At 26.8% G+C, this 64,469-nt stretch overlaps 6 protein-coding genes across 8 annotated transcripts; 2 read left to right on the top strand and 4 right to left on the bottom strand.

The window, feature by feature from the left end:
- Positions 1-13,475: 13,475 nt before the first annotated feature.
- On the top strand, positions 13,476-17,237 carry LOC112728860 (monodehydroascorbate reductase). Its single transcript, XM_025779176.3, has 10 exons — positions 13,476-14,074; positions 14,662-14,733; positions 15,146-15,197; positions 15,273-15,353; positions 15,497-15,615; positions 15,714-15,933; positions 16,026-16,144; positions 16,237-16,362; positions 16,441-16,581; positions 16,749-17,237. Exons 1-10 carry the CDS (start codon positions 14,027-14,029, stop codon positions 17,070-17,072), a joined length of 1,302 nt encoding a protein of 433 aa, XP_025634961.1. The 5' UTR covers positions 13,476-14,026; the 3' UTR covers positions 17,073-17,237.
- A 606-nt stretch (positions 17,238-17,843) lies between these two features.
- Positions 17,844-19,363, bottom strand: LOC112728859 (large ribosomal subunit protein P2-like). Its single transcript, XM_025779175.2, has 4 exons — positions 19,246-19,363; positions 18,973-19,064; positions 18,143-18,381; positions 17,844-18,048 (listed from the first exon to the last, which is right to left on the bottom strand). The coding sequence occupies exons 2-4, from the start codon at positions 19,058-19,060 to the stop codon at positions 18,022-18,024; spliced, it is 354 nt and encodes a 117-aa protein (XP_025634960.1). The 5' UTR covers positions 19,061-19,064; positions 19,246-19,363; the 3' UTR covers positions 17,844-18,021.
- Positions 19,364-28,675: 9,312 nt separating this feature from the next.
- LOC112728858 (IQ domain-containing protein IQM3-like) lies at positions 28,676-32,772 on the top strand. 2 transcript variants are annotated; one of them, XM_025779170.3, is made up of 9 exons: positions 28,676-29,026; positions 29,162-29,270; positions 29,640-29,705; positions 29,913-30,001; positions 30,500-30,587; positions 30,856-31,002; positions 31,096-31,188; positions 31,563-31,664; positions 32,034-32,772. In XM_025779170.3, exons 1-9 carry the CDS (start codon positions 28,824-28,826, stop codon positions 32,541-32,543), a joined length of 1,407 nt encoding a protein of 468 aa, XP_025634955.1. In that variant the 5' UTR covers positions 28,676-28,823; the 3' UTR covers positions 32,544-32,772. The 2 variants fall into 2 exon arrangements, with proteins under 2 accessions (XP_025634955.1, XP_025634957.1); XM_025779172.2 differs by lacking the exon at positions 31,563-31,664 and having other exon boundaries at positions 28,731-29,026.
- Positions 32,773-34,032: 1,260 nt separating this feature from the next.
- On the bottom strand, positions 34,033-37,840 carry LOC112730727 (subtilisin-like protease SBT4.15). Its single transcript, XM_072208476.1, has 6 exons — positions 37,213-37,840; positions 36,375-36,475; positions 36,034-36,261; positions 35,458-35,566; positions 35,131-35,350; positions 34,033-34,622 (listed from the first exon to the last, which is right to left on the bottom strand). The coding sequence occupies exons 1-6, from the start codon at positions 37,768-37,770 to the stop codon at positions 34,081-34,083; spliced, it is 1,758 nt and encodes a 585-aa protein (XP_072064577.1). The 5' UTR covers positions 37,771-37,840; the 3' UTR covers positions 34,033-34,080.
- Positions 37,841-41,922: 4,082 nt separating this feature from the next.
- LOC112728856 (cytochrome P450 94C1-like) lies at positions 41,923-45,389 on the bottom strand. Its single transcript, XM_025779169.3, has 2 exons — positions 44,156-45,389; positions 41,923-43,474 (listed from the first exon to the last, which is right to left on the bottom strand). The coding sequence occupies exons 1-2, from the start codon at positions 45,224-45,226 to the stop codon at positions 42,962-42,964; spliced, it is 1,584 nt and encodes a 527-aa protein (XP_025634954.1). The 5' UTR covers positions 45,227-45,389; the 3' UTR covers positions 41,923-42,961.
- A 9,317-nt stretch (positions 45,390-54,706) lies between these two features.
- LOC112728855 (GDSL esterase/lipase At5g03610-like) lies at positions 54,707-59,531 on the bottom strand. 2 transcript variants are annotated; one of them, XM_025779167.3, is made up of 4 exons: positions 59,321-59,531; positions 58,506-58,703; positions 56,525-56,796; positions 54,707-55,438 (listed from the first exon to the last, which is right to left on the bottom strand). In XM_025779167.3, the coding sequence occupies exons 1-4, from the start codon at positions 59,373-59,375 to the stop codon at positions 54,926-54,928; spliced, it is 1,038 nt and encodes a 345-aa protein (XP_025634952.1). In that variant the 5' UTR covers positions 59,376-59,531; the 3' UTR covers positions 54,707-54,925. The 2 variants fall into 2 exon arrangements, with proteins under 2 accessions (XP_025634952.1, XP_025634953.1); XM_025779168.3 differs by having other exon boundaries at positions 58,506-58,694.
- Between the last annotated feature and the right edge of the window lie 4,938 nt (positions 59,532-64,469).

The following is a 64,469-nucleotide window of genomic DNA, read 5'->3' as shown; positions in this document are numbered from 1 at the left end:
ATTTGAATTATAAAAATAGAAAGTGTTAAATATGCAAAATTTTGTTTTAATACTTTGTAGTATATTTAATTATTTATTGAATAAATTATTACTTTAGGTAACTTCAACAAATGTATTTAATTCATGTATTCTTGTTGGACTTTCTTTGACAAATTATTAATAGTATTCAATTTTTTTTTAGAAAAAATAAATAATAATGAAGAGTTCCAATAATGTTACTATTAGTGATTAGTATTACAAATTTATTCCAAAAAACCTCAATAACTTATTGTGTAAATTTCAGTGGAGGAAATTAAAATCTATCCCCGTTATAGTAAATACATATTTTCAAACTCATCAAATATTTAAGAGTTAAGAAGATTAATAATTAATTACTATTGAAGATTTTTTTTAAAAATAGTGAATAATCTACTAATAATAATATCAAAACTTTAGTGTATGATCATTTAAGAGTTAATGAGTGAAATCATGATTCAAAGAATGCAAATTAAATTGAATATAATTCATTCACTATATTTAATAAAATAATAATCTTAAGTTGTATTTTTACATCATTTTTAAATTCAAACCATAAATTAAAAATATATATTTTCACCATTAAACTAACTAATGATTTAGCAATTATAAACCAAACATACTCATAAATAAAACCCAATTATAACCACAATATATGAAGGAAAAAGTGTAGAAGAAATTTTTTGGTACACCCTCCATGTGAATGTGATATTTTTGGTGGAACATGAAAAATAAACAAAAACAAAAACTATATATATTAATAAACACTATCTGCACTCTCATGTGAATGTGTTGTGATTAAAGACAAAATATAATATAATAATATATAAAAAAAAGGTTTTGATTTTTATTTGAAAATTTCATTTTCATGTATGAAAATAAATAAAAAAAAAAATTCATGACATGATATGTTTTGGCTGGTTAAATAGTACTTACAATAATTTTAGTGTTCTTGGTCGACTTTTGTCGCTTTGCAATAAATAATTTAACCATAGCTTGAAAAAATTGGGGATCTAAGATTTGCATTCCTATTTTAAATAACAACTATATATATATATATATAGTTGAAAATATTAAAATATATTTCGTATCATCATATCATATAGCATCCAATGCTCTATTATTTATTTATTTATTTAAGTATGTTAGATGTGATATAATATCATTTTGTGCATTCTGATAAATGAAAAGAGCCAAGAAGGTTTATTTATTTATAGTTGTTGGTATGATCTAAAATTTCACCATCCATTATGTCTTGTAATATTAAATGTTATTTTTTAAAAGATAGGACTTTGTTGATGTTAGATGAAAATCATGTTATTAGGCTTATATTATTGAATAATATTTTATATAAAATTTGAAATTTTTTTCCATCGAATAGATGAATTAATTAAGATATTTTGATATATATGTATATATTAATTATATCATTTTTATAAAATTTGAAATGGATTTTTATATTAATTTTCTATACATCGTCAAACAAATTTTCTTTAAAGTGTATGAATAAAAACATTTTTCTTAAAATCTTTTCAAAGTTTCTTAACGTATTTATTAGCAAGACTTTAAATTAGGAGGAATTATAGGGAGTCAATATATGTGTCGTACAATGCATACAATGGGGTTAATTTCTGTGATCAGTTTCAAGTATTTTAAATTAGATGTTCGATTCAGTAGGATATCAGATGTTTATTATCCCTCATGGTTATTCTGGATAGTACGAGTGTATTGTGTTTAATAAATTAGTAGTATTTTATTTTAAATGTTTATTTTTTAATTCATATTGAACCAAATAAATAACATATTATACACATTATACAGATACTCCATACTCCATTTAATCCCTAACTAGATTCATAAATTAATTACCAAACAGGATTAGCTCACTTAAGAGGTTAGATAGTATGCATATTTGATTTTCTATACGCGAATTTTGATTTCTTAATAGTTGAATTTGCAAATATATAATATATTCAAAAAAATTTCAAATAATATTATTTGGCATATTTTTCTTTCATTAATAATATATTAATATATTATCATTATATTTTAAAAATAACACATACTATACCTAATTTATAATTACTTAATTATTTAATTTTTTTATCAAAATGATATATAGTAGAAGTTAATAAGTAGTATATATACATTTAAAAAAATAAGAAAAAGGAAAAAGAAATTAAGAATATATATTATTTCAGAAGATGTGAGTATAATTATTTTTTTAAAATTAAGTGAAAGTACTATGGTCATCATGTGATGTATACCTAATAAATTTCTGAAACTTGCGTTGGTATAATAATGGCCATGATCATTGATTGAAACAATGAATCCCAAATAAGAGACAACTTCAATGTCCACCAACCAATCACTTCCTCCATTAATAAATAATTTACATATATATTTTGTACTCAATCATGCACACCCCTAAAATAAATTAAAAAAAAAAGAAAGAAATTTATTGAATAGAAATTTGTAACCTTAATTTGTGCTGGCTTGATTTAACTAAATGTTAAATTTCAGCTGAGAGAGATACCTAGATTATGGAAATTATTTTTTTAAATTTTTAATATATTTTTTATAAGTGAAATAAAAAAATTACAAATAAAAATATTATATAATAAAAAATTATATTTAATAATATTACTTAAAAAAATTAAAAAGATCTATTTTGCTCTAGTTATACAATAGATGAATTACACATACATATGTGTAGGAAAAGTAAAAGAAATGACATTTTGTTTATTTATTTTTATCTAACAAAAAACTTAACTTTCAATTCTATTATATATATGAAGAAAAATATTAGCTAAGGTTTATTTCTATCTTATATAGGCTAGTGTATATAACTATATATATAACTTTAATTGAATTAATTGGGGACAAACTGTAAATAACTTGAATTTGTATATGATTGTGTACGTGTAGAGTATAAGTATATTTCCATTTTCTATATCAATAAAATAATATTAATAAGATAAATATTTGAATGATAAATAAATTATAAACACCCCTTTTTTCCCCCTATTCATTGGACAACATTTAAGAATATCTAACTTACAAATTCACTCATTCAATTATTGTCCTGAAGAAAATTAATATGATGTACGTACCTTTTTTATTTTCCATTTCATATATATATATATATGATGATAAATTAATTATTTTATTCTGAATTAAACTCGTGAGCAAATAAAACAGGTTCAACCTATGATGATAATTGCAACATTATAATCTTCAAATAAATACTCCTAATTAAATTAATATTTATAAGAAAAAGAGATTGTCTAGTGGAGCCGAGAGAATTAGTTTTATTATTTGAGTAACGCTATTATTAATTAGAATAAAATGATAAATAAATTTTTAAAAATTTATATTTCGAATAAATTAGTTTCTAAAAAAATATTAATAAAATTTTTAAGAATAGTAAATATAAACACATTACTTTTAGATTAATCCGTATAATTAGATAAAAAAATCTTAATTTAAACATAATTTATCTATGTTTAATTTTGTAGAAGATTTTATTAATATTTTGTTTAAAGACTAATTTAAAATGTAAATTTTCATTATTTTATTCTATTAATTATTAATATTTATAATTTGACGACAAGAAAGAAACACAAATGCTCATATTTATTGATGATTTACGAGGTAGTTTGTCAATTAATAAATAAATTAATTAATCTTATCTTATAGCACCTGTAAGTTCAAAAATTATTATTATAAAATTATACTTATTGCTTTGAGATTTTACATGAATATAAAAAGGTGTGAAATATATAGACGGACCAAATTAAAACAGTCTGAACTAAGAAAAAAGAACTCTTATATACTAAACATATATAGAAGTAAAATTGATGTGCTAATATGGAATTATATAATATTAGAAAATTTTAAATATACTATAGCAATATTAATATTTTAATAATTTTAACTGTTAATTTTAATTTACATAAATAATATATATTATAATTAAAATTAATAATTAAAACTATTAAAATATTAGTGTTTTAGGTACACGTAAAATTCTTTTAATAATATTATATTAGTGGCAATCTTAATTAATTCTCACCTGATGATGTGCCAAGTTGACCTAACAAGTAAATTATAATATATAAAAAATATTTTGAACAATTATTAGACATGTGTTTGTACAAAATAATAGGGAGATTTGAGCTATACTTTTAGTAAATTTGTATTCATTAATAAAACAATTAAAATTCTCTGTTATGATGAAATAAAGCATATACTTCAATAATATTTTCATTATTATTTAAGTTATATAATATTAATATATATTTTCTATCTTTTGTAAAAAGAGTAAATACTCAACTCGACCCCTAACAATTATCTCAAAAGGATTACGAGGTTATTGACAAAAAAATATTCAATCCGATTCCTAATCTTTTGTTTTTGGGATTGATTAGTCCTTATGCAAAAAGAATAACATTAACTTTTTTTATATAAGAACTAATTAGTTCCATAAAAATAAAACTCAAAGTTAGGTTAGGTATTTTTTTTTTGTCAAAGATTTTATTGTTTTTTGAAATAATTATCAACAGCCCTTTAAAGTTTTTTCTCTTGTAAGAATTTACCATTAAATTAGTTTATAAATATTATAATATTATAATATTATAATTTACCGAAATAGTTATTGATCTTGAAATTCATTTGAAAGTTGAAATTGCAGTGACCAGAATTTATCACTGGATTTATGGTTTTTGTATTTTTGTTGAATTGGCACATTATTGCAGGGTGATAGTTAGTGACCCCACAAAAAGGAGTACTCGTATGGCTCCTATAATATGAGTTTTCATCAACGAAATGAAAGCGAAATAATTTGGATTATTGATATGGTAAGTTTCACACTTTTTAAGTTTGATATTAGACAAGTATTTTTCTATTTTTTTTAATTTTAATTTCATTTTTTTTTTCAATTTGAAAAAAATATATATAATAAAAAGTCGATGTGTATGAGTTACTGTTTATTATTATTGTTTATGCGAAGATGTCAGATATCATCAAAATTTGAACAGCGACACTTTATTGATGTTGGTCCCATGCTTTTTCAACTTGTTCACAGTTCATATTTTTTTTTTTGGTGACTGTTCACAGTTCATATGAGTATGATAAATCTCTTTCACCACATTATTCTAATTAACAGCTAGGTTTATATATATATATATTTGAAACAATTGCTTAAATCAATCTCTGACATTTTTAATATGAAATATTTTAATTTTTTTTACTTTTAAAATATACAAAATAATTTTTAATATTTATTTTTAATAGACTATCAATCTTTTATCAATTTAATTTGTTTAGTTAAAATTACTATTTTAAATTTTTTAAGAAATTATTTTGATATTTTTTAATTTTTTAGAAAATATTATGTATTTCACTCTTCTAATTAAATTAGCAGAAGATTGTATTGTTGAACAAAAATAAACATTGAAAGTTATTTTGAGTATTTTAAAATCTAAAAAATTAAAATATTTAATTTTAAGAACTTTAAGACTGATTTAAATAATTGTTTTAACTTTTTATATATAGAAATAAAAATTAATTTTTACGTAAAATTTAGAAGAGTAAACTAAATATATAAAATGTAAAATTATAATAAGATTTAAAATATAAAATCATTTTATTTAGTAAAATATTTTAGAATTAGTTAAATTATTTAAAATTGTAATATCAAATAATTTTAATAATTTTTAATTACACCGAGATTCTATGTATAGCTGTGAAAATAGCTAGTGTTTGGTGCATTTGGTAGCTAGCTTAATTTAGTTTAGTTTAGTTTGCATCTTATTAATATCATATACCACAACAACAAAAAGCCTTGATGCGTTCATTTCTTATTAGGTGAGTTCTACGGTGGTTTTTTTTTTTTGGTGACTTATAGTGCTTTTGTTATAGTTTTTAAATTGTCTAACTTTTTTTAAAGTAAAAAATAAATATTTAAAATAAAAAGTAAATTATGTAAAATTTATTAAATATTATTTATTTACTTTTTTTAGTAACTTAGGTATAATATGATAGGCACTATAACATTCACCTTCTTATTATTACCGTCACAATAAAAACTGTTATTAGTAAATTTTAAGCAGTCTACATTTATTTTAAATTAGTATCACAAAAATATTAAAAGAAACCATGATATCTTTTTTTTATACACTAATTAGATCTAAAAGATGGAGGGAAGAAACTCCCCGGAAGAAGACAATTTAATATAAATAATTGTGATTGTAATCATATTGTGTCGGTAATGAATCTATTTTATTTTTCATTTTTTATTTTTTTTTATATTTTGCTATTTATTTTGTACCACAAACCATAAATCTCCACAAATTTATGCATACACATGTGTGGTGAGAGTAGGTAATAACAATTTTTTGGTACCGGATGGTAGATATTGATAGATAAATGGACCCAAAACAAGACAATGAGGGCATGTAATAAATTAATTTCATTTATTTAGAGGGAAAATAATTCAAAGGTAGGAGGGAGGATTCTCACTTTACCATTTTAGAAGAATAGTCCCTGTATGTAGAGATTTCAAATCCTTTGTGTGTGAATCATTTATTAATCTCTTAATCACTCTTAAAGTTCAATGCTGACATAATTATAAAGTGTGAAATTAATTAAGTGTGAAGTTAAGTAGTTTTACACTAAAAAATGAAAAAAAAAATCACTTTAAGAAAAAATAAAAAATAGCCACTTTCTTATATTTTTATATAAGGTAAAATATATTTTTTGTCCTGAAGTTTGATAAAAGTTTTAAAAATACCCTTAAGTTTTATTTTATTTCAATTTTATCCCAGAAATTTTTTATTTGCATCAAATATATCCCTGACGGCTAATTTTTCAAAAAATTTAAGACTAATTTAACAACAATTTCATAAGAACAACCCTCAATACAAGCAAATCAAGAATAATTTTCATGCATTATTGTTAGATTGGTCTTAACTTTTTTTGAAAATTTAGCTATCGAGGGTATATTTAATGCAAATCAAAAACTTTTAGGATAAAATTGAAACAAAATAAAATTTAGGGATATTTTTAAAATTTATGCTAAACTTTAGAAACAAAAAATATACTTTATCCTTTAGTATATAAATAGAATTATTTTTAGAGAATAAAATTCTGATCTCTTAATTCTTTTTAACAAATTCTAAAACTTAATTAATAGTACAACTTTTAATTTTGTGTATAATTTCTACTAAACCATAGCGAATTATACAATATTTAAGAAATAAAGATTAAAGAAGTTGGCACATGTAGGTGGTCAAAATTCAAAATAGTAAATGAATATTGGTGAACCTTTAATATATAGTGGCAGTTTTTCCGTCGCCAATTTATTGAATGAAAATTTTTTCTTGTTTGTCTTTGTAAGAGTTTGACTAAGCCTTTTCCTTTCTAAAGTAAACTTAATATTTTATTAAATAAGTTAGATACTCTATATCAACTTCTCAACCGAGCTAGCTAGCTACCCATTATTTGTTATTAATTAGTAAATAAAGTAAAAATATCAAGATTTTTAATTAATATTGTATAGCTTTAAAGTACATTAAATATTATTTATGTATTACACAATAAGAAATGAAGTTTTTTTTTAGGTTTGAATTTATATTAAATAATTAAGAAATTAAACATAAAAAGTAGATGTGACTACGCATATCATCTATCCTAAAGCATACGATGATATATGAATAAACATAAATATTATGTATACGCTAAAAAATCAATCGCTAAATTAATTATTATATATTTTTATATAATATTATGTATAATTTTATTTTATTGAGTAAAGTATTGTTTTTATCTCTAATATTTGGAGTAAGTTTTAAAATTATTTCTAACATTTCAATCGTCTTATTTAAGTCCCTAACGTTTCAAAATTGGCTCAATGTTATCCTGTCGTTAGAAATCCGTTAACAGAATTGACGGTGGGACAAAATTGAGACAATTTTAAAATGTTAAAGATTTAAATAGAACGAAAACGTTAGGGACAAAAACAATACATAAAAATAAGTTTTAATTTTTTTCTTCAATAATATCAATTTTTTACTCTATATAATATTTAATTATTTTTTAATCACATACAAATAAATTACACTTAATCACACTACTTTCGTTCTAAATAAATTTTTTTATATTTTTATATTAACTTATAACTTTAAATGTAAAATTATAAAAAAATAAATTTATTTAGAATGAAAGTAACGTGATTAAGTGTAATTTACTTATATATGATTAAAAAATAATTGAATACTATATACAGTAAAAAATTGATATTATTGAAGAATAAAACTAAAATTTATTTTTATGTATCGTTTTTGTCCCCAACATTTTCGTCTTATTTATGTTTTTGACTTTTTAAAATCGTCTAAATTTTGTCCCGCTGTCAATTCTGTTAACGGATCTCTAATAACTGAACAACATTAAGTCAATTTTAAAATATTAAAGATTTAAATAGAACGATTAAAATATTAAGAACAACTTTAAAAATTATCCTAAACATTAAGAATAAAAATAATATTTTATATTATTTTATTTTAATATATATTTTAATATACATTTAATATAGTTGCCGAATAAAATATCTCATTCCACCATCCCAATCATGTTGGAAGTTAGGTCATTTACGCCTAGATTTTTCCTTGTCGAATCATTTAGAATCTTCTTAAGTTTTCTCTTATATCTAATTATTGGACTATATATATCTCCTATGTGATTTACCCTCTTCACCAAATAATGTTCTTCTGATTTTCTCTTGATTTGTCAATCACTAGTACTTAGCACAATCTCATCAAAATCTTTTTAGCAATATATAAACGTCATTTATCCTTTTTCTTTCATCTTATTATTTCTTATTCGATCAATTAACATATAATTACTTATCAATCGAAACATTTTCATGTCGGCCATACTAAACTTATGCTTATATCTTTTGTTATATATAATACTTATTCCATTTAACATAACTAACTACTCTGATTAACCTTTTTTATGAATTTTTTTTTAAGTTGGTGAGACTGTGTTTATTTATAGATACAACATTTTGAGATAGAAAATAAAAAATACAAAATTATATTTAGTAGATAAGACATAAACAAAAATATTATGTTTAAAAATATTAAATTAGTATTATTTTGTATTCATAAAAAAAATAATACATAAAAATATAATTTATTTTTTATTTTATTATTTTTGTTAATTTTTTATAATTATATTTTGTATTATTATATATTTTTTTCAAATTTTTTGAATAAAAAAAAAGAAAATAAATTATACTTTTATAATTTGTTCTAATTTATCACTAAACAAAAGACAAAAACACTAATTTTTATATCTCTATTATTTATATTTTATTTATAGTGTCTTATCTTATCTGTTCTCAAAATCAAATACAACCTCAAAATTCAATGAGAATCTAGTATGTTATACTAAAAACCAAATTATAATACATTAAAATAACTCAATGACACAATTTACCAATTTAATTAGTTTACACTTATTTACATATTGATTGACATGAACAATTTTAGACCATCATAAATTGAATAAAATCTTAATGATTATTAGAGAGATAATAATAATCAAATGAGACAAATTTATTTGAACAAAAAGGGATCAACTAACCAATGTAAAAAAAGTGAGAATGAAGAATGGTGAAATCAAATCAACTCAAATTAAAGAACCTAATATATATAAAAAAACATCATGGATTTCTAGTAAAGGATGTCCACAATGCAAGTTCACATGGGTGTGAACCTAACTTTTTTGGAAAAGGATGTGTATGGGGGGCTTCTCTTTAAAGCCAAGGAAAGAAGAAGGTACAAAGACTTAGAAATTAGAAAGCAACCATATATATATATATGCTTCTTCAACCCCCTCCAAAAAAAAAACAAGGACTATAACTTGTTCAACTTTGGAAAGCAACTATGCCTAACTTTGTGACCATTTGCCACTCTTTTTAGCTATGAAGCTTTTAGTTCTCCTGGTCACAGTGTGACCACATATCTGACCCAATTGAAAATGTAACTAGGGTTTGTGGTCCTCCATTCTACATCTATGAGTGCATGTCTCATTCATTGTCACACAAACATAAATTATGCTGCCAAACATAATTATTATGATTTTATTTAGGCCATTCTATATATCTATCTATATATAAGAATAGGGTGATATTTTTAATTTTATTTATAATTTTATATGAAATATTGTTATGTCATTGATGATCATAGGACAATTATTTTGTTTTACATTATTATATCCTCTAATAATTAGAATTAGTATAGCGAAATACCTTTTAATAGGTAATATATATTAGCCATTTTTATTATAAAATTATTTTTAATCTTTTTTTTGAAAAGTTTAGAATTAGGATTTAAAATGTAAAATTAAAAAATTTTAAAAATTAATTGATATTAGCAAAAAAAAATTTACTCTCAAATTATTCTGTTGATTCTTATAATATAAGTTTATCAAATTTATACTTAGGTCTCTATACTTTTTTTCTTTCAATTGGTTCCTATTCTGCTTTTAATTTTATAATTAAATATTTCTTAGTGTAAAAAATATTAGAGTTAACTGAATATTTATTTATAAATTAAAGATATTCATAATTAAAAATCTAAATAGATATTTAACTGCGTATATTTTTTTAAAAAAATATTATATTAATTTTAACATTTTTAATATAAAAAAATAATTATAAAATTAAATATAATATAAAAATAAAATTAAAATAAAAAACATAAAAACTAACAAAATAATTAACCCTAATATTTTTTTACTATTCACATTTTCAGAAAGGATGAAAATAATGGCAAGTCAACCTTTATCACAAATAATGTTACTCTTTCTAAAATTATATATAATTTACTTTGAGCACCAGAAATTTGATATGATTCCAACATAATTAATAAAGTTATGATGATGAAGCGTGTGTATGTATGTGTAGTATAAATTAAAGAAGCCAAACACATATTCTAATGAAAGAAAAGAAAATCTCCTCCAAATATTGGATGTACATATACATAGATATCATATGAAACATTGTTTAATGATGCAAGAATAATGAGTGGATTTCTTTTCTTAAAAAAAATGGCGTGTGTCACACTAAGAGAATAATAATGTTAGATATGAGTATATCAATTACAATAACCTTGATTTATAAACAATTAATGATGAATCTCTTAAAAAAAGAAGATAGTAACATAAAAGAAAAATAAGGTGAAGACAAGTGTGCACAACAATTTTTGGTGTTTAGTTTAAGAAAGCTACCATTCTTTCGAGTGATGCCTAAGCATGGAATGCATGCCATGGAGGATGGAGCCACCGACAAAGTCAATAATTAATCTTACATATACTTTCAATATTTACGGCGGTTATTATGTAGTTTGCACTTGTAAACTTCCATTCACTCTTTTTTTTTAAAACTAACTTAAAAAAAATTATCAATGTGGTAATAAGTATTTTGTTTTCTTACAAAATTATCACCAGGAAACTCTAATTTTTTATAGAACTTCTATTAAGTCGGATAAACTTAGTCAGATTCTTAATAATAGGTTTTGTATATAGGTATTTTACTGAAATTAAAAATAAAAATATTTGAAATCTTAAAAAGATATAAACTTAAAGATACTTTTTTTTCCTATGATCTTAAATTTAAATTTTTTAAATAGAAAAATAATTAAAGTAAAGTATATTTTTTACTTTTAACATTTGTAATTTTCTTTAAAAATATTTTTAATATTTAATTATATTTAATTTTATCCCTAACGTTTTTAATTTGCATCAAAATTATCTCTGAATGTTAATTCAATCTAAAATTTTAAGAACAAAATTAAAAATATTTTGGGATAATTTTAAAATAAATCGAAACGTTAACGATAAAATTGAATCAATCGAAAATGCTAGCGACAAAATTGATGAAATTAAACGTTAGAAGTATTTAATTAAAAAAAATACAAACATTAAGGACAAAAAATATAATTTACCCGAAAAATTATTATTGATTGTTTATAAACTTTTAAGCCAAATTAGTCGAATTCTGCATAATACAATCTAATTTGTCAAGAAACTTATGGAAGTTAAATGAAATTGCTTAAAAAATGTTGGTTTTTTATTTTGGTTTTTCACGATATATCTGTTTAAGGGTTTAAATAAAGTTGCCAATAAATTACTACATGTATAAGACAAAATTCAATACTTACTTAAGCGAACGAGTGAGTTAACCACTGCAATAATCCAAATTGGTTAATGTCTCTATTTTATTGATTAGATTGTACTAATTTATTTTAGTTTAGTATTACTTTCATTGTCTGAAAAAAAATCTAATTAAAAAAAGATATATTGAGAAGAGGCAAGAGACTGCTACCAAGCATATATGAAATGATAAGGTTTTTAATTAGTATGTTTTTACTTTTTAGTATCATTGGAGTACTTTAGTTTATTCTTAAACTTTTCCTGCTTTATTTCTCCTGTTCAGAAAAATCAAAAGAGAAACAGTTAAAAAACTGTTATGGAGTAAGATGGATTAGTTCTTCAATCTAATCATATTCTTTTTCCATGGTTCGTTTAGATTAGACATTAGTGTACATTGTGTGTTGAATTGACATATTGTATCCGATGAAGAGACATGAAAATGAATCATGAGTTTTTTTATTATTAATTTTTTGGCCGGTAATCAATTAATCCATTGATTTTTGTTCTTTCTGGCAACTAGCCACATCTTTGATTGATAATATTTTTTAAGTTAATAGTTTTTGGAAATAATTTTATGGGCTTGAGTTTTTGGACAAATTGAAACAGATTACTTGTTTGTGGACTCGATGCCTGATTCTAGCCCAATAAGATTCTTGGTCCAAAAAAGCGAAAGACTATCTTAACTATTGAAAGGGGCCCAATTTCCAAAAAGGGCCCAAAAAACTGAAATTAAAAAAAGGTTGACCTGAATAGTATATTAATCCAAATATTTGTATTACCAAAAAAAAAAAAATCCAAATATTTGTAAATTATTATCATCACTTCAAAAATAATTACACATATTAATTTATCTATTTTTACTAAAACAATCAAACTTATCATATATAATAAAATAATATAACCAATAACATACTAATAATCAAATTTATTATAATAATATAATAAAATTTTCATGAAATATCAAATATATGCTTTTTATATGATGATTAATTAGTTACTGATTTTTTATATGTATAAAGTATAATGATTGAATATTATTAAAAGGAGGAGAAGAAAGCATTGTGATCACGGATGACGTCAAGAAAGTCAACTTTTCTGACCTTGTAGAAGTTTCAGTCTAATACACATTCCCTTGACCACTCTCCATTTAACATGGCTCAATAGAATACAATGAGGATACAAAATTACCTATATAACCAACTCACCATGTTAAATCAAAATATTAATGCAGCTTACAGAACAAAATGACAATAATAAATGGACCCATTCATAAACCAGCTTTCTTTCTCTCTCTCTCTCTCTCTCTTTTTTTTATTGTTAATAATATTTGTTTTAGTTGTGAGTGAATGAACCTGGACGTTATGACATGCGGAAAGCTGTTCCCTGCACTAGCTTATTCATTGTTATTAATAATAACTTTTGATATTCATTATTTAAAATAATTATAAAATTATATCTAATTTCCCCAAAATTCTAGACCAATATGGAAAGGAAAGGATTCTATATGAATCAGAGAATTAAATTAATTAATTAATTTATTTATTTATTGAATTGGATAGTGCCACGGTGAAGGCCTCCCCTGCGGTTCCCCGTGGTGGTTAATACCAACGGCCAACGAATGGTGCCACGTCAGCTCGATTCCTTTCACACTCTGTGAATTCCCAAACTACCCTCCTCCGAACCCAATATATAATACGAATGACCAATCACATTTCCGCTTATCATCGCTGAGAAGGCGAAAAAGAGAGAAAGAAAAAAACGAACAGAAAATCTGAAACTGTAGCGATCCACAATGGCGAAGACCTTCAAGTACGTTATCCTCGGTGGAGGTGTTGCTGCTGTAAGTTCCATTTCTTCAATCTACTATTATTGCTTCTTAATTGTAGTTGTCGACTCGTGTTGGAATTTTAGCTGATCTGTGTAATTTGAGCTTGAATCTGAGTTTTACACTTTTACTGATTTGAATCGGAAGAAGAAGATTCTAGACTTAATATCTATATGCAGTGCTTAGTGATTACGGATATAGCGAAGTAGTGAATTCACGTTATGCTTTATTAGATATTTTTGCTCATTAGAACTGTTGAGATTGGATGAGATGTGATGTGATGTGATGTGATGTGATGAAACTTTTGAAATTAGTGTGGATCTTTTTTCTGAAAAAGATTCTTCTTATGTCTGTCTGTTTTAATCTACTAAGTGAGAGAATTTTGTTATGGAATTGTTAGCTGCATCAGCTCGAAATTTAGGCATGGCTATCAAAACTTAGTGCGAGTAGTTCAGCACTATTATTTCACTACTTTCCCCTGAAAAATTTGGTAAAACGGAAAAAGAGAAAAAGAAAAAAGTGCTAGATAATTTATTTTCACTTGAATTCCGTTTTATTTCCGGTTTTCGGATTGTGGAGTTGATATCATTTCGTAATTGCAGGGTTATGCAGCAAGGGAATTTGCTAAACAGGGACTTAAGCCTGGGGAGCTGGCAATCATATCCAAAGAAGCGGTATCTTATGTTTTCAACTGCACATTGCATCTCATACATCGATGTTTAGAATAGTGTGGTTTTCTCATTTGCGATTCCTTCTCGTTTTTAGATGTATGAAATGTTTGTGGAATATATACATATATATTTCTTTTCTCGTTATACATTTTGTAAATTGATACATCATGGACCTCTAAGTCAGGAGTTAAATATTACTTATTCCTTGTGGTTTTATATGTTCTAATAGAAATGATTTTCCTTTTAACTCACAAAACAAATTTACTAGAAGTTGCAATTTTTCTTTTGAATTATGACAAATGGGGAAGGAAGCAATATACATATTATTTTCTAGTATATCCTTCCTTAAGTGCTTTCTATACATTTTGTCTTAATAATACATGTTCCCTTGTTTTTCTTTTTGTATTTTCTGTAGGTAGCACCTTATGAACGTCCTGCACTAAGCAAAGCTTACCTTTTTCCTGAGTGTAAGTTGTGATATTCTCTCTCCCTCTTTGCCTGATATGCTATAATTATCTTGATGTGACAATTGGATTTTGCAGCCCCTGCTAGACTTCCTGGTTTCCATGTTTGTGTTGGAAGTGGAGGAGAAAGATTGCTTCCTGAGTGGTACAATGAGAAAGGTGATTATTGCGTTTGGTTCAGCACAATTATTGGATAGTTTTAAGGATAGCTAGGCTCTCATGCTAAGTGAAAATAAGAGTAAACTAGAAAAATGGTCCCTAACAATGATTTTCCAAATGCAAATTTAAATGTTTGATTGCAGGTATAGAGTTGATTCTTAGCACAGAAATAGTGAAAGCAGACCTTGCTGCAAAATCTCTGACAAGTGCAGGAGGAGAAACATTCAGTTACCAGATTTTGTTGATTGCAACCGGCTCAACTGTAAGGATCTTTGAGGATATTAGAGGATATGTCATGCATTGTACTTCATTTCTTCTTTTTTTCTTTTTGTCTTGCTAATACTTTGTATTTGTTTGCAGGTTATAAGGTTGAGTGATTTTGGTGTTCAAGGAGCTGATGCCAAAAACATCTTTTACTTGAGGGAAGTTGATGATGCTGATAAACTATACGAAGCAATTAAAGCAAAGAAAAATGGCAAAGCTGTGGTTGTTGGAGGTGGATACATTGGTCTGGAGCTTAGTGCAGTGTTGAGACTCAACAATCTTGATGTTACCATGGTCTATCCAGAGCCTTGGTGTAGTAAGTAGATAGTTATAACGTTTTCTTTTCAAACCATCTCGTTTTATTCTTTATATGTTTTTAAAGAAGTGCGTTATAATCTGATGTTGCAGTGCCAAGACTTTTTACATCTGGCATAGCTGCTTTCTATGAGGGATACTATGCAAAAAAGGGGGTCAATATTATTAAAGGAACGGTTGCTGTTGGATTCACTGCAAATTCTGATGGAGAGGTATGATTGAACTCTTAATCTCAATATGCTACTGATGGGATTTCCTTTTAAATTTCAAATCAAGCTTGACATGATTTCAATCCACCATTCAGGTGAAAGAAGTCAAACTAAAGGATGGCAGGGTCCTAGAAGCTGATATCGTTGTTGTTGGTGTTGGAGGAAGGCCACAAACAGCCTTATTCAAGGGACAGGTTGAAGAAGAGAAGGGTGGAATCAAGGTTAGTATACCATATCCATTTCTTAATTGATATTGAATCTTTCATTGTTGATGATAATGTCTTTTGTTGCCGCTGCAGACGGATGCCTTCTTCAAGACCAGTGTTCCTAATGTATACGCCGTTGGTGATGTTGCTACTTTTCCCTTAAAATTATATAATGAGTTGAGAAGAGTTGAACATGTCGATCATTCTCGCAAATCAGCTGAACAAGCTGCGAAGGTGAGAAAAAACTTCTAAAAAATGTTTGATCACTATGGCATTCAGTTTTGAAAACATGTGTTGGTTTCCAAAGCTACTCAGTAGATCAGTACCCAAATGGACATTTATTTTTTTCATGAACTATTCTTGCCTACACTGTCTCATTTTGAGTAACATGTTTGATGTAGGCCATCAAAGCTGCTGAAGAAGGGAAAACAGTTGAGGAGTATGATTACCTTCCATACTTCTATTCGCGCTCATTTGAACTGTCTTGGCAGTTCTACGGTGACAACGTAGGTGACACCGTGCTATTTGGAGACAGCAGCCCGGAGTCATCTAAGCCGAAGTTTGGGTCATACTGGATTAAAGATGGGAAAGTCGTCGGCGCCTTTTTGGAGAGTGGAACCCCTGAGGAGAACCAGGCTATTGCCAAAGTAGCAAGGGTGCAACCTCCAGTTCAGGATGTGGACCAACTTGCGAGTGAAGGTCTTTCCTTTGCTAGTAAAATATAGAGCTTTTGTTTAGAATGATACAACTCAAGGGTGATTGCATAGAATAAATTTCTGTACCGACTTCATTTTACTTTGGGTTTATGCGATTGTGTCATAGAAGAACCTTTTTATGTTTTTATTTGATTTCTTATGAGATTGCAATGGATATCCCTTATTTCTGTGTTATTATTTATGTTTACAGTACTTGATATGTACATCTATGTTAGAATTATCCCCCTCTAAAACAAAACTGAAAACGAATTTAGTTTTAAGAACGTGCTGTTTGCTGATTGTGGGGCCATTCTTGAGAATGTTTGCATGGGGATTTTGGTTCCTCTGTTTAAAACTAGGTATCAAAGAGCATCTGCATGTGAAACATTCCCCTGAATTATTAGTTGGTTTACTTATTTTGTTCGGTTCTATAATTTCACTCGATTTTCAGTTAAGTCCTTATATTATATTAAATTTTGTAACTAAATCTCTATCATAACAAAAATGTTAAAATTAATAGAATATTTTATTAAACTATATAAAATATTCAATCAAGTGTTAGACATATTTATTTTGTTTAACGAAATATTTTATTAATTCTGATATGATATAAAGACTCAATTAAAAAAAATATGGAATAAAATTATAGAAATCGATAGAATAATTAAACCTTATTAGTTAGTGCCAGTTTCTTATTGCTTTTTAACATTGTCAAGGAGCATCGTTTTCTTTTTACTTTTTTTTTTTTTGGGTCTCTTCTACCCAAAAACACACAAGACATATCTATAGCAAGAAAGATAATAACCAATAAACTCCTTTCTCAATTATCAAAACGTAATTCCATAGCATGAAGAAACTAAATTAAGACAAGATTGGAATTAATAGGCACAACAATCTACATTACTTATTTAGAATAGAACTATGATAAACTAAGCAGCAGCTCTAGAGTAAATTGAGAGTATGTTCTGGAAAAATGCCATTAATCGAAGAGACTGAAGCCCATATCCTGCATTATTAAAAAAGAAATTAAGATGAAGAATCAGAGACTATAATATAGAATGAAACAACAGAGATGTAGTTGTTGCAAACTAGAAACTTACATCATCGGATTCCTCTTTTTCCTCCACCTTTTCTTCTTTCTTAGCTGGAGCAGCTGCCGGAGCAGCAGCAGCAGCACCTCCTCCTCCGGCGGGAGCAGCGGCAACAGCGACACCACCACCACCACCGGAAGGCACAGAGGCTAACTGTTCCCTGCCGGCAGCAATAACCTCAGTTATATCCTTCCCCTTCAGCTGAGACATCAACAGTTCAATCATATTATCCTCTGCTTCTGCTCCAACTGCATATTACCAAAATTATGAAAATGAAAGTTAAATTTTGATGACATGATAATATATGATCAGATATCTATGTAAAAGTAGTTAAATCCTGCATGTAAATTAAATTCAAGTTACAATTTTTTTTTTAAATGACAATTGACTACAATTTCACCCCATATTGCATGCAATAACTATTAACATTAATTAAAAAACAACAATGCATATTCCATTAAACATTTAACATGAATTAACCATATCAGATTTTGTAACTAAGTACCTGCAAAACGAATATCCCTAATATCCTTTGACCGAATATTTTGTATAGTTTAACAGAATATTTCGTAGGGATTTCGTTACAAAATCTGATATGGTATAGAGACCTAATTGAAAATTTAAAGAAATTATAGGGATCAACAGAGTAATTAAACCATTAAACAACAAAATGCATATCACAGAGTAAGCTACATGAATCAAATGAAATGAAATCACACAACAGCTTATATTGTAATCAATCCATTGAAATCAAAAAAATTTAACAATAGGGATATATATATTTTTTTTAATGGAAGTAATATTATGAATTTATATTGATAGAGATAGGAGAATGGAACCAGAGCCAAGGATGCCCTTGATGTCTTTAGCAGAAGGGTTTTTGTTGCCTCCAAGAACAGCAAGCAAATATGCAGCAATCACCTTCATTTTCCTATCAGTCAAAAATCCCACATCAAATTAAATTAAACAAAAAATCGTTAACAACAATGATGTAACATTAGCCAGCTCAAACACTATAACTACTATACAACTTCTATTTAATTTATTTATTGTAACAACATTTCAGCAATGGCCAAAATTAACTACGGAGAAGGGAAAAGAAGAATAAGAACCTGCGATGGCGAAGATTCTAATGACGAGTTCAAACTTGAAACTCAATGGAACACAGATTCTGTTCCTGTTTCTCTTACGTCACTCTACGTAGCAATAGTTTTTGGTAGTTGCACTAGGGTTCGTTTTATTAGGAACAGAAAAGAAAATTAAAATGATGGGCTTCTTATTGGGCCAATTTGACCAAGTCTGGGCCCATATATGACATCTCTTGTATTCTTAATGGGCCTTCTTCAAATCCACTAGATATTGTTGACCAAAAAACAAAAAGAAAAAGAAAATAGAGATGTAATTACTAATTAGTAACCAATTGAAATTAGTAAAGATAATAAATAATAAATATTACGTTGGTTCCTAAACCAGAAATTTTGAGTTGGTATTTTAATTAGGAATAAAATATTAAAATCTAAAATAAGTATATTAGTTAATAAATATAGTTAGAATGAAACTAATTACTCGCTAATTAATACTGCCTTTTATACCATTTTATTAAGGTTTTCATTTTCTTATTTTTTTTTCTTTATTTTCTAATAATTATCATGAATTTTTACATGGTAGAAAAGTAAACAAGTGATCACATGCACCCTTTTATATTGGTATTAAAATGTTACTAACAAGTGATTAATCTCCAAGTATACTGATGTTTTTGATAATTTACACATTCACACGACTAGTGTGTTGGCCATGTCAAATACTGAAAATTCAAAACACGAGTGTTGATATTTTAATAAATATATATCTATTGTACGGAATAATAATAATAATAATAATAATAAGCTTGTCTTGTTTAAGTATGTATCTAAATATATTACCCAATAAAGTTTAAGTCCTTTGGTATGTTGACTTATTATTACTGGTTTAGGTTTACTACTCTTGCAAGTTGCACTATTTAATTAATTGATTGCAACAACTCTGATTTTGACCTATCTCCCTTCTTATATTTAGAACAAAACTAGGAATGGCACTACAATAATTAATTAATGTAACAAATTTATTAATTAGCAATAAATTTCTAATGAAACTCACATTTGTGAATAATTAGTTATTAGCATGTTGTTAGATCGAAGAATACTGTAAAAAATAATTAAAAAATGAGTAAATATTTTTTTTGGTCTCTGTCATTTTTTAAATTTGACTATATGTTTCTTAACCTTTATAAAATATCAGATCGACTCCTATTCATATATTCCGTGATACCAATAAGTTTTCTGTTGGTTTTTTCGTTTATAGTCGTCGAAAAATATTGAGGTGTAACATACAGCCTATGACATGGTCTTGGCGCATCATACGTAGAATGGTATGTGTTTATTGGGACTATTAAACCCATGTATAATAAGCAAAGCAACGTCGTTTTAATTTTATTGCTTCGGGTCAAAACGACTATAAACGAAAAAATCAACGAAAAAATTTATTGGTATCGTGGAATATATAGATAGAGGGCCGATCTGATATTTTATAAAGATTAGAGGGCGTGTAGTCAAATTTAAAAAAAAAGACGATGACCAAAAAAGATATTTGCTCTAAAAAAAATAGTGGTGTTAATAAAATAATTTGAAATAATAAAATACATAATAATATGAAATGAATCTGGAGTTACTTTTAAAATTTACTACCTAACTTACTTAGTACATGATTGCAAATGAGAAAATACTGATTCTTTTTACAACCACATTAGAGATATATTAAAATTTATACTGAAAAATAAATTATACATTAAAATGAATTAAATTACATATATATTTATATATAAATATATAATAATTGATTTTTGTGTATATTTAATATTTTTAATGAAAAAATTTAGGAAATCAGCAAATTTTATTGTTTTTAGCCATCAATTAACCATCAATGATATTTTTAATAGTGTGAAATTGTATCTAATGGTATAAAATTATTTAATTTTTTTTTTATGGTTAAGTGCTAACCAGAATTTAACAAAAGTGCTGACCCCTAGCACTTCTCATTTTTAATATATAAATTAGGATAAAAATTTTACGATTACGAAGCTAAGATATTTTTAGAAAAGAATGTAATAAGCATAGAATTATACACATGTTAAAAAATATTATATTTATGAATCAATCATCAAATTAATTATTATGTATTTATATATATATATTATTTTATATAATTATATTTAAATATATTATATATAAATAATTGATTTAAGAATTATTTTTTTTATACATTGATTTATTAATATATATTATTGTGGCACTTTAAACTATTAGGTTGCATGAAAAAACGGTAATCCAACGATGTTGTGATGGATTATTAGATACGTTCAGATCACAAAACTAATTTAATTGAATTGAAAGCTGATACTTGATAGTAGACATTAGTGGTTTATGATTTTGCTTAAGGTCACTATCTAACATGTAATGCACATCATTATTATAATATATATTTAAAAAAAAAATTGAAGTCTTCAAATTTCTAGGGCTCTTTCTTTTCTCTTATTTGTCTGTTATAGCCACGTCCTTGTCTTACTTAAGCCCATTTTTCTATGCATTTTTATTAATTATACATTAATACACTATCTTTGTTAAATTCATGAATTTGGAGTATATTCTGATTTCTCAACTTGCATAATTTATGTATTTTATTTATGTATCTACATTGATCATCGAACATTTTTTAATACATTATTATTTCTGAATTAATGTTTTCAGAAAAAAATTGTATTATTCATATACATTTAGTAAAAAATTATCTTAAATTAGCAACGATATTATTCAAATTTCTAATATTATTGATCATAGATATAATTCAGTTAAGTTACAATTGATCACATCACTAACCGAATAGTCCCCATTATTTTTGTGAAATTGCTTTTGTTTTGAATATGATATGACTTGGTGAATTATTTATCTTGTTGGAAAAGCATTTTTTTTTTTGTTTTATTGCAACCGCACCTTGTTACTCTGAGCGACTAAAAGATAGAAATTAATAAAAGATAGAAATTAAAATAAAAATTTTTATATTATATTTGATGTAAAAAATATTAGACTAAGTTATATTTTAGTATTATGTTTGATTTAAAATAAATATAAAAATTAAAAAATAAATTTAAAATTTAAAAAATTAAATAAAAATATTTAAAAAAATATTATTAAAATTTTAATTTTTTATCTTTAAAAATTTTAGTTTCATATATCTATACTTTTTAGAAGTATTTAAAAGACTAAAATTTTAAATTTCGAGACTGAAAATTTAATTTTCGTCTTTGATCACTAAATATAATATTCCTCGATATCAATTTCAAAAAGCAATTACAACCTTAAATTTTATCAGATTATTTAGAAATTTGATTATAAAAAAGAGAGAAAAATAATTAGTGATTCTAAATTATTCTTTTAATTAATTATGTTCTTATTAATTTTTAAATAAATTAAATTTTAAATGTTTTATTTTTTTGACATTTTAAAAATAATATATATTTAAATTTTTATCCATTAAAAAATTAAAAAAAAGTTGAATTATGATTCCAAATCATTACTTTAAAAAATCTCAGAATTCACAGGACTTATCCAGTAGTAGGTATGATAAATAATTTTTCCTGGAAATTAAAATTAACAACGTGGGGCCTTAATTAAATATTGTGTTTGATGTGCTGTAATGACACGGACATCTAAAATTAAAGGACACATATACTTTATTTTTTTGTTTTATTCACAACATGACTTAGGTTGCTCTCAATTGGAAAAATTTAAAAGAAATTTACTATATTACTCCCTCTAATAATCCGGTCATTATTATTGTTTTTCTTGGTCAACGAAAGCTATGAATAAACAAACCTACTCTATCTCCTTTCTTAATGACCAAATGTGTGGCCAGAAAATATAATGGATGAGGATGATTGAAAATAAAAAAAAAATAATATTCCAAAAATAAAATAAAAAAGGATTTAATTATTATATATATTAAAATTATTATTAACAAAAATTTTAAATTTTTTTATATAATAAGTACATTAAATCTTAAGTTTTATATAATTTTTATAAAAAATAAAAAATAAATTAACAATTTTAGTGTACCAAAAATTGTTACACGTTAGTTTGACCATGAAATCGAAGACTTGAAAAGCAAACTACACTCCCAAAGTCCAAACAAATAACCATTGAAATAAATAAATTTCACGTGGCCACTTGTTCAATTCTTTCTAGCGAAATGATATATACGAATTTCTAATATTTATAAAATATTTAAAATGCTTTTATATAAAAAATAAATTGAGAAAAAAATATTTATATGTTACTTATATTTGCAAAGATGCTTTTTATTTCTTTTTCCTTTTTGTAATAGTTTTTTAAATGATGTTTAAGAAAGGAGTTCTGCTATAGAGTCAATAGAATATTTGACTATGTCATGATACCACTCATCCTAAAAATTTAAACTGATGAAAAAAAGTAACACGAATAATTATATTTCTAATACTAAATCGAATATCTCTAAATCTTTATTGTACATGTTGTACAAATATTTTATTAACTCCCTATACTTTCTCTTAAAAAAAATATTAGAATGCTAGAGGATTACTACAATATTATTTATTTATTTATTCTTTTAATTGAGGAAGAACTAACGAAGAAGGTGCAACGTAATTAATGGGAAATTAATGGTAAGAAAAACGCAGCACAAATAATTTGACTATAACCACGGAATTCACGTGTTACATTGTATAGTGTACCTTATAGTACGTATATTAATTAACATTGAGTGTAACTTAATGTATGTATGTAACTTGTGATATACCACTAAATTAACATAGAAATTGTGGCATATACCATAGTCTATGATCAAATAGGGTTTTGGTTAACAAAGAAATATTTCACTAAAAATTTAAATTTATGATATTTTAATACATTTTTAAAATATTAAATATGTATGTTAAAGATTCTTGATATTTATTATTATTATTATGGAAAAAGGTTAAGGAATGTGAAATATTTATCGTCAAATACATAGTGATTTTTATTTTTTTATCACTTAAGGACAAACAACTGATCACATGGTATTCTTTATATTCAAAATATAATTTAAATTCCTAATTTCTTGATTAAAAGGCCAGATGATGGTATAAAAACAAATATTTAGCAAACCGACATACTCGTTAAAATTAAATTTTAAAGGTGAGTTGTCTCAATAAAATGGACAGAAAACAAATAATAGGAACACTGTGGGGGATAAGGTTGGGACGCATTCAATATACATTATTTCTAGTCAATTAGTGTATGACAAAAGAAAGAAAGTATATAGTTTTTATGGTAGGTATTCATGAATCGAATTTGATCTGTATATTTGCGGTGTTTATTTAAATTTGGTTAAAAAATTGTGGATATAAATTCGATTGGTAAAGTTATCGGATTGGATCCGATTCATACATTAATAGATTGGACTGCAGATTTTGTGTAGGTATCTACATATAATTTGCGTATCTTTAAAAATAAAAAATTAATAAATAAATATTTTTTTATGTTTTATTTTAACTAATAATTATTATATATGTTATATTATTTTAATTTATTATTTTAAAAATATGTTTAATATTATTTTAAGAATAAATATATTTAAAAAATAAAAAAATAAAATTTATATATATTTTTAATAAAAATAAATTTTTAAAATATTTTTATATTTTGTAAATATATCCGATATCCGATCCGATCCATACATTTGAAAATAGGATCAGATCTAAACTTAAAAATTATAGATATTAAAGCTAATCATATCTAATAATTTTAGTGTGAATTGAATTAAAATTTTGGTCATATCCCATCTTATTTAATCTAATCCAACGGTAAGTTATGTTTAGTAAAGTCGGACCAAAGTATTAATAGGGCAGCCAAATATTGGTTTCAAAGGCAGTGAGTTGTCCTCTATCATTGAACCATAATCTTTGGAAATAAATATTGTTGCTGTTGTACATGATATTATTTGTTTATATATATATTGTTATAATTAAAGTTATATTTTTTTATATTTTGATAATACTTACTTTAATAATATTTTTTAAAATAGATATATAATATAAATATACTAAAATGCATTATATATATATATATAGAGAGAGAGAGAGAGAGAGTATCTTATGGCTCATAAGAATTTAGTATGGCGGTTTTAATAATTAATTGAGATGGTTTTTGTTTAATTATTAGGTCGACATCCTTTCATAATAAAATAGTGTTATCATCACAATTTATATATGGTGCATGAAAGTAAGATACTTATAATTATGCCCAAAAAAAGTAGTAACTTATAAATAAACATAAAATTCAAAGATGGTTGCTGAAAATGGGACAAAGTGATAGTTGTGTACTTTTGTCTTTGTCTAACGTTGTTATTATTATTATTTTTGTTTATATTATTAATTAGTAATAATTATATTAGATGTACATTAAAATTCAACTATCATATTTGGGGGAGTAGCATATAATAATACCGTCAAGTTCCTAGTGTGATAATATGCTACTAGCTAGTGTCATGTATTTGTCTTAGTGCTACTATTTGTGAAATAACACTAATAATTTTCAACAAAAATTATTCCACTTTTAATAATTCAATCTACTATATACAAGTATAAAGGTAATGATGTATTTGTATATTTAAATGCTAAGTACATCACATAAAAATTTAGAAAAACCAAGGATGCAGTCATATTATTAAAATTGAAACTAGTGCATATTATATACCCCCAAGTGATCGATAACTAAGGATACAATTAAAATTGAACAATTGTTTATAATTGATGGTAATAAATTAAATAGGGCTGCCCAACAATAAAAAAAAAAACATTTGTTATGTATTTAGTATTTACTCATCATGTATGGACGCATGTGGAGAATATTTTCCTAATTAATCATGATACAAAATAAACTAGATGTTTGAATTTCTCTTATCTTCTACTCTTCTAATCTTCTTTGAACATTTAAAAAACGATACATAACGATTTTAATTATAATTTTTTGAGCTGTAATTCATCCAATCTGTTAAAAAACCATTAGAATCAATTTAGATTAATTAATATCATTTATATTTATATAACATATTTATATATTAATTATAAAATTTTATATTTTTATTATTTTAATTTATTTAATACCTATAAATACCTCTTGTATATTATACTTTTGTTTACACTGAATAATACATAAAAACACTTTCTTTAGTTTGGTCTTTTGTTTCTAACATAGTATCAGAGCGAGGTTTTGATCTTGTATACCCATCTACTATTTACAACTTCCTGATCAAAAAGAGGATCAACCAAAATTCAAATGTGTACTTTTTCAAGTGCCTGTATTTCTTCCTGCATTACTTGTTGTCAATTTGGGTTTGTGGAAACTTCTCTAAATGACTTAGGTTCATGTTGATGAAGGATAGTAGAAAAATAATGATAATCAAGAAGATGAGGAGGTGGATTCCTTACCCTAGAAAAACGAGCGGGAGCAGGAGACATGACGGTAGGAGCAGGATCATCGTCCGATTTGAAATCATCGGGAGATGGAGAAGGCGGAAGAACAGGAAGCTGTGGAGGGTCACTTGAGATAGAATCTGTAGAATCATCACTAGGAAAAAGATCAACATTTGGGTTAGTAAACAAAGGTGACTTAGTAGTAGGAATTGACTCAAAGGATGAGAACCAAAAAAACATGTGATGCTCCCAGAAGACAACATGACGAGATATACAAATACGTTTAGAGAGATGATCCCAACAACGATAACCCTTGTGTTCAGTGTCATAAACAAGGAAACAACACATACGAGCCCGACGTTCAAGTTTACTATGTTAATGAGGCTGAAGAAGAACAAAACATACACAACCGAAAACTTGAAGAGAACTATAATCTGGGGAGGTATGGTAAAGACGCTCAAAGGGAGTAACATTACCAAGAACAGAAGAAGGGAGTATATTGATGACATGAACAGCAGTAAGAACAGCTTCACCTCAAGTACGCTCAGGACACGAAGAAGAAAGAAGTATTGCACGGACGGAGTCAAGAATGTGACGGTGTTTGCGTTCATCTCTACCATTTTGTTGAGATGTACCAGGACAAGAAAATTCAGACAAAGTACCTTGTTCTGCAATAAAGGTTAAGAGTTTGGAATCACGGTATTCTATAGCATTATCACGTCGGAAAACCTTAATGACCTTGGAAAACTGAGTTTTAATCATAGTAGCAAAGTTGATATAGATCTGAGGTAACTCATGGCGATTAGTCATCAAATAAATCCAAGTAAAATGAAAAAATCATCAATAAAAACGACAAAGTATCGAGCTCCTCCCATAGAGGCAGTGGGAGCGGGACCCCAAACATCAGAGTGAATGAGATCAAAAGGAGAGCAAGCAAGAGATGAATTATTGTGAAAAGATAAAACAGGTTGTTTGGCAACTTGGCAAGAAATGCAATCAAAAGATTCATTAGTTATCCTCAGTCGTCTCCTACTGATATTTTTTGTGATAACCACAGTGCTATTCAGATTGCACATAATTATGTGTTTCATGAATGCACCAAACACATTGAAATTGATTGTCACTTTGTTCGGCAACGTATCTTTATTGATGCTGTTCGTCTCATTACTGTTAGAACACTGGATCAGACTGCTGATATCTCCACGAAAGCTTATCACCTGACTCGTTTTCGGACTTTGTTATCCAAACTCAAGCTGGTATCCTTAACTCTCACTTGAGTTTGAGGGAGGATATTAGAGAATCATTAGAATCAATTTAGATCAATTAGTATCGTTTATATTTATATAGTATATCTGTATATTAATTGTAGGATTCTATGCTTTTATTACTGATTCATTTAGTACCTATAAATACTTCTTGTATATTATATTTTTGTTCACACTGAATAATATACAAAAACACTTTTTTTAGTTTGGTCTCTTGTTTCTAATACAATCTAACGGTAATATGTTATAATTAATTTAGGTTGATTGAGTGATAAGCTTATTTATTCTTTAAGTAAAAATTAGAGGTTCGAATTCCATTTTGTGAATAAAGTAACTCATTGGTCAGCAACATGGGAACTCTTAAATAGAGTTCAGATCTACGATAAATTAGTTCTTGACATATTGAGTTAAGAGATACTGTCAAAAAAATCGATAACATCTTGTGATGCTATTTAAAAACAATAGCTTTTTGTTTTTTTTAATGCTTGTTGAGATTTTGTTTAATTGTTTTTTTTTGAATTTATAGTTTAACGTAAAGAAATAGTTATCTTTGTTTTTTAGTAAAACTAATATATTTACTGTTATCTGTTATCCTTTGACAAATTTATTTTTTCTTAAAAAAAAAAAGTTAAAGAAAGATAGAAGCGCCTGGTGGAAGAAGAGATAATAGTAAGAAGGTAAAAAGCGCGTTGTAAGAAAAAAAAAAAAGAAAATAGGAAAATGGATAAAATTAAGTAATAACGAAAAAAAAAAAACAAAACAATGTGTAACCCCAAACAACAAATAATATATAAATGCCACGTGAATGTTTTTCTTCTTAACATTCATTCATTTATTTTCATTTCTACATCACACACACACTCTCTCTCTCTCTGAAACAGAGTCATAATAATTTCAGAGAATAATGGAGGTTGATACGCTCTCTGCTTTTGAACCATTCTCCTTCGGAGATTTTCGATTAACGTCCTCCTCCGATTACTCCCAACTCTCTCCCAATGTCGATCCTCACGCGCATTCACGCGCTGCTCTCAGAGTTCAGAAGGTTTACCGCAGCTACCGTACTCGCCGCCGCTTGGCCGATTCCGCCGTCGTCGCCGAAGAGCTCTGGTGCGGTGGTGCCTCCTCAACCTCAATCTATCAATTCTAAATTTTCATTCCTTCATGCAACTCATTCTCAGACCTCTTAAAAAAAATCAAATTTTTTATTTTAATTATTATTATTTTTGTTTGAATTTTTTGAAGGTGGCAAGCGATAGATTTTGTGCGGCTAAATCATAGCACGATTTCGTTCTTCAATTTGCCGGAAAGCGCTGCTTCTCGCTGGAGCCGTGTTCGTCTCAACGCTGCCAAGGTTTTCATTCAACACTCTTCTCTCTCTGAAACTGAGTCTGAAAAATGAAGCCTTTGATTAAGTGTTTGTTTTGTTTCATTTTTCGCCGTATTTAACATACTGTGTTTTGTTTCTGTTACGTGATTATGTTTTATGTATATGTATATATGTGTATAATACTATAATGTAATGCTAACATGATCAATAGTACTCAATAGTGATGAGATGTGTGTATAAGAATACTTGGAGTTGTACGGTATATATACCATGCTATACGGATATTTATGATTGATTATTGATTATGGTTTTGGAAAAATGAATTGAAGGACCAAGTTTTGAGCTTGATTCTGAAGAAAAATGGACCCTTTTTTCTATGTTTTCTTTTGACAGGTGGGTAAAGGTTTGTCCTTAGACGCCCAAGCTCAAAAGTTGGCTTTTCAGCATTGGATTGAAGCTGTGAGTTATTCAATACTCTCCCTATTTATTTTTTTTTATTTTATTTTATTGTTGTTATAGTAGGGTGTAGTGGTTGTAGAAGCTATTTATTTATTTATTTAATTGATAATTCTGTGTTACTTAAGTTTGTTTGACCAACATGCTCTTATTAGTATATTTCTTAATTCTAATTAATTAATTAACTAGTGTTAATTATTTGAACTGTAGATTGATCCACGCCATCGTTATGGACACAACTTGCATTACTATTATGAAGAATGGTGTAAAACGGATTCTGGTCACCCATTCTTCTATTGGTGAGACTTATTTATTTATTTACCATTTTTTTTGCCAATTTATTTTTATCTCTTCAAGGAAACCCCTTTACTTTTCCTCAGAGATTTGGCTGAAACCATAGTGGGTTGATTTGTGTGTGACTTTGACTTGGAATGTGTGAAGATGACATTTAAAAAAAAAATTAATTGCTAATGCTGTTGATAATGGGTGATTAGTTGATTACTTTCTCAATATTGATGGTGCTTTTGCATTTGACTATTGCTGGGGTTGGTTCTGTATTACTCTTTCATGACTTTAGCCTATAAATGTTTACCTGAAACTACACAAAATTATTTTGAAAAATCTAAGCTGGATCAGCTAAATATAAAGGTACATATAATTGGAACATTTGATTCTGTTTTCTATCTCTTGTTACAAAAGGTGAAGCTTGTTATAAATGGCATTAAGGCATTACTATGCTAACATGAGAATGATGTATAATTAGTTTTATTGCTGAAATCTTTATCCTCATTCTGCAGGTTGGATTTAGGAAATGGGAAAAACATTGATCTTGAGCAATGCCCTCGATCAAAGCTCCGAAAACAATGCATTAAGTATCTTGGACCTGTATGTTCATCATCTAATTAAACTCAATACTTTCTTTTTATATATCCCCTTTGATTCCTTTTATCCATCATCGTGAATTTCATCCACCTTTAGATCGACATATTTGGATACAAATTATATCCTGACATTGAGACAGATATAAGGGAACAGAAGGGTATTCATTATTGTAGTTGACTTTGATGATGTTGATGTGTATTGCATTATTTCAAAAGTAGCGGCTTGTTCCTGATTTTCTGACCTGTTGATCCTTAAAATTTTCCTAAATCAGCAAGAGAGAGAGCACTACGAGTACATTGTCTGTGATGGGCAAATTATCCACAAACAAACTGGAGATTTTCTTCATACATATGAAGATACCGAAGTTGCCAAGTGGATATTTGTAATGAGTACCTCCAAGAAACTTTATGCAGGCAAGGTAATAAGTCAAGACCAATTAACAGTTAAAAGATTTCAAAGTTTTCAGCATTTCATTCCACCCAGCATACTGACACATTGTAGTAACCCTCAGAAAAAGAAAGGGTTGTTCCATCATTCTTCCTTTCTGGCTGGCGGAGCTACCGTAGCTGCCGGAAGATTGGAAGTCGAGAATGGGTTTCTAAAGGTATACTTGTTGTCTTGTTGATTCAATATGTTGCATGATTAAATCGGTTGTGCTAACCTCTTCTAAAAATATGGCCCTACCTTCATGAATAGCCTTAAAGAGATAGTGGGAAGCATTTTCTTTTTTCTTTTTATTTATCTTTTAATTACAATATTTTGGTTAATGTCCACCGAGTCACATTGGTACGCTTTTGCTTATTCCAATTTCTTTTGTGCATTGAAAAATGTCCATTTTTTGGAAGAATACATGTGGTTTATGTGCATTGAATCACATTGATATTATTATTATTATTATTGTTGTTGTTGTTGTTGTTGTTGTTGTTGTTGTTGGGTTCTTGAAAAATGTCTGATTCTCAATGGCTTTGACTTTTTCAGTCCATATCTGCATATAGTGGACACTACCGGCCAACAGATGACAGCCTCAATAGTTTCTTATCGTATCTCAAAGAAAATGGGGTCAATCTTGATGAAGTTGAGGTATCATTAGCATTGATACATTTCCTTTCATCTATACTCCAATCATTATGGTGGTCCTTTGTCAAAATCTGGTCTGTAGAAAACTTTAGGCCCAAAGATGCTTTTCTAGTCTCGATCTTCATCTGTTCTTTGTTCAACTTGAAACTTTTGGCCTTATATTTGCAAAATGATGTTTAATGTCACAGAAAATTGATTTTGCATTGTTCACTCCTAGAGTCAAAACATTTTACATTCTGTTAGAGTCACTTTTGAGGAACTACCGAACATAAATCAATTTAACATCAAATCAGTTTTAACTAACCGATTCTACATAAGTAGAACCAAATACAGTTATTGATTGAGGCTTGTATTTTTTTTTTTGGTTAATAGATCCGTAAGCCAAATGAAGATAGTGATATGTATGAGGACAAGCCTATCGAAAGCGAAGTAATAACCGAAGTTCCAACCAATGGCAACGTGTTTTCTTCTGAACCCGAAATTTCCAAGGAGGTGGAGACCACCCCATCCTCAGATAAGGAACAGGAAGATCCTCAACCTGAACCGGCACCAACACCGACACCGACACCTACCTACATGAGAACTCTCTCAGGTGGTCTTCAGAGTCCAAGAGCCGAGGTACCAAAGACTTCGATATTGCAAAGGATAAATTCCAAGAAGGCCTCAAAGTCCTACCAATTAGGTCATCAACTTTCAAGTAAATGGTCAACTGGTGCTGGTCCTAGAATTGGTTGTGTCAATGATTACCCTGTTGAGCTTAGGTTACAAGCATTGGAAATGCTTAACCTTTCTCCAAAATTTCCACCTTCACCTTCTTCTTACATGCTAGTGGGTGATCTTATGTCCCCTAATGCATCTCCAATACCCAATATAGCACCATGACTTTATACTGATGATACTTTTGTTAGTTGAGTTTGAGCCACTCAATTATCTTGTTAGGATAATAGTGGTTATTATAGATATAGTCTTGGTTTAGGATTTTCTCCTCTAAGCTTATATAGATGGTAGCTTCTAAGTAAATGTTTAAGAAAAAAAGTTATGTTCCTATGTCATCTCAACCTGTGAGAACTTTAATGTTATCTTATAGTATGAAATCCAAGTTACAGAGAAATTGATTAGTGTTTTTATCATTGTGAATGTTTATAGTGATAGATTTTATGTGTGGAAAAAAATGTTTATACACGTTGTTATATCAACAAAAAACATGATTTGACTATTCATTATTTAAAAGCCTTTAAAAACAAAAAGCAAATTGATAGTGGATGACAAAAAAAGAAAATAAAAAGTAGTGATAAAAGGTAGGATTGAAAAATAAAAGACATGCATGCTATGTAGGACCATAGAATGTGCTACCTAACATTTATAGTTATAATATGTACATGCATGTCAAAAATGGCAAAAAGCTATTATTAGTACCAATATGATTCCCAATTACATAATTTGACAAATAAAAAGAGTGACAAAGGAAAATAGCAAAAAATCCCTTGGCTTGGTTGCATATAAACTTTAGCTGTTTTTTTTTTTTTTGGAATATAAACTTTAGCTAGTGTCCCTAGTAAAGTATAAATAAATAAGTAGATAAATGGAGGTTTGATCATGATATGTTCATTGTTTGATCTATAGTGTAGATAAATTTTATTTCCTTTATTCCTTAGGGTGAGTGCACCTCTTACTTAATTCAACTTATTTATTTACAGGGTTCACATCTCTGCTATCTATAGAGTGGATCTCTCTGATTTTCATCCACTAATTTGCATTGTTGAAGAATGGAGACCATGCATATGGAAGCTAAGTTTTTATGGCTTCGGAAGAAACTCTTCTGGATGTACATTCTCTAATCTCTATCACTTTATCTTTTAGTATTCCATTCTATAGTTAAAATGAGTCATGCTATATTTTTAGGTCTTTATCACTGATATTTAGATCTTATTACTAAGAATATGACTAATGTAGCTTGAAAAATTATAGTTATTTTTGCCGACTCAAAATTTGTTTATTTTCAAATTTCAAACTTTGGACTACAAAAAAAGAAATGAATTTCCCTCTCACTTTACCAAACTAATTGTGGCTTGCATCATATTTAATATTGAATGGATTGATTGCCTACTCAAAAATGGCTTGAGACAAAAAGCTTGGTCCTATAACTTTATTATAATATATAGTCATTGATTGAAAAAAAAAAAGGTTAGGATAAAGATTACTAAATCAGTATATTGCACTAGTTAATGTTGGGCATCAAAATTGAGTGAAATGGACAATCCATGTAGCCAAATATCTTTTCATTCCAATGTACATAAAATGAGAATGAAAATCAAATACTCCTAAACTTAGAATTAAGAGAAAAAGTAAAAGATAATAAAAGAACTCCTAATCAAAATTAATTCCTAAGCTAACAAAAAATTAGTCCAGTACATGGAATTCAGTACACATTTCCTTGTTTATAGATAAGTATAGGGCTTCTAACATTGTGTTTAGAATCATTCCATTCAAGTGATGCTGATAATACCTTTATCCCTTTTGGAAATTGAGGACCCTTTATGACAACCTTAAAGGACAACTCTTGTTTTATCTTACTAAATTGCAATATACTTGGTTCAACCTTAACTGAAAGATCCTTTGGTGCTGTAATGTTAGCCTTATAAGTTGAGTTTCCAGTTCCAACATTAGTCACAGTCCTATAAAATGTTGCTGAGATGGTAGAATTGGAAGGAACCTGAATATGCATTGAAGGGTAATTGATTCCATCATTTCCTTGTGTCGGTTTATTAATGGTGGAACAATTAAAGCCTTTGCTTCCAACTAGTATATCAATGCTTGTGCTATTGTAACCTTCATTGCATAAGAATGCAATGTAAGAGTCCAAATTAATGTCATAGATTAAGCCTGGGTCCAATGCTCTTATAGGGTTGATTCTTCCTGAACCAGTTCCTAACTCAGCTGCAAAGTCTTTCATGGGAATAGCTGAATCATAGAGGTCAAAGTAGATTAGCAAAATCAGCATGAAAATTTAAGGTTTAATTATTCATGTTAGAATTTATTACCTTTCTAACAATTCAGATGGTTCTTTTAGTTTCATCAAATTTTCAATTAGGTCCTTATAGTTTAAAAGTCTATAATTGAGTCTTTATATTAGATAAAAACTTTCAATTTGGTCATTTCTAACAATTTTTGGTTGAAATATTCATTTTTTGTGTTTGATGTAGGATCAATTATGAAATATTCTAAAAGCAAATATTTTAGTATCAATGTGTTTTTGTGAAAAATAACAACTAGTGAAGATCTAATCACAAATTTTTAAACGGTAAGGACCTAATTAAAAAATATTAGTAAAATTATAAGGATTAATAGAATAATTAAACCAAAATTTAATTACTCAATTCCTTAGTTCTAAACCCATATTTCATTTTTTTGCCCAAATATAATCAGCATTTTGTGGTGATGAATTTTTTTCCATTAAAAAGGTTCTCACCGGTGGTCATGAGAGCAGACTTGACTGCAGCTGGAGTCCATTCACGGTGGAACGATTTCACATAGGCGGCGGCGCCGGTGGCATGAGGACAAGCCATAGAAGTTCCTGACAGTATATTAAAGGATTGAAAACGGTTGTCCTCAGGTTCAGGGTAAGTTGTTATGGTTTCCAACTTTGAATAACCACCTAGAATGTCAACTCCTGGAGCAGCCAAATCAGGCTGCAAAAATAAAAATCAAGTGCTTCATAAGAAGGAAAATTACCAAATGCAATTATAAGCTTAAGATATCTAACTAAGATTGTAGATGAATCATGAATGATGATCACCTTGAGGATTTTGGAGGTGATTAATTCAGGTCCTCTAGATGAGAAAGAAGCAATATATGGAACTTGGCCTGTTTTGCTTGTGGTTTTGTATATAACAGCTTTAGGATTCCTGAGTTCATAAATATTTAGATTGATAGACATATATTTATTTAGATAAGAAGATAGATAGAAAATAGGTTACCATGTCTCTATTTTGTAGCAAAATTTGTCTAACTTTTTATCTAAGAACTGTGGTATAGGGAAATGATAATGTCACTTCCATTTTACTTTTTTGCATCATATATTTGTATGAATTTTTTAGAAAAATGAATGGTATTAGCAAAATAGGAGTGACCCAACATTTTTCTGTCTTGAAACACTTATCAAATATGAAGTGAAAGAGCTAAACAAACTCTAAATACCCAAAAAAACACATATACTTTGACAGTCATTTAATTATATCTGTTCTTTTGAATGACTCTTTACGTGGTCGATATAAAAAATAGTTATTTTTTCTGATATGGTATTATGCAATTAAATACACGAGTAAAACTGTTTTACTGATTCTGCATCAAAATTAAATTCTAATAAACTTACTTGGTGGAATTGATGTAGAGAGAAATGTTATTTCCCAGAGTGTAGGCATCAACAGTGGAACTAGGAATAATTGTGACTGGGGAATAGTCTGCTTTAACAGCAGAAGCAGAAATAAGACCAGCTCCCTCTAATTGTTTTATGGTTAAGTCCTGATTTCCAGTGTCTCCAAGGCAGTACACAATCTTTCCCTTCACTTTGTCTTTGCTTAGAGTCCCATAATCACAAGCACTGCATCATACATTTTAATTATTTTCTCTTACTTCATTGAATTAGTCTTCTTTAATACAAATTTTATCTAAAGTTGTGCTGAATTTTTTTGGTAATCAATGATATCAACATACCTGGCATTGCCATAGCTATCCCCTGAAGCATTAATGGCTAGGTCTCCACTAATCAATGGATACATTTTTTTCTTGGGGGAGAAGGTGTTTATAGATACTCCCTGGCAACCATCAATCAATTAAACAGCAGAGTAATGAGTTATTTGTAATATAAGTAAGGCCAATTCTATGGTGCCTATGAGTTTTTGTCTAAATGTTGCCTAACTTACTTTTTGTAGTAAATTTTGATTTTTTAAAAATTATTTATTTTATATCTTTTAAATAAAATAATAACTTTTAACCATTTTTAGTAAATAGGCACCACATTATAGACACCATAGCATTCACCTATAAGTGAATTCAAAAAAGAAAAAAAAATTCAACTTTTGCATATTTAATTTTTGAGTTTAATTTTAATGAATTGGCTTAGTAAAATATTTTATACACATTATTTTTTATTTTTTTAGATGACTATTCATTCAATCAAAGTAAAAAGTAGTGATTTTTTATTTGTTATATGTACATGCATAGAATTAAATTTTAATTTTTTTTTAAAAAATATTTTCAATTTCTTTTAGAAGGTAAAAGCAAAAAAGCTGAAGACTCGCGTGTTCCTACTGTTTTCACGTGAATTTGTCAAATCATCTAACGATTCTCAAGAATTAACTTCACATAGAGACAAACTGCACGTGAGTTTCTACTTTAAAAATACAACAACTACTAACTAAATAGATTGCTATAGATTTTTCTAAACAATTCAATTATGCAAAGAATTCGAACTTTACAATGAAAAAGGACAGTTTAATGCACAAACATCTCGTAATAACGCAGAATTCAAGAAAAGAACATAACCACTTACCGTAACTTTTTTGCCATTACCAAGGGATATCGGTGTTATAAACTGTCTACCACTAGAAGAAGCAGCCACAGTTAAAATCCATGGAGCAACATTCTGAACGGTTTCAGCATAAGGACCATCATTCCCAGCTGAACATGTTGTTAAGATCCCTCTTTTCATTGCATGAAATGATCCAATGGCCACTGGATCACTGAAGAACTCCCTTGGATTCCCTCCAAGAGACACAGATATGAAGTTCACACCATCAGCAATTGCATCATCAAACGCTGCCAATAAGTCCATGTCACTGCATCCGCTGTTCCAACACACTTTGTACACCGCTATGCGCGCGTTCGGAGACCCGCCGCGGGATGTCCCGCGGCCGATGCCATAAAGACTGGCTCTCCGAACGAGCGCACCCGCGGCTATGGACGCCGTGTGTGTGCCGTGGCCTTCTTCGTCCATAGGGCTAAGATTTGTGTCCATAAAATCGTTTTGTTCTAAGTGGAAGAATTTTGCTCCTATCACCTTGCTGTGTTTTGTAATTAACATAGAAATGGAATGGAACCAAGTTTGCATTAGGTTTCATGCAAAATATGCCATAATAATTTTGAATAATGTTACTTGCATTCTAAGAAACATAAATTAAAATAAAATAAGAGCATCGTGTTTTTTTATATTGATATGTGTTTTTTTAATATTCTTTTTGTGAAAAAGATAAAAATGGTAAAAATAATAAAATTTAATTTTATGTATTTATTCACAAAATCATGAAAACAAAATATATATTAATCATAGTATTATTTATGTGTCTTTGTGAACAGTTGTGTGTTTCGAAAAAAAAGTAGAGAGTGCAATATTTTATATATATAGTATAGTATTTTTTATATATATTTATATACTAAAATGTAATAACTATATGATCAAAATATGTCCATCGAATAAAAAGTATAGCACCCTTAATTTAATAAATAGCATTTAAATAAAATGTTAGTCTTTGTGTGTTGCATATATAATTGCTAATTATCATAGCATCTTTCATGTAGCATAATAGTAATACATCAAAGAAAATTCCATATAGGCAGTAGTATTATTTCTCTTTTTATATGTTATATATCCATCATAATATATGAACCAAAAACTTAACAATAATAAAAAAAATTATTTTTGTGATGATAGGAGATTAAAAAAATTGATTATATATTTAAATAGATCTTTAAAAAATTTTGACGCAACGTTTTTATTTTCAAAATTTTTTTTATTACATTAAGATTCTTGAACTTTACAAAAATATAAGATATATAAGTCTTTACTTTAATTAGATTCGTTATTTTTACTTAGATAAATAAATTCTTAAAAGTGTGACGAAAAAGTTTATATATCTTACTTTTATAAAAAATTTTAGACTTCAACATAATAAAAAAATTTTAAAAACGAAAACATTCGATATAAAATTCTTTAAGGATGTATTTGGATATATACTCAAAATCAATAGACGGAGAGAAGAATACTTGTTGCAGTGTGTGAAATTAGCTGATGTGACACATTTACCCTTCCATGAGCTTGGGACAGGCCCAAACCCTTTATCATTGAAACATGGGCAATCAAGTGCAATTCCTGGTTACAATTTAAAAAAACAAAATCTATATAAACATTAAATAGATGATGAAGCACTTATATATTGTAAATTTGTAATTTGTAATTACTCTTAGAAGGCTATGGTTAGTTGAGAAATTAATCAAATTATTATCATTTTTATAAGAATTTTTTCAGTTTATTTTCAACTTTTATATATATATATATATATATATATATATATATATATATATATATATATATATATATATATATATATATGTATGGCTGAGATTAAAAATGGAAAAAAATATTTTATAAATAATTATAATATATTAAAATTTATTTATAAAAGTTTTATTTTATTCTATTTTTATCTCGGAATGGACCAAACATACCCTCAGATAAAAATATTTTTCATCTTTACCTGTGTCTAGCATACCAAGAATGATATTTTTCTCTACTTTGCGGTTTCTTTTTACTTTTATAGGCATTCCCAAAAAATCCCATGACCTTGTTGTGTGTAATTTATTCACTTTATTTGGAAACACAGATACTACATTGTTCTCCCCTGCATTAAAAAAAAAAACATCATTTCAAAAGAATATATAAGCATAGCTCAATTTGAAAAAAAAAGAATATTATAAATCAAGATTAAATTAGTCAAATGATAGATATTATTTATATATATAAAAAAAATTTCATATTTACTCTAGAAAATTATAATTCAAATACGAGTAACAAAAAAAAAAAATAGAAACAATTGTAATATTAGTAATACCTTGTAGTTTTGCTGCTTCATGTGGCAAAAGTCTTGCAACAAATCCATTGAAACTCTTTCCATAACTATGTATTTTGGATTCTCTAGCTAATTTCTTGCTACAGAAAAGAAAAAAGTCACTAATAATCATCAAGGGATGATTGTTTAAAATAAACCAAATTAAACAAGTTCAACTGTATAAAATTATATAAAATAAATGTAATTTTAAAACTTAAAGAAACTGAGATTATTACTCTCCAATGGCAGCCTCCAATATGTTGTGGTGATGATCTTCTGGTAAATATGTTGTAGTCTTTGGTAGCTCTCCCATGTATACTATGTAAGGCTGTTTTTTTTTTTTTCACAAATTTTATAACAATTGTTTTCATTAATCACCATTATTATATAATTACATAAGCACAACCAGAATAAGAAGTAACAAGAACATTAAGAAAATAAAAAGAGTGGATAAATTCTCTCAATTAAAATTTTCACTTGATTATGTTAGTGTGAATTTCCATCATTGTGAAAATCTAAGTTACATTTAGTTTGCCTTTTTATTTTTAGTGTTTTTCTATTTTTAAAATTTTGTAAAAGAAAAAAAATGAGATTAAAATAGAAATAAGATTTTATTATTTTTAATGTTTTCATTTTTTCTTTTATAAATGTTAAAAATAAAAAAACACTAAATATGATTTTGAAATGTAATTAGTATGATTTAATAAAAAGTTGTGATAAATTATAAATGGTTGAACTTTTCTCCCGGATTTAGGGTGGAGTTTGTAAGAACGATTAAAAAAATGATATATATATATATATATATATATATATATATATATATATATATATATATATATATATATATATATTTTAAAAGACCAAATATATATTCAAGACAAGCACAAATCTTAAACAAGATGTACCTTTCTTTCATGTGGATTTGATGCTTGTATCAATGAGACAAAACAATAGAGACAAATTAGTAGTGGCAAAATTTGTAGCATCTTCATTGAATTTTTCATTCTCTAATGATCTTATAGGAGAAGCTAAAGGAAAAAAAAAATTAAGGAGTTAAGTGCCTATTAATTTTGATGTATATATATAGAGAAGAGTAGGTTAAGAAGGGATGTAAAAAGCATGTCATTTTGACTTGAATTTTGGTGGCTGAAAGAAGGTTTAAGATTCAGTTTTTAGTGGCTTGAGTTTTGGATCTTAAAGTCAGACTAATGACTAGAAAGCAATATTCAGTGAACAATTAATTATTATCAATTAGTCAATGCAAAACCATCATAAATTTAAATACTGTAAAAATGGCTAATTCTTGATATATATATATATATATATATATATATATATATATATATATTTATTATATATAATTATTATTAAATAATTACATTATAAAGAGAAAAAATATTCAATAATAGTATATAGTATTTTTTTTTTGTTATAATAGCTTTGTGGATGGCTGAGCAAATTGAAAAATATTCAATAATTGAATTTGGAATTTCTCCATCACTTTGACATATGTTTATTTGTTTGTTATTGTAGACTAAGATAGAGGTCAAAGTGGGAAATTAAAATATACTACTTCCAAAATCTACCACTTCAATTGGTCCACCATTAAAAAAAAGCATGAAATTTGATGGGGCTAAGTGGATATGAAATTGTAGGCCAAGGTTAGGACTATATTGTTTTAGGGAAGCTAGAGTGTGGTTTTGGGGTGGTTGTAATAATTTGGGATTTTTTGGGGCTTCTTTGTAATTTTGTTTATTTTTGGGGTTCATGTGTAATAGTTAGAAGTATAGGTTTAAGTTCAGGTTAATTTGTTACTTATTTGTATCATGAAAAGTTTTTTTTTTTTAATTAAGAGTAAGACTCGAATCCAAAAACTTTAGATGATGATGAAAAAACTATGAAAAGTTACTTTAAGTATGTTAACGTGTATCTTGATTTTTTTTATTAATAAAATTGACAAAAAAAACTAAAATAAAAAAATAAATTTAAAAATTGAGTTGCGTTGTTGTTGTTGTTGTTTTTTTTTTTTTGTCGTTTAAGCCTTTAACTTAGTTTCTTCGAAAAAAAAGTTGAACTATATTATATTGTTAAAATTCAACAAAAATAAATTCAATTTAATATTGCAATAATTATTCCTTATTCAAGGACTTTTTTAAAGTCCATCACAATCTTTTTTATAATATTGTCACTCCAATTTGATAAAATAAATCTTATTATATATGTCTATATTTTGTATTGAGAATAACATCTCCTAACCTAAGAGTGAAATTAATTTTTTACTTTTGGTCATGCATTTCGATATGCACCATAGTCCATAGTGCCACATTCTTTACACTTCTAATTCAATAAATTAATTAATTAAATAAATAAGATATATATAGTAGTACACACTACTATTTTAGTAGCATGATTATTATTGAATTATATGTACATACAATGCCTTGAATATTAAACAATACAAATCCAAACAATAAAGTTGCCACTTTTGCACCCCAAAATGAAGTAAAAAAGAATCCACCGACACCATCAATAATAATAATATGTTGGTTCTTGTTTCTTGTGGTGCAATGGATCCCCGTACTCCATTATAACTATAGTTACATCTCATCATCAATTACCACCACCACCGTCATCATCATCATATATCATGATCAAATCTTCTATAATTTGCTAAAAAAAAATCCTCTATATTCTTTAAACCATACCCTAAATGTAGTAGCTAGGTATATATATGTTCATGTGCTTCATAATTCACTTTTTTATTTATGTACTTATATAGTATGATGTGTGAAATATCTAATAGATTCACATATCATTTATTACACATGACATAAATTTATTTTTTTACTGAAAAATTATTGTATGCTTGTAAAAAATATAGACTAAATGTCCGATTATTTGCTCGAAAGACAAAATATTTATTTATAATTTAAAAATTTTTAATTGATTTTTAATCATTTACGTAATTAGTTTAAATGATCTTTGTTATTGGACTAAATAGTTCTCGACGCATCAGCAATTCAGCATCAGCAATTCATCGTTTACAAAGATCGTTTAAATTAATTACTTAAATGGTTAAAAATCAATTAAAAATTTTTGAATTATAAAAAGACACTTTGTCGTTCGAATCAGACTGTACCAACATTTCAAATAAAGTATAAAAATAATTGAAAGTAATTTTTCATATTACCATTGAATTGTGTGCAATAATTAATCTTTTACTCTAAATTATAGGAAAATTTTTAAGTATGCCGTCATAACGGTGTTTCAGTGATTTTTAATCGTTGATTTTAATTATAAAAATATATATATATATAATATATATAATTAAGATCAACGGTTAAAAATTACTGAAATACCGGTACAACGGTACACTTAAAAAATCTTTCTAAATTATATACCATAAAAAATGAGTGACTAAGAAGATTGGGTTTTTCTTTGATTGACAATTACCGGAAGGCCACATCTAAAAGTGGCAGTGAGGCCAGGAGAGAACATTGGGGTAGCATGATGAAGAACAGGTGGAACCAATTGGAAATGAAATCTTCTAATCAAAGGGAGTGTCACACACTTAATCTCCATTAGGGCCATTTCTTTTCCCATACAAACCCTTAATCCAGCTTGAAAAACCGGGTACTTGAATGGATTCTCATGGTGGAAAACACCACCCTTTAACCACCTTTGAGGCCTAAACTCCATGCAATCTTGGCCCCATAACTCTTCCAATCTTCCCATTGCATAGGGATGGTAGGTAACCCTAGTTCCACTCTTGACTTTTGTCCCATCAGGTAACACATCATCTTCTACACAAAATTTGGAATCAAATTGAACTGGTGGATACAATCTCATACTCTCATACACTGCTGCTTGCAAATAGTGTAATTTCCGAAGCTGTTCAAAGCTTGTAAGCTCCTTGTTTGCTCCAATTACCTTATTAATTATTGTATATATAATTCTTAATTAGTTAGCCACAAATATAAATTAGAGTTTAATTTTGATACATTCACAGTCTAAAACGTTTTATACAATCTTGCGATCACATCTGTTCTTTTGAATGATTATTTACGCGATCAATGTAAAAGATAGTTATTTTTACTGATGATGTGGCTTACGTAATTGAATACACGTGTAGAACTATTTTACACTGACAATGCATCAAAATTAAATTTTATAAATTATTATTATTATATAATTGGACATGTTCATAGTTGAAAGTTGTTTAAAATATTAAAAAATAATTTTTATTAATTAATGTCCTAAGAATATTTATTAAGAAATTGACAAAAATAAAACCTACAAGCATCATAATACATGAACTTAAAAACTTTCCTTTTTAATAAAACCTCCATTTTCTAATTATATATTATTCCTTAATCATCCAAATAGTAAGTTATCAATAAAGCAAAAATTGTCCCTACCTTTTTGCTTAGGGTATATGTTTGGTTTGGAAGTGAAAATTTCTATAATTTTTTTTAATTCTAAACCAAATATATATCGCCTTAATATAATGATCATGTATAAACCCTAACAATAATTAATTTGATGAAAATATGTATATCCTTAATTAAATCAAAATAAAATAAAATAAAGAAGTTGTGTTGGAAGGTGTACCTTATCTGCTTCAAGGAGAATCTCTAACTCCACTTGAGGGTGTTTTGCAAGCAACCAAAAGAAGCTTGTGAGGGCAGAAGCCACGGTGTCACGACCAGCCAATAAGAAACTTATTACAATGTCTCTCAAACATGTCTCATCTTCAACATTGCTCATGAATCTTGACAACAAATCCTTGTGTTCGGAAAACCCCATTTTCCTTTTTTGATTTATGACCTCTTTTGCCAACATGTTTATCACTCCAAGAGATTCTCTTAGCTCCCTCTCACTTCCCATGTTGAAGAGTCTCTTCACCTTCCATATGAAAGGCGACACAGCCATCGCCCTCTCGGCCGACAGTCTAGACGCCTTATCAAAAGACAAGGCGAAATCAGACATGGGCAAAGATTGTTCTAAACATTTAGGGTCTAACCCGAACGAAAATCTACATATGCTATCGAAGGAGAATCTTCTGAATACATCTTGCAAATCGACTTGATATTTTCTCGAGGATAATAAAAGAGGGACAAGTCTTTGTTGGATTTCATAGTTGACAATCTCAAAGGCAAAGGATTTTATGGAAACTTTGTTGAGCTCCATGCTTGCCATCTTCTTTTGGAACCTCCATAATTCACCATCAACATTGAAGATTCCTTTACCTAAGAAATCACCCAAGATCATTGAGAAGGCTTTCCCTTTAGGGTAATTCTCAAACCTTGTCTTGAGCATGTACTCAACGTTGTCCGAATTCGCGGTTATGGTGTTCCTAAGAACATGTATGTGGATGGTTCTTGTTGGTGAGTTCTTGAGAAGATGAGAGTGCCAATCACAAAGATTTTCAAAATCTTTGGACCAACTTGAAGTGAGATAGGCTTGGCAAGTTTCACAATTGCAAAAGATGTTATTCTTGTTTTTTTTCTTGATAACTATTTTGAAAGGGGATCCAAAGGAAATAATTATTATGATTGTGATGATCATGATCATGATCATGATGACCATGAGTGGAAGAATAAGAGAAGAACCAAAAGAGGCATCATTATTGAAGAGTAGATGCAACAATGAAGAGGTAGGTATTACATGTTCAAGTTCCATCTATGGAAACTAATTAAATTGATAAACAATAAAAATAATTGATAGAGAGAAGAGAGGATAGTGAAGTTATGATAAGAATTAAGAAAAGAGGTATGCAACCAAAGAGAGACATGTATATATATTTATAAACCATTGATGATAATTCAATGATGTTTCTTTCTACACTTATTGTATGAGTTTGATTTGTAAATAATTATAAATAAATTTTGTTTACATTTTTTAATATGTCGGACGTAATAATTTAAGTCATCCTCTAACATGAACATATATATTAATATTTGTTAACTAAGTTAAAGAACTAAAAACATTTTTTAGATTATGACATGGTTGGATGTATTTTCAGTTTCAAGCTTTTACTAATTTTCAAAAAAAAAAATAAATTGAAGTCTTTACATATTTTATATGATTGTGTATTTGTATACATACATAGGTCTTAATTACTTACTTCTAGATTTTAAAACTCTTTCAGCATTAATTAAAAAAGTCTTAATTATTCTGTTAGTTCTTATAATTTTACTAAATATGTAATTAGGTTTTGATTTTATACTTTTTTTTTCAATTAAGTCCCTCCACACTATTTTTAATTTTATAATTGAGTTCTTTTTATGTTAAAAATATTAAAATTAATAAAATATTTAATTTTTCTAAAAAAATATGTGATCAAGTTAAGTTCTTAATTATTATAGATATTTTTTATTTGTGAAAAAATATTCAATTAACCCTAATATCTTTTACACTAATAAAGATCTAATTACAAAATTAAAAGCATTATAAAATCCAATTAAAAATAAAAAATACAAAAATTTAATTAAAAATTAATAAAATTATAAAAACCAACAGAATAATTATACCTTATTTTGATACATATTATGATGCATTTAAAAACTATTTTTTTAGAAGAAGAAAAAAACTAACCTAACATATACATTATGTTATAGTTTAGGGTTTTCATCCTAAAAAATAATGGTAAAGCTAAGTGATGAAGGTTCTAGTCTCTAAATCATTATAACACATTCTATTCACACACTTCATAAAATCTAAATACAAGTTTAGCTTCAAGTGAATAATAAAAACTTTATATCAAAACAACAATAGGAAAAACTCTGATGAATTATTACATGTGTATGGTGTCGTATCAAACCTTATACATAAAGGGTGTGGGTGTGTAAAGTAATTATGGCCCCAACGAAGAAAACAAAGTCTGTTGAAACCTTGTTACATCATCCATGATGTGTAATTTTGTACTATATTTATTTAGCACACGTGCTATATTTAGAGGCCATAAACTAACAATACTTCTTGGAATTATATTTTACCAAATTTGTGATTGGTACATATAAAAGATATCTTTTTTTTTTATTATTATTCAGTTTTAATTTCTTGACCCTTTTGGAGTTTGATTTGATCCAATACGATACACACACGCATACATTATGAAAAATTATATATATGTTCATGGCATCAGTTAAATGTGTCACAATATAGTGTTAGTATTAATTCAATTATCACGTGCTTTGGATTTGCTTGCTTTTTTCGTTTTTTAACCAACTGAGAGATGAGTGTAAATTAGAAGAGAATCTATCTTGAGAACACCAACCTGTGTTTTGAGATAGAATTTTAGGGTTTCTCTGAGATAATAATGTTGGACTTTTAGGTAGATCACTTATTCATTATATTCTTCAACTTTTAATGTGGTACCAATCAAGTAGGCTACCACTTGAAACTTGAAAGTAGTGTGATCATGGATTTATTTTTTATTTATTGTTAATATTACAACGTATATTTTATTTTTCACTGTTTATCAATTTGTATATATATGAATAAATAAATAATTACTTTAGATGTACAAATAACATGTGCATTCTCTTATCGATTTAAATTAAAAAAAATTAATATAGTATCAAAATTTTTATAACCAAAATTTAGAGTTTAATTCTTACTGGTTCTAAAAGGGAAAAAAAATTAGTATAAGACAAATTTAAAAAAAACTATACAAAATTCACACAAACTTAAAAAAAGAGACTTATATATGAGGAGATATATTATCGATATAACTGTACATATGTCCCTTTTATTGTTTTAAGTTTTTAGAAGAGGTTTTTTTTGTGATTTAAAAGAAAACAAACAACAACAAATAAAAATAAAAATAAACAAAAAACTGCTTAAGAAAGGCAATCGTCCCGCTGAATACCATTCTCAAATTCTTTTTAAGGCAACAGAAGCTCCACTTGCGGAGAAAGGGTCTTCATTGCAGTCTTTGCCATGATGTCTGCTACTATGTTTGCATCTCTATCAGCACATCATTTCCAATACATGATATCTCGGATTTTTAACACCAAAGGATTAATAAAACCATAGTAATCCTATAAATTATTCACATATACCGTCTCTTTGCCCCCGAGTCTCATGCTAAAAGAAAGTCTCTCCAAATAGCAAACAACTCTCCTTGCAAAATGCTACGATTCTCAATTGTTCCCAAACAGCCTCGTTGCCACCTTCCCTTCCAATCTCTGCTAACACAAGAAAAACCAACTCGAACACCATTGCCAGGATAACTAGCATCACAATTAATCTTAAAGGTATCTATTGAGGGAGAAATCCAAGAGCCACTAATGGTAGAGGGAATAGACAATCATTACAACTCAAAAATATTCCAGAGCCTTATCTGTGGTTCAATGCTCTTGAGGATGAAAGATCTCGTTATTTCTCGAACGCCAAATCCACCATATCAGAGACCAGAAAAAAGGTTATTTAGTAATAAAAGAAAACAAAATTTACCATTACCACATATAACGATATACTTAATAATAATGGCCAGCACATTTTCAACCACTATAAATTTTTGTCCCTCTCCTCAAAATAATTCAGAGAATTTCACTCTAATTGTAGTAATTCTGAAAATGCATGTCATTAATGTATTCCCAAATACATGCACTACTTTTTTTCCTTAAAACAAAAAGCTTGCCATATAATCCCAACCCAAACAAATTTGTAGGGAAAAGGTACAAAAAACTTTTTCTTTCTTTTGTGGGGAAATATATAGAAGACAACATTAAGTTTGTGTGTTGATATCACATCAAATCAATTGGAGTGCTTATTAGATCGTACCCTACCAAAATGGTGATATTTGGGGTCACCTTTCTAAACCATAATGCGTCCATTGCGCTTCACCTAACATAAAAGCCAAGATATCTATGTGCCTTGTCTTTTATATATATGCTAAGTGAAATCATTAATCATGTTTGTGTAATGAGTATTTATTATATATAATTGAATTACTAATTACACATGGAGAACATATAGAGATGATTAATATACAATAATCACCTGCTTAGTAACAACAAGCTAGCTAGAATTAATATAATAAGATTTTGTTAGATAAATAATGGCTTTTGTGAATAATATGAATAATGGACTCTAAAATTGATTCAATAAAGTAAAAATATACTATACTTCTAAATTATCCACCTAAATCTTAATATTAGGATAATCATCCGCACAGCTAGTGAATTGAACATCCAATATATTCATTGTTAACATTGTTTAATATTTTTATTGTCTACTTATATTTTTTCTTAATATTATTGATAAGATGAAACGGTGAGATATGACAATATAGTTAATTATCATTCTTACAAAAATTATTTTTAACGGTCATTTATTTTATTTTTAGCAATAACAAAAATAGTCATTTATATTAATTATTTATCGACAATTAAATATTAGTTGTGTTATACTTTGTTACTAAAATGTTGTAATGATAATTATACAATAATTAGTAAAGATATGTTTAACTGTTCTAAAAAAATATTGTCATTATAACATATAATATTAACAACAAATATGTAATTATTAATGTTCTGAAAACCGGACTGAACTGACCGGTTTGACCAAGTTAATCGGAAATCGATCATCTGGCTGGTCCGGTTGTACTACAAAATCACTTTGCAAAAAATCGATTAAAAAACTGGCTAAATCAGTAGTTAACCGATAAATTGAATGAACCGGACCAGTTTTTCAAAGAGCCGGTTCTCTCTTCCAGCACAAATGCGGCGTCGTTTTGTTCCTTCTATATATAAGAAAGGAAAATGGGAGACACAAAGCTCCCCTTGACCCCTTTCCTCTTCACGCAAAATTCCTAATCCCTCTTTGAGTAACCTAACCCAAGAGATTCAGAGGAGCACCCAGCCACGCCCCCACCATCAGTCCCCGGTGTCAGCGCGGTTGTTGCCATCCTCGTCTTCTCCTCTCAAAGGTCTATTCTTCTCCTCGCATCGCCCTGTCTTCGCCCTGTCCCTGCTAGCAGCTCTGTTCTCCTCGTCGTTCCGAGCGTGTCTACTTGGCTGTCTTTTCTTCGCAAGTCACCTCTGTTTTACTGTACAGTATTGCAAAACAAACGCTACCTAAATTATTAATGTTATGATTATGAAAGATGAACAATTTTGGTGCACATGGTTTTTGTGATTGGAGAGTATGTGGACCTTGCTGCTTGGTTACTTTCTCTATATATAAAGAAAAACTTTCATTCAATCATATCAAACATTAATGCTTCAATTGCATTCAAAAAAGCAGTGTGTGAAAGGACCTTATTATAACTGTGTTTAATTTGCATTGGATCCATATGTATATATATATATATATATATATATATATATATATATATATATATATATATATATATAAATCTTCACCCAATTATTGAGGTGATCTTGTCAATACTCTATGGCTATTCCTCATTACAAATATATATTAAGATTTTGATGTTGAATGTCATGGAAAAAAGAATTGTAGAATAATATTACTTGTACAGATTAAGTACATTTGTACATGTTCATTAACAACCAAACACAAAGAGAAATGAATAAAAATTCTTTTGACTTTTAATTTTATTTTATTCACAAATTAAAGAGTAACTTATTTATTTATTTGTTTATAATATTAACAAAAATATTTTTAAAGATATATCACACAAATAAAATTATTCCAACTCAAAATTACATAAATATTATAAACTAATATTGGTTACACGTCATATCCTAAATACCTCTATGTAAATTGAATCAAATTGATTCGATTTATACTATAAAAATGTTTAGATCTATAAATAAATATAAGTAAATTAGTTAATTTTTATTGGATTTCATTGTTGTTATACTATAAATAATTTTATTATATACATATATATATATATATATATATATATATATATATATATATATATATATATATATATATATCGTATGATTTCATTATATAAAAGTGTTTAGGACATAGCGTATAACTAATTCTGATTTATAATATTTGTGTAATTTTGAGTTAGAATAATTTTATTTGTGTGATTTATCTTATTTTTAACCTGTAATAAATTACTTTAATTTAGAAACCATACATAATGAAAATATGTCGAGTTCAGTTACATCTTCTTAGATGAGATGATTTTATTATTGTTTACTCAATTTTATTTTAAATATGTAAAAAAAAAAGAGTTATTAATCTTAAATTTAATATAAATTTTGTTGGACTTAAAATATGAAACAATGCATATGTGCATTCTATTTTACAATAAAATTTAATTTTTATTTAGATAAATTAAAGGTCATCCAACGACTCTGATTTTTGCTTGTTAGCATTATAGATGGCAGTAGTTTTGTTAATTTTACAAAATATAGATGCACTGTTATTAATTATAAAATAATCTTATATCAACATTTAATTATCATATGGCAACATCTCAATAAAAAAAAAAAACTATTTTTATTATTTATACTGATAATATCTCAAACTGTACTTTTCAATTATTCACTCATCACTGGATATAAAAGCAATTATTATATTCAATATTCTGTTCCAGTCCATTTCCCAGCAATAGTCTTATCGAGCCAACAATTATTAAGTTTAGATGTATTTTCACCGTTTTCAATTTTAATAAGAGTAAACTATATGTTTGTACTTACAAAATATTTTTTAGGGTAAAAAACCCAAATAAACCAGGCTGAGAATTTTTTTACCCAAATCAGCCAAAATGAAAATTTTTTCAGTAATCAACCAATGACCATTTAAATGTAATTCGAATCAACATGATTCGAACTTGGATTGCATGTAATTCGAATCATATAGATTCGAATTACTCACTGACACTCAAAGCAACATAATTCGAATTCAGCTAATTCGAATTAGGCAGCAACATGTAATTCGAATCAAGTTGATTCGAACTACTTCCATGCATGCCATTCAACGTAATTCGAAGTGGATTAATTCGAACTACACCTGAATATTTTTTTAAAATTTTTTAATAAATTTATTTAAATTATACCAAAAAAAATATTTTATTATATACAAAATAATTTAAAAAAATGGCTTAAAAGATGTTAGGAGTACTATAAAAATTTGTAATGTCCTAATGACTTAGGATATTAAAGAAATACTCTACATAGTCAACATTAATTTAAAAATTAAAATAAATATAGTTATAACCAGTATTTACCTAAATTACAAGAATATTACAAACTTTTATAGTACTCTTAATATTTTTTAAGCCATTTTTTTAAAATTGTTTTGCATAGAAAATGGCTTAAAATACCCTTTGTTCTATGGAAAACAATTTTTAAAAAAATGACTTAAAAAATGTTAAGAGTACTATAAAAGTTTGTAATGTCCTAATGACTTAGGATATTAAAGAAATACTCTACATAGTCAACAATAATTTAAAAATTAAAATAAATATAGTTATAACCCGTATTTACCTAAAATACTAGAATATTACAAACTTTTATAGTACTACTAATATTTTTTTAAGCCATTTTTTTAAAATTGTTTTGCATAGAAAATGGCTTAAAATGGCTTAAAATGCCCTTTGTTCTATGCAAAATAATTTAAAAAAAGGCTTAAAAAATGTTAGGAATATTATAAAAATTTGTAATATTCTAATAATTTAGATAAATACTGGTTATAATTATATTTATTTTAATTTTTAAATTATTATTGACTATGTAGAGTATTTCTTTAATGTTCTAAGTCATTAGGACATTACAAATTTTTATAGTACTCATAATATTTTTTAAGCCATTTTTTTAAAAATTGTTTCGCATAAAATAAAGGGCATTTTAAGCCATTTTAAGCTATTTTAAGCTATTTTCTATGCAAAATAATTTAAAATAAAATGGCTTAAAAAATGTTAGGAGTATTATAAAAGTTTGTAATATTCTAGTATTTTAGGTAAATACGGATTATAACTATATTTATTTTAATTTTTAAATTATTATTGACTATGTAGAGTATTTTTTTAATGTCCTAAGTCATTAGGACATTACAAACTTTTATAGTAATCCTAACATTTTTTAAGCCATCTTTTTAAAAATTGTTTTCCATAGAATAAAGGGCATTTTAAGCCATTTTAAGCTATTTTCTATGCAAAACAATTAAAAAAATGACTTAAAAAATGTTAGAAATACTATAAAAGTTTGTAATATTCTAGTAATTTAGGTAAATACTGGTTATAACTATATTTATTTTAATTTTTAAATTATTGTTGACTATGTAGAGTATTTCTTTAATATCTTAAGTCATTAGGACATTACAAATTTTTATAGTACTCCTAACATCTTTTAAGCCATTTTTTTAAATTATTTTGTATATAATAAAATATTTTTTTGGTATAATTTAAATAAATTTATTAAAAAAATTTTAAAAAAATATTCAGGTGTAGTTCGAATTAATCCACTTCGAATTACGTTGAATGGCATGCATGAAAGTAGTTCGAATCAACTTGATTCGAATTACATGTTGCTGCCTAATTCGAATTAGCTGAATTCGAATTATGTTGCTTTGAATGTCAGTGAGTAATTCGAATCTATATGATTCGAATTACATGCAATTCAAATTCGAATCATGTTGATTCGAATTACATTTAAATGGTCATTGGTTGATTACTGAAAAAATTTTCATTTTGGCTGATTTGGGTAAAAAAATTCTCAGCTTGGTTTATTTGGGTTTTTTACCCTATTTTTTATTAATATCTAAATATTAATTTTATTAATGGATATGTTTTTTTTAGCATTTTGAATTTCATAGGTAAAAATAATTGTTCACTCGTTTTTCATAGCGATATATATAGTTGATTTATCAATGTTTTAAATGTTAATGGGTAGAAATTTACTAATCATGATTAATGACCTAGTATTCTTGTCGCTCTTTAATATTATTTCTTTATCTTTTTACTTTTTAATTTTTTAAAAAAAAAACGTAGTAGTTATATCTAGTAAAATAACATAAATTCTTTAATAAATATTAATTACATTAATAGTGTTTAATAAAATCTAATTTATAATTAAAACATTTATTAAAATATAAAATTATAATAATTTTTTTAAATTTAAAAAAGTATAAATAAACCAGATATAAAAGTATCTTCATGGATTTATCGAATATAAAATATTAACTTGTATTTTAAAAAATAAAAATATCTTTCTAATAAATAATTAAGTATTACCAAATCGACACCATGGTCTTACATGTTTTTTCTTCTTTTTTGAGAGGGAAATAAGGGCATGGCTAAGAATTAAGATCAACTGAAAAATCGTCCTTGAACCTAATAAGGATATCATAAGTTGGAATGTCACCCTCCAAAGTGAGTCATAACCACTCTCAGTCAACTTTTGAAGGCACCATGTTTGTATTTTTTCGGTAAGTTTGAATGTTTTATTTATTTATTTATTTTTTTACATAGATTAGACAGTTCTAATTTTAAGCATTGCAACGTCAGAAACTCGCCCACACTACATACTCATCATACACACAACATTTTAAGGGAGATTTCATCTACTATATATTTGGCTTTGTCAAGTTTCGAAAATTTTAATTCCGGGTTCAGTATATTAAGTATATATTTTAGGTTTTTTTTGTTTTTGTTTAATTTTATTGTATCTTTCAGTCGGTCGATAGGTTAATGACTAATCTGTTGTGAATTAGAATTTTATTTAAGGGTTTGTTCCTGACCAATGAATTTTAATTAGATTTTTTTATTATTATTATTAGTTGTCACGGTATCCCTCAACTATGCAGATCAAAGATTAATCCACCGTGAATATGAGTTCTATTAAAAAGTCTGTTGCTGATCAATACGTTATTGTATGTACAAGATAAAATCTAAACCCCAAACATCATCACTCGACCAAACTAAGTTGGTTAGTTCCATTTAAGTTTTTATTTATTTATTTATTTATTTTGGATAAAGCCATTTAGGTTTTATTTTTTTGGTAAAAAGCCATTTAGGGTTTTATTACTATTATGTTCCATCATAGTTTAGCTCATGGTTGTTATTAGCCCAACTCCACTAGCTAGTCTATCTATAAATTGGGCAGCATAACAAAATTAGTAGACCCAATTTATATATTGTGGATCAACCGTTCCAATTTATATACATGTCCGACCAAAAAAAAATCTGTGTATCATCTTTTGAACCAAAAAAATTAATAGTTAGACATGGGTCATTTTGTATGAATAATTTTATTCATAAAGCTTTTAATACATAAAAGCAAAAAAAAAAAAAATTCAATACATTAACAAATCGGTTAAAGTGACAGATACTCTTTAATTTTCTCTTAACGATACAAGAATCAAACATTTTTCAATTAACTAATAAATAACAAAACAACTAAAAAAAATTGATATATTTAGATTCAACAACTCAATTCCTTTCGTCTAGTTCCGAAGTTGAGAAAGAGCATTCATGTTTTGTAACTTGTTATAAACCACATGCCAACCAGCTTGTGTAGGGTGAAAAAGGTCCCAAAAGAAAGCTGTTTTAGGGTTTTCACAAACCTTATACTTCTTCACATTGTTGTTATCAACATCTCCACAAGTAAAACCTTGGCTTGTTCCTAAGCAACATGGGATTAACTCATTGTGAAGGTTGTAGGTTTTAGGGTGGTTAAGGACTGAGGTAAAAGAGTCAAAGAGGTCAATGATTAAGAAACCACCCTTGTAACTTTGTTTCAGTTCGGTTATGGATTGGTTCAAGAGGTTGTTGTGGATAGCAACAAGGTTGTTGAAGGTTTCATTGCATTTTTGGAATGAAGATGTTGATGTGATTAGAGGGAGGCATCCAAGTGGTTGTAGGCCACCAATTGCAACTTTTTTCACTCCCAAGTTCTTGATTCGGATTAGGTCTTTGGTAGTTTGATTAATCACTGAGGCAATGAATGATGGAAAACCCTAAAAAAAATTAAAAATAGTAAGAAGTCAATAATAAAATTTATTTATCTTCAATTACCGTCGCAAAAAAAATAAAGAAAATAAGATTGATTTGTCTAAAATTCGTCTAAAATATATCATAATAAGTAAAAACTTGATAAATAAATGTATACTAAAAAATTATCGAAAAATTGTTTGGCAAAAAGGATTTCGAACAAAATTTTAGATAAAATATAAATTAACAACAAAAACTTTTGAAATAGAAAAAAATTATCCAAATTTTATTTAAAATAAAATATCTATCTTTAATTCATTCAAAATTTATCTTAATTTTATCCCAAAATTCATCTGATTTTTAGTATTGTTTAGAACACTAATCAAGTCTTAAAAGAGTTTAAATTTCTAATATCTAATATTCATCAATTAATACATGTTATACATAAGTAAAAGTGGTTGAATGCTTGAATTTTATATCAATCATCTAAAAACAACTAGTTTATTTTGTGGTAGGCCATAATTGAATATATATCACTGTTTATAAAATTTTTTTTTGTTTGCTTGAATGGACAAAAATTTGTTGAAAAAATTTATTAATTAGAACGATGTTACATTCTTCATTTTTTTTTTAAAAATATTTTATATATGCTTGGCATAGTAGCAAGTGTCATCATATCTAGGAATGACTATGGAAATCTATTATATTATACTTTATTATTTTTTAGCCTTAGATATTCAAGTATGGTACTTGTTTGATAGAAGTGGGTAAGCTAGAAATTCTAACAAATTTGGGACCACATATAATACTAGTACTTTTTAATAACCAAAATCTGTTTTTTTTTTTATAACCATATATATATGGTTTAATTATTTATAAATTTAATCACTTAATTAAGCTAATTGAATTATTATAGATCAGAGTTTTTATTTATTCAATATTTAATTTGATTGTCAAAAGTCTAGGTTTATTGTAAGAGTCAAGAGATAATAAGTTTTGGTGAAGTATATATAAAGACCAAATTTAAATTACAGATTTACCCCTATTATTATATAAACATAAAGTTTCCACACAAATTAAAAAAAGAATATCTAGTTAATTTAATTAATTACCTGGATAGAGCCATTTATGGTAAGGTAATAATTGTAGTCATTTCCAGCAACAGAGACATATGCAATGGAGTTGCTGAGATCAGAGGCAGTGTACACATTTTCTTTGATGAGTTTTTCAAAGAAATCAATTTGGATTGTCATATTTGGATTTTTAGATGTTGTGTTGAAGACACCTGTGCCACCATAAGCAAAATTCATTCCATATTTCAAATTATTTGGCATCATTTTTCTCAAGTTGTATGGCACTGGTGATTTCAACCCCAAATACTTGGCTGCATATACATAAAAAAATGAATTAATTAAAAATTATTAATAATCGGTAAAGGCTAGAATAGGATATATAGAATAAATTATTAGAAACATAATTATTCATATATTTTTTATTAGTTTACATTTTTAAAAAAAAATAATTTTAAGATATATTATTAAAATTTGTATGATAGAAAGGTCTAGATTTCGATTCTCGTTGATCTCAAAAACAAAATTTAGCATAAAAAATAGTGTTATAATAATATGTTTTTGGAATTTGTACAAATTTTTCATTTTTTTTTTTTGAAAAAAACAAAGATCAAATTTTAATAAAAAAATAAAAAATATTATTTAAGCTCATTAAAAAAATTTAATAGAGCTGACATTATATAACGGTAATGCTTTTTTTTACGATCGGTCGCTAAATGTAATTTAGTTATTGATTTAGTAATTAATATTTTTTTATTTTAAAAATTTTATACCAATCACTAAATTAGTCGCTATTAACAACTAAATTTTTTGGTCGTTAAAATCTTTTGCTATTCTAATATTTTTTGTAGTGATGGTAGAAATATAAAGAGAGAAGTATGGTGTTAAAAACCTGATCAATAGTTGATAGTTGATACCACGTGAGAATTGAGATTAATTAATTAAAAGTGAATATGCATTCAGGAACAATATTATATATTATATTGCATGTGATCTAGGACAGATCAAAACGTGAAACATTATTACATGAATATTTAATTCTTTTAATTTTCCTTTTTTGAAAATGATAATTTAAAATTTTATTAGCAAAAGAGAACTTCACAAAAATCATGCTACAGATGCATAAAATCTTATAGACAATATCACAAGAAAGAAAAAGTAACAAGCCAGCACAGAAATATACCAATATTATCACCAACCCCACCATTTTAATATTTCATTAACTTTAATTATTAGTAATGAGAACTAATATACAAGCAGTTAAACCAACGCATCTAAATTCCAAAAAGCATCACTTTCCTTGATTAAGTAAGCAAAGTAATTAAGGATATAATATAAAATTAGTTTATATATACTTTTTGTATTAGTAAGAGAAATTGTGCTTCAAATAATTTTTATTAATTTAAGATTAAATTTTAAATTAAATTAATAAAAATTTGAATTTGAAAACTACTTAGATCACGAAATAAATTAAAATTAAATATTAGATAAATTTATCTTTCTTTTCAATTGTTATGAATTTAACTTATTAAAATTGAGATAAAATAGATTTGCTTTAATTTCAAAACACTAACTTATAAAAGTAAGCAATAAAATAGATTTGCTTTAATTTCAAAACACTAACTTATAAAAGTAAGCAATTTTTTATTTTTATAAATTATTTAAAAAATTTATTCTTGAACGAATAAAAAACTTGTAATATACCATTTTTATATCAAAAAATAAACATGAATATTTATAAAATAGATAGTACATTAATATTAAATCGAATAGATTCTTATATATATATAAAGAGACCATCATAGTTTTTTTTATAAATAGATAACTCGAACCCGCAATTTTTAAAAAGTATAAAAAGAGTATGACATTTAAACTATAACTCGTTGATACGAGACAATCATAGTTCTTCAAACAAAATTAAAGTGAAGAAATAATATATATATTTCAAATTTCTAGTCACTCTAAATCATTTTTGATAACTTAATTAATTAGTCAAATTTGTAATAGTAAGTACGGTACTTACCAATGTAATCGGAGAAAACTCTGCCGTCGGAGAATCTTCCGGCGGGTTTACCGGGAAAGGTGATGCCATAAGGCTGTTTCCATGAACCCGGTTGATCTTTTCTTGTGTTCCCAGCATCAACATATGAATCTCCGAAAACAAACAACTTTGTTGGACCATAATGTCGCACCCTTGCCTCAGCTTGCAACCCTATATGTCCTATCATAATTAATCAATAATACTTAATAATTAAAACTCTATTATTAATTTTATCTGTTGATGAGTTCTTCATGAACTAGTCAAGCATAATTAATACATGAAATGATGAAACCAAGTCATAAATATATAATCTACTTATCATTCATTCAAGTGTTACTCTTTCTATACAAAAATAATTAAGTCTTTTTTTATTAATTTAGACAAAAAAAAAGTAATACTGGTCTCTAGATAATAATAATAATAATAATAATAATAATAATAATAATAATAATAATAATAATAATAATAATAATAATAATAATAATAATAATAATACTTTTGATACCTGTATAAAAATATGATTGTTACTAATTAATTATGTATTTAAATTATTTTTTAATTAATAAAACAAAAAATGCATATTTAGTTGACAAGAAAATATTAATATCAAAACAGTATTTATTATAAGATGGAAACTCAGATGTAGTCGACTTCATGTGAAATTGATAGCTGTTAGTCAAATCAGTTAAATCATCTAACGACTTTCAATTATTAACTTTACATGAAGTCGACTGCACCTGAATTTCCACCTTATTATAAAGGATGTAAATAGTTTCGATAAAAAAAAATAATCGTACCTGAGAGAAATATAAGTGTGAGGAAGAAGAAAAAGAGTTGCTTGGGTAACTCCATGATGAATGAATTGAATATGAAGAAGCTAAGAGTAGGGTTGGTTCCAATGCTACTTTTTAATTAATGAAGTTAGAATTATATATATTTAGAAGGAATGATGATTATATATGTTTGTTGAGAGAGAAAGGAGGAATGAGCTTATAGTGGCTTGATGAATTGAAGCATGGAGACATGGGTTTTTATAGTGACGAGAATGAAAATGTTATAACATATAATTAATGATGACAATTGACAACGCCAATTCAATATTTTAATAAGAATAATGTGTTTAAATTTGTCGTTGAGCTATATGGTTTAAAGTTTAAACACGGAAGGAAAATAAAGGGGAAGAATAGTCTAAAAGCATGGCCTAGTCCATTATGACCACCAATTAGAAAAAAATAATAATAAAAAAAATTAAAAATATTATTTATATACCGACTAAAATTAGTTATCAAAATTAGTTATCATGTATTGTATGTATATAAATACATGTATAATTTAATTTATTTTTAATATATATTTTATACAGTTAAATTTAATAATTGATTTTCTAAAAATTTTTTTTTTAATTATGAAAATTTTAAATAAATTTTTTTTCTTAAGCTTAAAAAAAGTGTAACTTGTGTATTTTCTCTAAAAAAATTAATATTTAATTAAAAAATTTTTACTAAAAAATAATAATATATAAATAAAAAATTTTAAATATACTAATATATTAATATTTTAATAATTTTTAATTATTAATTTTAGTTATATATATTATATTTTATATAATTAAGATTAACAAATAAAAATGATTAAAATATTAATATACCAGTACCCTTAAAATTTAAAAGTTTTTCATATAGATAGAAGGAGAAAGTCAAGGGTAAAAATTAAAGTACACTGTAATCGTTGAATTGAAAAGGAATGTAATATTTGATGCTCATTAATTAACTATCTCCAATGCCACGTAAGCAAGGCAACTGAACATTCAAAATGTCGATAAATATATGGATAAAGCTAAGCTATACTACGCGGAACATGTGCTTCAAATTAAAATTAGGGCTGCGTTTTGTGGTCATCAATGGCATACCCTGTATAGAACAAGTCATCATTTTAATGTTCATGGATTTTAGATTGGTGATTATTATATGATAAACGCGTAACTAATATATAATCATTTATATTTTTTATTAATTTAAATTTTTAAAATAAAAAAATTAATAACATAATATCAAAGAATTAATTATTTAAATATTTAAAGTTTAATTTTTATTAATTATAAAAAAATTGATATAATAAAAATAAATGAAATAACAAGAGAAAAAAATCTATACAAAATTTATGTAATTATAAAAGATATAACAAGTTGGACTATGCTACGCATCCAAGTATTTTTTCATCTGAAGTTTTATTCAAGTAGGTTCAGCACCAATAAAAACCACTCTCATTAAAAGAACGTCATTACACGCGCTTTATCTCCTTCTCCTCTCCCGCGCTTCTTCTTCTTTTTCTTTTAAATACACGTATATGCTATCTTCTTCTTCTTTCAAATTCACGTATACCTCCACCTCCACCTCCTTCTTATTCTTCTTCTTCTCCTCCTCTTTCGTTATTGTCATCACCAACAATTGCTAAATTAAATTGAATTGAATGGATGTATGTGTTCTAAATCTGAATTGAATTGATAATCTCTAAATCATAGACAGAGGTGTTTTGAATTTGATTTTATATAATAGATTATGTTTCGTTCATTTAGTACTACTATACAATTATTTCACCAAAGTTGTTTGAATTTGATTTTATATAATGGATTATGTTTCGTTCATTCAGTACTATACAATTGTTTCACCATGAGTACGTGTTTGGTTCATTATGCAGAAAGCTATTCGAATTTGAATTTATATATGGATAATGTTTCATTCATTTATTATTATATAATTATTTCACTATAATAACATGTTCGGTTTATTTCTGTTCTGCACAATTCAAAACTCTTCCTCCTCACCTTCTACTGCTTCTTCATCAGAGAGAGAAGGAAGAAAAGACAAAAAATACAGCAACAACAACAACAAAAGAATGGCGAAAAGGAGAAAACACTTGAAGAAGAAGGAACGCGAAAAAGAAGGAGGAGAATGAGGAGGAGGAGGAGGAATGCGAAGAAGAAGACGCTTCGTGCATAAACGAACGTGAGAAGAAGAAGAGAAAGAAATATGAGAAAAGAAGAAAACAGCAAAATACGCGTGACCTAAAATTGCTTGGATTAACTTGGATGCCAAAATTACTTAGATGTACAAAATATTTCTAACAAGTTATATAATATAAGACAACTTATAATATATGAATTGACTTTTTAAAATAATTTCAAAAACATTTTATTTATTTATTTATTTTGGGTATCCGCAGTTATGCTTGTTAGTTGACTTTTGCAGGATTATATTATATATTGAATTTATATTAAATAAGCGCTTTTTATTAAGTTATATAACTAAATAAGGGCTGCGCTATCCAGAGGTATTTATTACAAGTTTGAATTAGGAAATAATATTATATTATATATGAGAAATAAAGTTAATTAGTTATTTTCATGTTACTCTGGTTAATTAATTCCCAAATACTTCATTGTCGATCGCATGAGTTAGTTATTTGCTATTTTTTAAGGTCAACATATTTGGTTCTGGATTTTATCTTGTTTTTTTGTTCTGGTCGGGTATTTTTTTTTTTTTTTATATATATACGCCATATGATTGTTATTTGTGGCCTATCTCTTATTGAGAATCTCTTTTAGAAGGAAATATTGTCATTTCTCTTTTGTGTAGTTTTTAACCAAATTAAATAAATGAATTGGTCGATTATTCAAACCCCACACTAATATATAATAACACAACAAAATAAATAAACAATTTTTCTGAGCTACTTTCATTCTCAAATTCCAACTAACTTATAAAGAAAAAGAAAGAAAACTAAAGTACTTGTCCTGAATATTTGTTTTTCTACCAATAGAATGAATAGATGGTGTATATATAATTCTTAATCATTTTAAAAGTACATTTTGCCGGCTTATTCTAATAAACATTATTCACGTACTAAACTAATAATAAGCATTGTCATTAAGATACCACTTTAATAAAGACACTAAAAATATCTTTTTTTAAAGACGTTCATACATGTCATGTTATTATTAGATATCCTTATTAAACTGGTTAATAATTTATTTTTTATTATAAACCAAAACAAAAACGATTTATTATAGCAACAATAATAAACCCAATTATCTGTATTATAATTATTAGACCCGATTTGATTTGATCGAATTATACCATTTAAACCGAATATCTTTAAATTTTTTGATAAAAAGACAATTATATCCTGACTTTTTGTTTTTTAGACATTTAAATCCCTAAAAATTTAAAAATATAATTAAATTCCTAAAAAAAATTTGGATTTATTGTTATTGTTATAAAATAAATCGGTTTTATTCTAATTTTTTAAGAAATTAAAAAATAACAAATTCATTAATACATCTAATAATAATGTGACACGTAAATATCTTTACTGGAACATCTCCCTTGTTAATAACCCAAATTCGGTTAGTTTAAGTTCGTAAATTATACTAGTTGACCCGTTTAATTTGTAAATTCACAAGGAACTTGATTGTGTCATTGCATTGTTGGAATGAGGATTGGGATGTCATTAGGGTAAGGCACACAATTGGTTGTAAGACCAACAACAATTTTTTGCACTCCCAATTTGTGGATTCGGATTAAATTGATCAACCGCTGAGTGAATTAATGGTAGTATACTCTACACATGAATATAATTAAATAAATATAAGAGTATAAAGTTAGAAAAAAAATTATTTACCTATCATACACTACACCAATTCTAGCATATGCGGGCAGTTTATTTGTGACGGTTTTTAATAACTACCTAACTAATTAAATCCTGTTTGGCAGCGGTTGTTGTGACGGAAAATAACAAATGTTGCCAAATTCATTTTATATAACAGCAGTTTTATATTAACTGTCGCTAAATTTCTCTAAAATCGCCGCAATTTGTTAGACCGATTGTAGTGTAAGCACTAGTAGTATTTAACAAAAGTAAATCACCAAATTGCAATGGAATAATATAACTATTTTATTTGTTGACTAAAGAGATGAAAGAAAAAACAAAAAAAAAGAAAAATAATTATAACTAATTGTGGCTTCACATGATGATACAATTGGATAAAAATATAAATTTAATGGAGTACATTCAAAAAGAAGACCGTGAAGAAAAATATTTTTTTTAGGTAATTTGAAGAAAATATTTTATTATATGCTTAATATTAATAATTAGTTATATGTGATATGATTCCAATAATAATAGCATGCACAAGTCCAAGCACTTTCAAACAAGATGAGCAGTACAAAAAAAATTCATCATTAATGAAAATCCAAAAACTAGGTTCACATTTTGTTCCAGCCCAGTCTTACAAGGCATCTTTCTTTTTCTAATTAATTTAATGTATGTCAAAATTAGTTCTATTATATTGCTAGCTACGCCAACATTATTATTCTTCTCTCATAATTTAAATATCCTGGTTATTAATTCCCAAAAAAAATTGATATACTGAAACAACAACCTTGTTTTCTCGAAAAAAATAAATTATATATTAATTATATGTGTTGACTGTTGCACGTGTGATATATATATTAAAATATCATATTTAGAGTTCAATTTCAATACACGGATGATGTAAAATACACAATCACGATTATTCTCTTAAATGGTTATTATTTACGCAATTAATGTAAAAAATAGTTATTTTTATTAATATAATATTATGTAATTGAATGTACATATAAAATAGTTTTACACTGATAATACATCAAAATTAAATTCAACCGAAATGGAATGATTATTATTAGTGTGTGTAGCCAAGTAATATTTGTAGTAATTTCCAGCTACGTAGCCAAAGAGTTGGTGAGATCTGAGGCATTGTAAACTTTGTCTTTGATGAGTTGTTCAAAGAAATCAATTTCTGTTGTCATGTTTGGTGTGGTTTCGGTATCAAAGTTTATTCCATATTCCATATTATTTTGCATCATTTTCCTCAAGTTGTAGGGCACTGCTGATTTTACTCCCAAA

This window comes from Arachis hypogaea, chromosome 12 (genome assembly GCF_003086295.3).
Source record: "Arachis hypogaea cultivar Tifrunner chromosome 12, arahy.Tifrunner.gnm2.J5K5, whole genome shotgun sequence".
Lineage (NCBI taxonomy): Eukaryota > Viridiplantae > Streptophyta > Magnoliopsida > Fabales > Fabaceae > Arachis > Arachis hypogaea.
This window is presented reverse-complemented; position numbering and strand designations above follow the sequence as displayed.

Excerpts from the sequence above, each read along its gene's own strand:
- LOC112730727 (XM_072208476.1), bottom strand. The coding sequence starts at position 37,770 with ATGCAAACTTGGTTCCATTCCATTTCTATGTTAATTACAAAACACAGC. Across the intron at positions 35,351-35,457 it reads TCACCTCCAAAATCCTCAAG|CCTGATTTGGCTGCTCCAGG; the intron begins GTGATCATCATT and ends TTATTTTTGCAG. Across the intron at positions 34,623-35,130 it reads GTCTGCTCTCATGACCACCG|CTATTCCCATGAAAGACTTT; the intron begins GTGAGAACCTTT and ends TCTATGATTCAG.
- LOC112728860 (XM_025779176.3), top strand. The coding sequence starts at position 14,027 with ATGGCGAAGACCTTCAAGTACGTTATCCTCGGTGGAGGTGTTGCTGCT. Across the intron at positions 14,075-14,661 it reads TCGGTGGAGGTGTTGCTGCT|GGTTATGCAGCAAGGGAATT; the intron begins GTAAGTTCCATT and ends TCGTAATTGCAG. Across the intron at positions 16,363-16,440 it reads AAGAGAAGGGTGGAATCAAG|ACGGATGCCTTCTTCAAGAC; the intron begins GTTAGTATACCA and ends TTGCCGCTGCAG.
- LOC112728855 (XM_025779167.3), bottom strand. The coding sequence starts at position 59,375 with ATGGAGTTACCCAAGCAACTCTTTTTCTTCTTCCTCACACTTATATTT. Across the intron at positions 56,797-58,505 it reads AGTTTTCTCCGATTACATTG|CCAAGTATTTGGGGTTGAAA; the intron begins GTAAGTACCGTA and ends ATGTATATGCAG. Across the intron at positions 55,439-56,524 it reads CCATAAATGGCTCTATCCAG|GGTTTTCCATCATTCATTGC; the intron begins GTAATTAATTAA and ends AATTTTTTTTAG.
- LOC112728856 (XM_025779169.3), bottom strand. The coding sequence starts at position 45,226 with ATGGAACTTGAACATGTAATACCTACCTCTTCATTGTTGCATCTACTC. Across the intron at positions 43,475-44,155 it reads TTCTCCTTGAAGCAGATAAG|GTAATTGGAGCAAACAAGGA; the intron begins GTACACCTTCCA and ends ATAATTAATAAG.
- LOC112728859 (XM_025779175.2), bottom strand. The coding sequence starts at position 19,060 with ATGAAGGTGATTGCTGCATATTTGCTTGCTGTTCTTGGAGGCAACAAA. Across the intron at positions 18,382-18,972 it reads CAAGGGCATCCTTGGCTCTG|TTGGAGCAGAAGCAGAGGAT; the intron begins GTTCCATTCTCC and ends GGTAATATGCAG. Across the intron at positions 18,049-18,142 it reads AAAAAGAGGAATCCGATGAT|GATATGGGCTTCAGTCTCTT; the intron begins GTAAGTTTCTAG and ends TTAATAATGCAG.
- LOC112728858 (XM_025779170.3), top strand. The coding sequence starts at position 28,824 with ATGGAGGTTGATACGCTCTCTGCTTTTGAACCATTCTCCTTCGGAGAT. Across the intron at positions 29,706-29,912 it reads TTCAGCATTGGATTGAAGCT|ATTGATCCACGCCATCGTTA; the intron begins GTGAGTTATTCA and ends TTTGAACTGTAG. Across the intron at positions 31,189-31,562 it reads TCGAGAATGGGTTTCTAAAG|TCCATATCTGCATATAGTGG; the intron begins GTATACTTGTTG and ends TGACTTTTTCAG.